The 72,089-nt window shown below is 39.4% G+C and overlaps 1 protein-coding gene across 1 annotated transcript; it reads left to right on the top strand.

The window, feature by feature from the left end:
- The first annotated feature begins 45,708 nt into the window (after positions 1–45,708).
- On the top strand, positions 45,709–68,804 carry RHOBTB1 (Rho related BTB domain containing 1). The gene is made up of 9 exons (XM_065639127.1): positions 45,709–45,900; positions 46,259–46,362; positions 58,574–58,759; positions 60,435–61,402; positions 61,844–61,962; positions 64,341–64,491; positions 66,230–66,318; positions 67,829–67,934; positions 68,418–68,804. Exons 1-9 carry the CDS (start codon positions 45,709–45,711, stop codon positions 68,585–68,587), a joined length of 2,085 nt encoding a protein of 694 aa, XP_065495199.1. The 3' UTR covers positions 68,588–68,804.
- Positions 68,805–72,089: the final 3,285 nt, after the last annotated feature.

Raw genomic sequence — 72,089 nt, 5'->3', positions numbered from 1 at the left:
GAGGCTGTAACAGAATATCACAACGTGAAGCTCTCTTTAACAGTCTAACCTATTAGTCCTCCACTCAGCCTAAAGTACAGGTTTAGCATAATGCACAAACAAACCTTGCTTCTCATTTGACAACGGCAGAAAGCATACACAGCCAGTGTGTGTACAGAGGGGACACTGGACTAGTTTTTTGCAATTACACTTGGTCCCTTCCTGACCAGCATAAGGAAAAGTACTGCTGGCTTTGGAGAAGCTCAAATACGTATAAGGGGATAGCCCTGTATCAATGAGGGTGAATCAGTATGTACAGATCTGTCTAGAAATGCCTGAAAGATTTTCATCTAATTTTTATCTAATGAGGTTCACATCAGCACATACAGGGTGTTAGGAACCAGTCCAGACCACTCCTATGTATTTATCATAATTCCCTATATTGTAAGGTACTGTACTATCATACTGTAACATGCATGGTAGCTTCTGACAGTTACACAGTTTATTTGCCTTCCAAAAACATGGTATAGCAGTTACCTACAGTAGGACAAGAATGTCAAAAGATCAGAAAAAAAGATGAGGTAAAACAAAATATGTGGATGCGACGTGATGTGATGTGATGTGATGTGATAAACACACCTCTTGGAATGAAACAGGATTTACTTGAAGATTTATATCACTGGAGAATCTAAGCTAGGCTAAAAACAGTGAAATCACAAGCTAGCTAGTGTACCGCATGCAGAGAAACATAGTATTGTTTTATAGACTGGATTACGATTAATAACACTATGCGAATGGTACACTCCAGCTGACATGTGCAACTTCAGCTTAAAAGATTACCTTTTTTTTTTCCAGTCATCTTTACAGTAAACATTTGTGTTAGTCAAACTAACAAAAAGGAAAGAGGATTTGTTTTAAGGCAAAAAGCATCTCTCACATTGAATGTTTAAGAACCTTTTAGCTTTCCGGTTTTGATCAACACGACTGGTTTATAAACTGCTTGTAAAACAGACATAGCAAACAAATCTTGTCAGACGACAATAAAACACACTACTAAGCTGTAGCAAATGATTTCCCTTAGGGTTAGGTTTTGCCATGTGTCCAGAAAAGACCAAATAAAAACATGTCCTTGCTAACATAAAGTATTTTTTCAAAATCCACCATCCTTCCTATACACAAAACTTGCACTTTTGAAGCAAAGTTTTGTTCTCTTCTTGCTTTATGTGTAGAGTATGGCTTTCAACAAATGTCAGTAAGAACAGAGCAACTTCACCAGACTCCTCAGATGGTGTTTCATCTGGCTGTATAACAGCTGTATATGGTATTTAAAGCTGAGAAACCCTAGGTTTATGATTAACGATTTAATGTAAGTTACATCACAGGAGAGGTGCCTTGTGCAATCTTCTTACATAATTTACTGTACATGGTAGTAATTCCAACATGAGTTATAAGTCATCCATGAGTAAGTCCTGAAGAATTAGAGGAAGCTGTAAGCAATACACAGAGAAGCCTGACAACAATGAGCATTTGTGATTTGTTGATAACTTGATATGAACCTTTAAGTTTTGGGTTTCCAAATGTTAAGTGTAATCATTAGAAACCTCCAGATCAACGTAATCTCTCACATTCCTAAAATGTAGAATGGGCCTTTCAGACTTTTTTTTTCCAAACAGCTGTCTTTGTTAGTGCTTACTGCAGAAAATTACCTGCCATGCATTCATAGCTTTTGATGGCAGAACGACTTCTGAAAAAGTTGGAGTTGTGCATGATCAGGATCACATTTGCTTGATATGTGTGAATGACCTCACTAAACTCTTATGACTTCTTATTTTCACTCAACTGGAACTACTTTTCCCTTATATACATAAGGTTGCTAATGCATTTGAATGATTGAAGATTTCATTGAAATTAGTAATTTGCAGTAACATTCATAATACTGTAGCTACTTCCTAAACCTACCAGCAACAGTCTACACTCAGTGGAGTGAAGCGTTAGGGAACAGTACAAATAGAAGTAGAGAAAATAAAATTTCCTAAGTGCAGCAGTTTTGTCAGAGGCTTTCAGGGGGCCTTTTAAATGGAGGGCTGTTGATGAACTGAGGGAGAATGAATCATGCTTGGGGACTAGGATAACCAGACATAAATATTTGCCATCAGAAACAAACCCAGTAGATGTACCATTCAGTAAATATGGGCATCACTCATACAAGTGCAAAGTTTTATCACTCACCTCATTTGAAAATCAAAAATTGTCAAATCCCATCCCATGTGTGGAGGACACACTCCTAAAGCTACTTTCCACTCACAGGCCTACAAACTTTTTGCTCACAGTTTTTGGACACTCTTCAAATTACAAGGCTGATGGGAGTAGGAACTTTAGCTCTCCATACAAAAGGTGATTTACACATAACAGTATCAGCAATGCATTGTATGCCTACTATATCTCGTATATTAAACATTACGTTACAGCAGACAAAGATCTTTCCATTTAAAACCTGCAGGCAGACTCCAAATATTACTGCAGTTTCTTAATGGAAGCAGAAATAGCCAAAGTTGTTTTGAGCTGTTGTGCCCCTCTTATCCATAAAGTGTTTAATTCAAACACCTCTTTTCACACCAAATTTATCAGACCCCAGGGATTCCCTTGGTATCAGGAATTCTGGCTCAATAAAGCAATTAAATGGAATGGAAGAACTGGGTCACTGATCAATTCGTTCTCCTAAGTCTGCTGAATTTGACTGAGTGATATTTGTTGTACAGAGGAAATTCTCAGAGGGCATGGAGCTGCCAGAGAGCTTCTTTCACCATCTCCTCCATTGGACCTCTCTTATTGCAAGAGGCACAGACAGGAGAAGGCAAAGTGCAGATCCCAACGGCCAAGGCTGTTCTCACGTGTGCCAGCGACCAGCCTGGCACTGGGAGGGCTATGGCTCTGCAGCCGCAGAGTGGAGCTTCCTTCCAGCCTCAAGCAGACTGCGGACTACTCTGCTGCAAGGGTTGTGCGAGGTGCCAAATAACCAGTTCTCCTTTATACTCAGTACTCACCATAGCGGGTGGGATTGTCAGGAATTATTTATGGCGCACCTGCACAGCCAGAGTACTGTGATAGAAATCAGCACATGAAAAGTGTGGCAATGCTGATGTTTTTTTCCAGGAAGCAACTAAGTCTTTGTGTGCGGATCCATTTTTCCTTTACACGATTGCTTTAAATGTAATTTTTTTTTTGGCTCAAGTTGCCATCTGCTGCTACACACTATATTTCACAAAACTCAAACTCTGCCCTGCTAATTTAGCTGAATTTTCCACTGCCTGTTCACTGACCTATGACTTTCGGTTTGGTTTCCCTTGAAGGCTTAATGCAGTTGTGATCTTACGGTGTGTCTGTTTCTACATAACTGTCTGTGTAGTGGAACCACAAATGAATACAGCAGGATATTCCATATAGCCATACGTAGAACATGTATGTACATATACAAAAACTGACAGAGCCAGGCACACAAAATAAAACCTAAGAATCACAGCCAGGAACTAGTGATTGTATCAGTATCAAGGGATCACACCACTGGGCCTTGTGGTGGAGGAAAATTATATGACCAGATTTGGAATTCTTCTTTCAAATATCCTGTTCACTATGACAGAGATAGAAGATGGTCGTCTTAAGTCCTAACAGAATTAGGTGCAAGACCTGCACCTCAAGGAAAGTATAAGCTATCTTCTTCTCAGTCTGCCATTTCTGTTCCAAATGGATTCCAAAGACCATAGTTTATTGGAGTAGGACTGTATTTCGCTCATTCTGCTCCTGGGCTCAGAGTAATTCCCTATTTTGCATAAAAATGAGTTCTGTGAGTCTGAAGGATTATACTTTAGTATCAGTAATTAAGTAAGTGAGAAGCTACATAAGGCTACTAAAGGTACAAGACATATATGTGTTCTATGTATCTCCAGTGCATCCAAGATGTTTAATTAGCTTTATCCAGATTAATAATGCTGAGAAAAAATAAGGCTGATAAGAGATCCCCACAGCCACAAGTGTTTTCTGACCTATTACTGCAAGAGTTCTTTTTGTCATTATTATGAAGTGGGTTCTTTCCAGGTGACATTATTTCTGCCCAGGATCGCAACATACAAAATGTGTAAGTAAGGAAATTACATGCTGCTTTATAGAGTACAATTTGGGAAAAAGTGGATTTGGAATATGATTTCAAGCTTATGGACTCAAACTGCCATGTTCCTTCTGGATTTGTGAGCACTGCCTTAGGTTTAGCTAATGTGGTTTTGTATTTTAGTATGGAATAGAACAACAATAAAAGCTCTGCCTGAGAGACATGTAAGACTTAACAGGAAATTAATAACAAGGAAATTCCCTGTGGTGCAATGTGGGGCCACTTGGGCTGAGTAAAGATAACAGTCAGGATTCTGAAGAGTGCCTTAATTCTGGGACCACAAATGTGAGACATCTTGAAAAGAATGGATTTTCAAAAGACAGGTGTTCCACACTTTTCAGAAAGAAGGCAGCATGAGTGCCACTGGCAATGAGCCAGTAAATCTTGGAAAAAGTGCTTTATTCCAAGACGAAAGATTGTTTACATTAAGTGTAAATGTCCTTTTTCCATTTTGCTTTATGCATTTGAAAACTCTGCCAGCATCTGCAAAACATATGTGTTTTAATGACTGTACAGGATAAGGCAGTTGTAAGGAAACTGATGGCTATGAAATCCTAAATTGAATTCTACATAAGATAGCTCTACTAGTTGCTGGAAGCTTCTGTATTTACAGGAAACTCTCTCCCTTGGCATGTCCATTGGAGTAGACAGAATTTTTCATAAAGTGGCCTTAGAATCACGCTATAGCAACAACTATAGCAGATGTCCCTAGACCTAAAGAGAGGAGGAATATGTTATTCCCCTAGTTAGTTTCTATCTGCTTTCTGCTGTGCTGCACCCAGTTATTGTGTGCAACTAAATAAAAAATAAAGTAATCAAAGACCTCCCTCTGTGATGCTAAAAAGATATGTGGTTTATTGGAGGGTGGGGAGGGGCAGGGCAGGTTAAGGGGTGCAAGACACTTTTAATGCCTTTCTAAGATAAACTGTATTTACATTTTCTCAGTGCCTGGTGTGATACGACCTTGGAGCCCAACTGTTCTCTCAGTAACTGTCCGTTGTGAAGGCAAAAGTACTCAGGTAGCTGCACTCTCTGCTGCAGCAAGCTAGAAAGCAAAGGAGAGCACAGGCTATCCCTCACTTTTAAGAGGATAAGGTACCACATTAAACATCCCGTTGCCTGTGTGACTTTCTTTTTTTATCTCTTACTCCTTGTACAGAACTGCAGAACTGCTTAGGAATGCATTGCCATCCACAGCTGCCTCATTGCCTCTGTGTCCCACATCTCCTCAGATTCTAAATCACTCCTGGAATCCCTCCAAAGGGCTATGGAGATGTGAAGTTTCATTTCCCCTGCCCTTTCAGTTAACACTCTCCACTAGTTCCTCTCCCTCTGACAGATTTTTTTGTTGTTGTAGTTGCAATCACATATACATTTGTAAACATTAGCTGTACAAAACTACTTGATCTGCTCCTTTCTACCATGCTGTTTTTGATGTGTACCTGCCCAGTTGCACAAGTATCATATATCCCAGATATCCAAAAGAAATAATTTATACCTGGGTGTCTTCTATATAATGACACGATATGCAATTCCCACCCCTGATGACATTCCTTTATCATATGAAATAGCATAGACATTCAAGACTTTGAATATCACTAATATCACTAACTCCAAGATAACAGAAACTGGCATTCACCTATATACCTTGGATGTACAAGACTACAAAAAGGAATATTGCTTCCCAATTTTACATGATAGGCAGCCAGAAAGAACAGAAATTGGGTGAAGCCCAGTCATTTCAGGAAAACCAATGTTCTCGCACCACAATAAAACCTTGATAGTGAGCCAGCAAATGTAGCTTGTGGATGAACTTGTAATTGGAAATGCACTTGACTGAGTACTTCTCAGGAGCATCGTATACAAAATAAACAAAAAGGATTTCCAATTGTAATGGCAAGAACACAAACTTTGTGCAAGCCATTAAGGGGCTACCAATATGCTGAAAGAACTTCACTGATTGAAACAGGATCTTAGAAAGAATGCAAAGAGATTCCCCGCCTCTCAGCTTAAGGTTTAAACTAATTTATTTTAGCTACTGTACAATGATACCTGTGTGGATATCATTGTTAGAACTGCCTCACTAAACCCTGAACTCCATACAGAAAAGAATCGCTAAATCACCCCCATCTTCACCTTTTGGACCATCTGAACATTGGCTATCTTGTGTATTTATGAACATCAACATCTTTGACACATTTCAGTATCTTAATGCAGAAAAAGGAACAGATTTTCTTTCTTGTTAAACTCTCTTGCTTTGCTATACAAGCACAAAATGCATAAAGAAAATATATCTGGCCCTTCTATTACCATGCATTCAATGAAACAGTCATGATTTTACAGGATATAGCCAAGGTCACAGATCTTTCCATCTGCCTGCCACCTCCAGAAGAATGTGAACAGAGGTGTTCCAGGTTTCAGCCCTTTACCTTGCATTCCTGAACACCTGGGCAAGCACTCAGCACATCCCCATACCTCCTAGGGACCCAGCTGCAGCCAAGAATCAAAGCCCAGGTCTTTTTAATCTAATGCAACACTGGAAGACACATTCAAGAGCCTCCTGTTTACCTTCCCCCTCCGTTTTCTTCTCCCCATGGCTGTCAACTCTTTTGACTAGGTACAGTATCACTGGGATTGATTGCACAAGACTTACCTGAATGCCAGTCAAAATGTTTAACCTTCCATTCACCCACGCACTCTGAGACACATGATCTTCTTTAAACAGTCACCCTGTGATTTGCAGGTAGGTAAAAAGTGAACAGTGAGGCAGCAAAGTACAAGGCTTTAAATGAATTGAACTGAAATATTCCCTATATGCAGGCATTGATAAACAGCAAAGTCTTTGTTGATAATGGAGCCTATTTTACCTTCAACCCGCAGTGACTTTATCACACTTCATTTGTAAAGTCTGGGCATTAATTCTTACAAAACCAATGCATTTCATTTATTCATATTGGTAAATCTTTCCTGAAGGAAACTATCTTGCTAAATCTGTTAGGGCTGAGACAATGCCTGTAATTGTGTATCAGCATAAATAAAGGCACTAAGAATGGGCCAGTTATTCCCACAGAACATGGACAGGAGATCAGCATCACACATACCTAGGAAGCCTGCGCTGCCCTAATCCATTACACAGCAGAAAAGTAAGGCACAGCATATTTTACAGAAAACCAGGCTAGTAACAAAAGAAGCCCTTAAAAATGATGGCTCTCAGACTCTCATGGCATGACTTTTTATATGCACGCACCTAGTCCTATCCTAACATCTAGCCAATTTCAGCCAACAAATGTCCTAACTGTGGGGAAAAATTTGGTCATGATGCAGACACTATTAGATCCCTAGAAGATGCAAACATGAAATTGGATCTTCCTTAGTTCTACTACTCACAGAACTATTTGTAATTCAAGAGAGAGACATAAACTAGACAACATGCCCTGGCAGATACACAAAAGTGCTCACTTACTTCCTTTCCTGGTAACCTTCTAGTTGCAAAAATGACAACCCTCTTCTCCAGGCATGTGATACAGCAACAACTGAAGACATTGAGTTTATCAAAGATACTCATTCCAGACAAAAAATCCTCATGCTGCAGAGTTTCTCACATTTCCATCAATTTGTGCGATGGGCTTTTTCACTTTCATTGCCTCATTCTGCCACTAAAAAGAAGATATGAATCCATCTTATTCTCACTAACCAGTTAGCAGTGCTCTTTGCTTTTAATTCCCAGCAGGATCAATTATCAATAAATAATTAACAAGAGTGCTTGAAAGCGCAGAAATACAACCTAAAGAACTAAAATGTTTTCAGATGAATGCATGGGATTTATTAATCAATTTTACAGTAACCAATCACAAACTGCTTCTTAGTTCTCTCTCTAATGGCCCAGATTAATACCAGAATACAAATGTCCTTGCCAAATAATTCAGAAAGCAAATCATGTCACAGATGCTACAGCTTTTTTTACCTCAGAGATTCACTGCAGCCTAAGAAATGAAAAAGTCATATATTTTCCACAAAACAAACCCAAAATTTAAAAATAACCTGGCTTCTAACTATGGATTTTGTCAAGTTTTTCCACTGTATTTTCTGTTCTTGGGAGCCACAATATGTAACTGCACAAGTGATGTGATAGAACAGATGACAAGACAGATTGCCATGTTATATTTCAAAGAGCCAAAATAGATTCAGAGGTGGAAAGGAAGGAAATTTTCTATAGTCAGAAGTACTGACACTGATTTCCTATCTATGACTTACTTGCTAGGGTAGGTCCTTGCAATTGATTTGCTACCAGTAATATGGTCTATGACCTGCTGATGAGAAGAGTAGCCTCAAAATAAGACCCTGCAGAAGCGTTCCTTCTCTGCACAGCTGCAAATTCAAATTCCTTTTGATAGAACTGAATCTTGATGCCCTGTAGGCTCTGCTGGTGGTGGTAGTATCAGGGTTGCCAGGCCTTCAGCCCTGAAGCTGTGAGTCTGACTGTTTATTGAAGATTCACTGACAGCCTTAAAAACCCTCTGGCCTTGGTCTCAGAAGTTTTATTTAGAGAAATTGGGAATAACCAAGGTTTATAAAGATAACTTGTATACAACTTCTCTTAGCAACTCCAGTTGCTGCCATCTAAATTGGCAGGACTCTTCTTTTAGATTATTTTGCTGTTTCAGAATTTGTGGCCAGATTTAATTCTTCATTTTCCCCTGTGTCTTCTTTGTATTGACTAGTGGCTATGTGTGCAGTCTCAATGGAATGAAATGGAGCACACCTGTGCTGAGAGACACAAGCATCAATTGATCCTTTTTAGTGCTAGTGGCTTGTGTTAACCCTAACAACTGGCAGGTTCCAGGGTACAAATGGTGAGTCACACCATAACTGTTGTCCTGCATTTTCAGAATATAGAAATACTGTCAAGATTTTTTTTCAGAAGTTCTAAAGAGTTTTTCAAACCTCAGGTTACTGAGACAGGAAATATTTCTGAACTGTTTATATCAGTCAAATGGAAGACTTGTTCTTGGATGTCTGCTGGACAAGGAACAGAGAAATTAAGGTGTTGTTCTTCATAATAGACTATAATTGAAGGGGTAAAAATATTTCAGAAATGTATCACTACATTTATAGAACCCTTAAAAGAAAACCAAAATAGTTCATAGTTTCTGAGCTATATAGAAATACAAATGTAAAACACAAGAGTTCAGTGAATGATTAATACATGTTTTAAACATGTCAAGGATAAACTGGTATAATATTATCAATAGTTGTAATGGCTGAACCAAAATATTAAGTACTTATGAACATATTTCTAACTTTTAACAAACTGTTGAAAGCTTACTTCAGTGCACCTGCTTAAGAGCTGGTAGTCAAATAACAAGAAGCAACATTGCCTATGCCAACTGGTCTGTACCTTTCTCAGATTTCAAAGCATCTGAATTTTCCTGGAATATTTCAGACTATGATTCTTTAGACACACTGATGTTTCCTGAAAGTTCTAGCAGAGTAGCAATCAATATCTAGAAACACAGATGGAGCTTTGACAGTGATTGATCTCATTAAAGACAATGGAAAACTTTCTTGAGTTTAGTAGCATATGCACTCAGTCTGAAAAGAGTAAGTACTTGGTGAAAAAACGCAGGAGGTTTCCAAAATGTCTTCATGCTTTTTCTTTTTTAGTCTACAAGTACAGTATGCAATGTTTACAGGAGCTAGTTATGTATTCAGAAAACAACCTTCCTAAGGTTACCAAGACATACAGACCCCCAGCACAAGTGAAGCTCTCCAGAGATGAAATACTAGTTTGGCATTACTTACTTAAGTATTTCCATTAAAATGTAAATCTGAAAATTTGAAAGTAATACTCAGTTTTCCCTTTCTTTTTCTCCATATTTTTAAATTTTTCTTATATTTTAATAGGTTCATTTAAATGTCTCTGGCATCTTTTCAATCTCTCTCCTGTTGGAAAATGCAGAGAAAATCTTAAAGTTTTCTCATGCAGTATCATAGAATCATAGAATGTCCTCGGTTGGAAGGGACCCACAAGGATCATCGAGTCCAACTCCTATCCCTGCATATGAAAACCCCACAGTTCACACCATGTGGCTGAGGACCACAAGCTTCAAATGCAGAGGTAATACAACAATCATAAGCCTCTTCCTCAATCCTCTTTTGCTCTCCAGCTCCACAAACTACAGACTATATGGAGACATTCATCTGATCCAACATCTTGCTAGAATAAAGAGGTCAGAATCTGAGTGCAGACACAAGGACTGTTTACTGCAACTGCCATTGTAGCAGACATTTCTTATTTACTGTGAGACAATTCTGGTCTCTACTGGTCATAGCCTGGTGACTGAAAGGTGATTCTCAGCTCCATACTTCTATGAGAGTCTCATAAGCTAACAGCAAATTAGGGATTCCAACTGCACATGCAGCAAAGAAGGCCCACTGAACACTCAGGTGCTCTGCCTTCTCAGGGATGGCTTTGTGCTATGTTGGCTTTGGCTTCTGAGGAACCTCAACACTTACAGCCCATGGCAGAAGGTAGGACATAAGCCTGAGCTTTGGTTTAGGGCGTTTTTAAAAGCTAAAACTTTTGTTGAAAAAATTTATATAAACACCTACATTTTATTTTAGCTGATAAATGGGAGACAGAACAAAGAAGTGAAAATAGAGAAAGCAGATTAAACTAGAAAAAATACTATTTATTTCTAATTTTCCTTTTACGGACAGTAGCCTATTACCAGATCTGGAAAAAGATATTTACATGAAGTTCAAACACTCAACAACTAAACGTGATTACAGTAACATATAGTACCAGCTTGAGAACTATCAAAATTGACAGTGTGGCCATTTCTGATATGTTTGTGTCTATTTTTGCATGCACATCATAGAAGGAGCTGTTTTTCCTGTAATTATATACACTGGATCATTTTGGCCAAATTCCTTTGGTACTGTGAGCAGTATTTGTAAGGACAGAAACAAAGTCATATGTCATATCCTTAATTGCTTGTTCTAACTTATGAACAGGATAAACGGAGGGTGGGAGGAAGCAAGCGTGGCAGCTCCAGTATATGCTCTAGAATTCTTTTACGGCAACCCGCGTTCAAACTGATGTATACACTCATTACAAAAATTATGCTTATGTGAGAGTGATGCTTATGAGAGACTCCCACACATACTACACAAGAAGAGTTTGGTCCTAGATGATAAAGACTGGAAGTAGTGTGCTCATCTTTTTCACTGGTCCCAAACTTCAAGATCAGGAGTGAAGGCACACAAAACAACTTGACATTTAAATTGTGCTAAACCTAGGAAGGATGATAAAATAGTTTCCTTTTTCTTGGAAACTGATGGTCACCAGAAGAATTTGTGCAGGCAAACAAGTAATTTGATTAAATCCAATGCGCATTTCCAGCTAACCAGCATTTAATTCACAATGGGCCTGCTCTCCATTACTTACCTCTGATCACTTACGCTTTCCAAAGCAGAGTAAAGCTGTTCTAGTTTGGTAACGTTTCACATTCACTGCATGGTGAAAGGTTATAGTGAAAGGTTGCTGAGAACTAAGTCCAGGTGGTGTCACAGACCTTGGCTTGTTACAGTGAGGATTTGCTAGGAATGCAGCTACATTGGTGCAAATTCTCCCTATTGGCAGAGCAGACAACTGCACACACTATGCATTGCTGCAATCCACCTTGGTTTCAAGCAGGGATTAAATTCTGCAACTCAGGCTAGGCAGAGGAAGACTACATGGACGCAATCCTCCTACCAAACACTGCAGGAGCACACAGCCCCACACAAATGGAAAGACTTAGTCCCTTCTCCTGCCCCATAGTAAATCCATCCCTGAGCTCTGTAGTTACTGTGTAGAAAAAGGATAGGATGGGAATTTTTGGTCAGTTCTTGCTCTGTTTCAGTTTTACATCTGAACTGGAGAATGGATAAGCTTCAGACAGTTTAACACTTTACCTTATGAACCTTTTTTGCCTGGATCAATTTTGTTTAATTATAACGTCATATAAGCTTTCACTGCTGAATTTTGTGCTTTCCATAAGACTAGTTGGGTGCGGCTGAATGTATTGACTATGTTTAATGAAACTGTAGAAATGAAAGAGGGAAAAGGTTTGTCTTCTCTATCCCCCTTACATATCACTACTGTTCTTCCCAATGTTGTTTGGAGTGTATTCTTCATAGGTTTGTTCAACCTGGCTATAAGCTTTTTTCTTTAAAAAGAAGGAGCTGTATGAGGACACCATTTTGACTGATGCTGGATAAACACAAACTGTCTGTCAAAGCAGAGTTAACAGAAGTTCACTTGTTAGAACCACTCGACCTCAGGAATTCTGCTGTCATTTCACTCTTGCTATTTCTGAGCCCCAAAGCAATGGGAGATTCAGGTAGGTTTGCCAAAATTAGGAATGAAATCCCTCTGCATGACTTTTGCATGTTATAGATTGGGCATTTCCACAACCTAACTCGTATTTCTGCTCAGGCTAAAACATTTCACTGTTACAACAACCTGACATTGAAATCTTTCTCTCTCATGTAGTTTCCAAGACAGTATCTTTGCGCAAACAAACCTCCGCCAGCCTTACATAGAAGATTTGTCTAGTATGAACACGAAGTGATTCACAGTGGTGATTGCTTCAGTGTTTATAATATTATGTTTATAACAGCCTATAAAGATGACGTCAACCTTCAGCAAAAGGTTATAACATGCCTTCCGACGTTTTATTCAGTTGTTGCTCTGCTCACAACTCCCATTGAACTGTGTATAGTGTTTCAGGTGTGGGCTTGCCAAAATCTCATAGAAAGGAAATAAAACCTCTCACTACTCTGGAATGATCTGTTGTATTACAGTTTAAAGTCATAATAAGGTCTTCTAAGAAAGGCTCTGAAAGCCCTCAGTAGCTAAATCACTGTGATTCTGATGTCTTTTGAGACAAAGAAGCAGCCACCAGGCCAGTACAATCTTTGCCCGCACAGAGATGTGGAGAACAGGAGTTCTACCTGCCTAACACCAAATGACAGGAACAGGAATGTAAGCCAGAGCCAGCCACCACCTGCTGGAAGCTGTGGGCAGTCAGAGGATACTCAAAGATGCAATGCCACTACCTGAAGTCTGCTCCTGTCCGATATGGCAGTAAAGGGTTACAGTAACCACAGCCATAACACTAAGACAATAGAGTAAAATACTAAAAGCATCTGTGACAATAGAGAGTAAAATAATAAAAACACCTCAATAAATTGTAGCATAATGAGCCATTGGCTTCCAGGCCTAGCCGGAAAGGCCAGGGACATTACTTCCCCAACCTGTTCATCATCACCTCCCGTATGAGCTCCCTTGTCACCACAGCTCAGCTAGCAGAACTGCGTGCACAAACACTCCCTATTCCACCACAGTACAAAGGCCTATGCTCTGTCAACTGTGATTGAGACCTGATGCTTCCAGGCACTGTTTGAAAACAGGTGTTGGGAGTTCTTGTAAGTTCAGGCAGTCTAGCTCCATCCTACATGTTTAGTGGGTGCTGAAGAAGAGAAATGCACCAACCATCACAGAATAGATTTTATATCGCTTTTCTGCAGAACAAAAACCTCTCCCAAATCTCCTACCCTTCAAGAACTCAGACATATAATGGAAGACATGAGTCACCTGGAGCTACTGTAGTCAGAATAACATAACCACAGCTCATCTTCAATGGAGCAGCAATGAAAAGACTCACAACCATAAATATTTTTGTCACCACAGTTTCTTCTGTGAATGGGAAACAATGTAATCACAGTCTTGACATCATGACTGGTATCAGTTTGTCTTATGACTTGGTTCAAGAGATATTGTCATAAAAGTTATACAACTGCCAGACAACAATTATTATTAACAGCACATTTAATCAAATGCTTTGGTATCCATTCCTGGAAGCCTAGGACTTAATATAGCATCTCCCCATCTATTCCATGGGCACTTTGAAGGGTAATATCCCACCCTTCATTTCTGCAATTTTGCACAAAAATAAGCTGCATCCTAAAAGCATAAATGATTTTTTTTTGCAAAAACAAAAAAGACAATAAATCAAAGTTAGTGAAAACAGAGCAAGTGTGCTATAAAGACCACTAACTTTCCAAAGTACTGCCTAACTAATTTAAGGCTGAAATAGAGTCATTAAAAAAGATGATTACTTACTAAATACTTGCTTTTTTTCTCAATTAAGTACACAGTCTTAGTATCCAAGGCATAGTTTTAATGTAACAAAAATATCCTAGACCCAGTAACTACAGGGCAGGGAAGAAATGGGAAATCCTGCCTTTGCTGGCATGAGAAATTAAGCGAATGGACTATTCTCAGCCTAGCAAAGTTTCCTCCCTGGTAGCATTGAGAAGCTTGCTTGCACTGGACCCAGTCTGGGATTAAACATGGGAGTTCAATTTCCAAAACTGTCAGTCAAGAACCTTTCACACAGCCTAAATTCATTTTGAAGTGCTAAAGGAAATAACATGAAATAGAAGCAAGTCACTCAGTGTTCACAAAACACAGCTGATTTAAAGCAAACCATATAACCTGTTGCGTGGGTTGATTTTTATCTCACATGGGTTTACTTAGCAGAGCTAAAAATGTCAGCCAATACAAGGTTTGAGGCCATCTTCTGAACAGACGCAGATGATAACCTTGTGAGTTCAGTTGTCTGCTCCAATCGCCTTGCAAATGATAGTGTGTTTCCAGCACAAGTTATAAGAATTTAGACAGTTTGTTTGTACTAATTGTAATTGCACAACTATACACTTCTGCACGCAAATGCTGTGGAAGCACTGTGGAGGCTTCCTCATTGGGGCTCTAAATATGAGTCACCGGAACTCTGAATAAACTCTTCCCAAACAAAATAATCCTTCCCTTTCTAGGGAGTAACTGGGGCCTGGCAACCTTTCTTTGCCCTTGGTACCACACATGCAACAAAGGTCATTTTATTTTAGGATTTATTTAAAATCTTAAAATTTAGCCAAGTTGTTAACACTTTTTCTTTTTGCTCCCTTAACAATACCAAGTGTCATTTATTTTAAAGGCCCAGCTCCTGGAATTCTGTGATTATCCTCCCACATTTATCTTACAAAGTTAAAGCACCAGGCATGCTCGTGCTTGACAGTTTTAAAGCAATGATTTATGTGCTGAAGGCAGTATATCCATGGCAGCATGGAGTTCCACACAGGCTAATTCACCCTGCTGCACAGTTCAGCATATTGATACAGCATGTATTGATACAGTATGCATGTATACAGCAGTATCGATATAGTATAGAGCAGGTATGTTTCAGGCCTTCATGACTCCACAGGAAAAAGCACATGAAATGTAAAGTATCAAAAAAAAAAAAAAGCAAATTCAATGAACTCTGCTTTTGTTCTGATTTTCATGATCCAGGGGCTAGATTCATTAGTTCTTAAAAGGATTTCTGACCTCTGCCATGCAAATGGGAGAGCATTTTGACAGCAAGCCCAGCCTGCCTCTACCTGCAATGCTGCCAGCTCCTGCTGTCTTCAGGCACTATATCACTTTTTCTTTAGCCTAGAAGAGCTACGCTATCAGAAACCCTCCATAACCAATATTAAATGTCACTGCTGAGTGACTTGAAGCACTGGCAACTCCTGAATATCTGGTCTCCACAGTCCTCCGAACTCCTCCTAAATCCATGAACAATAAGGCCCAGGGCTGAAAATCAAGTCCAAGACATTGAGCAAGCAGAGAATTCTTTTAATACCAGGCTACTGGGCCATTCCTCAGACTTTACCTCAGTATTTCAGCAATGGGCTCTACAAGCCTTTAAAATACCGTACACCACTGGATTACTTATGACTTCCTACTATTGTTCTCTTTGAAGAGTTCTGTTGGTGTATCATTGATACAGAGGTCAGACACGCTCAGGACAGTGTAAATGGGAAGCATCCTGGTAGGAAAACAGGCCGAACGTTGCTTTTTAGCTGTGATTCAGCCTGAAAATTCTCTGTGGGGAAAGTGAGCGAACAGTTCAGCGTAATTTACGCAACCGACAGAAACGTTAAACACGCGAATATACACACTCCATTGAAACATACGGACCCTGATCCCGCGATCAGATGCAACATTTCATCACGCGTGTGCTTACACAGAGCGCGGCTGTCCTTGCCAGCCGCACCGCGGGGGGACACAGGACCTCCGCGCTGCGGGGACGCTCGAGCCTGGCCCCCCTCACCGGGACCCGCAGGATTTCCTGTCTCGGCAGCCCCTCAATTCCTGGAAACGATTTTTCCCGAGGGCAGGACGGGCGGCGAGGAGCCCCGCGGGCTTCACGGCTGCGGCCGCGCCGGGCCCGCCAGGAGCCGTCGCACCTCACCTGAGCAGCGGCGCGCGGCACCACGGAGCGCAGCGCCGCCCCGCCCAACCCGCCCCCCCCGCGCCGCGCGCGGCTGTAACGGCTGCAACGGCCGTAACGGCACCGCGTCCTCGAGCGCGCTCACGTGACGGCTCGGGGCAGCCCGCCCCAGGGGGCTGGTCGGTTGGCTGGGGCGCGCCGGCCGCTCCGCTCCCCGCCGGCCGGGCAGGGCAGGGCGGGCCGCAGCGCACGGCACTGCACCGCACCGCTGAGGAGGCGGGCCGCGCCGGGCAGAGCGCCGCGGGCGGCGGCGGCGGCTGGCACTTTTACCCTGTCCCCAGCGGGTTCCGCTCTGCGCTCAGGTGAGACGCACGGCCCCGGTCGCGCTCCTGCGGGGCGGGCGGGCGCCGCCGTCAGGCGCCGCCGGAGTCTCTCCGGGGCGCTTGCGGGGCGGGCGCGGTCGGGACGCGGGTGACCCAGCGGGTTTGGTGCCGGACGGGCTGGCAAGCTGCGCTGGACCCGAGGGGAGCGGGAAGCTGCGGGGCAGAAGGCGCCGGCAGCCGCCGCGGAAGGAGCGGCGGGCGGCTGAGGCACCGCGGGGCTCGGGGTGCTGGTGCCCAGCCGGCCGGGGGCAGATCCCGACAGGAGCCCCCGGCTCCACCGGGCTGCTGAGCGGGGCAGCCGCGGCCGGGCCCTGGGGAGACCCGGCACCTCCCCAGCCCGACCTGGCGTCCTGTTCCCTTCCCTGGTAAGGCGGAAAATGCTGACAGCTCTCGGGTGTGCGGGCGGTCCCGCTGCAACGCTGGAGAGCTATTCAATACCGTTACACGTAATTATTATTTTTCCGGTTGAGCACGGTGTAAATAATGCGCTGGGATATTTCTCGCTACACATGATATGGCTTTTACTTGTTCGTGCAGAGGGCTTCTGTATACGATTTATTCTGACTACCTCCTCTTTTGAAAACTCGATGGACAAAACTGAAATCTGTTCCTTTTTCCTTTTCTGGGTATTGATCTGGCACATTCGCCGTAAAAATTAAACTTTCATGTAGATTCTTCAGGCACTTTCTGAATGCACTTTGTTTGAAAAGCAATTTACTGAGTTAACGTAGCATGCACAAAGATGACTTGAGTTGACGTACTAGCAAAGTAACATCTATTGCATGAGCAAAAATGGAATGTTGCTGCCCTTGGGTTCGTTTTTAATCTTAAATTATTAATGGGTCTCTGCATTACATGAATGAAATTTGCAATCAGTACAGAGTGCAAATGCATGTAGAGAACTGGATACAAGAGGAGCTGGTTATGAAGGACGTGGCCCCAAAAAGATGAGGAGGCTGAAGTCAGAGAGCCCCTTCTGTTCCTTACAGTTGTTGAGTTCCTCTGGGGGAGAAGCAGTGGACCATACCCAGCCCAGCACTTTTGCAGCTCTCAGAAAAGAGGAATGAGAAAAAGGCAAAACTTTTCCCTGCTTGGGTAACATAGGAAATTGGAGCTTTAGTACATAGCACTTCTGTTTAGGAGTTGTTTAACTGAGTCATGGGTGCTCCTAAGGCAGGGTTAGTGGCAATCACAGCATCCCATCTTCTTTGAGAACTTGCTTGTCAACTTCTTACCAAATGCCTTCATTTGTACTTAGTTTTTAAAAAAAGTATTTATATCACGTGTCATCAGTTACTTTTGTCTATATAATCAATAGAGGAAAAAAATCCTTTATCTGTCAAGGAGACTCCAGAAAAAGCACACCTGTCTAAACTGAAGTAGGAGAGGCAAAATGTTTGCATTTGTTATAGATTCTGGAACATTAAAGGTTTGAAAATATGTTGAGAAGAAATGTTGTTTTAGGTATCAATGGGAAGTAAAATTTCTACTGTTTGTTCAACCATGTAATGTACAGTAAGCAAGGTGTGTCATAGTAAAGATTGCAACAGTGAACCAAGGGTCTGTTCTTTATTTTACTTGAATTTCTTCCAGTATTTGAACTTTTAAAGGCAAAAGTTTGAAGTAAGACCATATTAAACGAAGCAGAAACATCATTCTTACAAGCAGTTACTTTTCTTCCACATAATCCCTCAAAGTTTGTTGAAGAGATTTTCGGCAGACATACTGAAAATGTGTGATGTTACAGAAACATGAAACCAATACATAGAGATAATAGGCTAGCAGAAGGAAAGGTTAAGAGGTTAAATTCTGCAATATTTTTAGTTTGGAAATAATCTTTAAAAAAAACCAAACAAAAAAAAAACTGGGGGAGAAAAAAAGACTGGATTAACCTACGCTACTGAACAACCCAAAGGTGAAGCTGGAGTGGATTTGGGGGGAAAACTGGGCTGAGTTTCCCCCAAGTTTTATTTAGTGTCATTGTGTTAGAGGAGCGATTTGTCCATAGCAGAAGAGGCTCCTAGGCCAGATCAGACATGTCCAGTTATGAGTTGTCCCTGAAGGGGCAGTCCAGGGAGCCCAGCATTCCACATGGTTTCCTCTGCATTCCTTCTTGCCACTGCGATTGTATCACCTGCCAACCTGTGGCAACAACCAGCTCTTTCTCCCCTTCCCACCCATTTGAAGGGTGTTCTCCACCTTGGAGAATCAGACCATATAAGTACAACTTTCACTGAATTATTCTTTGTTCCAGCTGCCTTTAGTTTTGCTCAGTTTATGGTAACCTCACTGTATGTCTGCAGGCAGCACCATAGTGCACTTGCTGTTGTGGGTGAGCGTTAGTTCAAGTAATACCTGCCTGGGTGAGGAGCGGATGGGGGAAAGAAGGAATTGCACTGCCACAGCCAGAACTGATACCCTCTGGTGCAGGCACACGGGGTAAGAGTCACATAAAGCCGTCTTTCTTTTCAGCTATGAGCTCTTCAAGACTCAGATAAGGAAGCTGCACAAAAGCTTTAGCTGCTCTGGTCTTCTGAGTGCAGATGACCATCACGGAATTAGATCTGCCTCCACTACTGTGATAGGGAAGACGTTTATAATTTGGAGTTGTAATCAGGCAACACAATGCTACTTAATATTAGAACCTTTCTTTTGTGGTCCTAACTTTCTTCAAAATCAGAAAGCCAAGGTAAGGTTGAGGCTCAGAGGGATGGAGGCCAGAAACTTTTTTTTCTGTGAAGTGGAACTTTTAGGCTTATGCTTTAGTAATGATGAAAATCAGGTTTAACTACATTTCTATCTCTTTACACTCTTCAAACAACCGGACCAACTTTAAAGCATAACAATTAAACAATCTCTCAGCAAGCAGGAGAGTCTCAAAGTGGCCTTTAATAGGACAATAATGTAAATAATTAATGATTTCTGAAAAAGAATTATGAATGAGCTGGTGAAAGGGCTTTGTGTGTCTGTTTGAGAGTGAGAAGAGTCTCAATGTATCTATGGGGGCCATGTCTGTGGGTTTTAATAAGGGCAAAGCAGAGAAAGGCTGGTTGAAGTGTATGAGATCTCAGTGAAATAAAAACATAGAAAGCTCAGAGTTTATTATCAGATAAACCAGATTCCCCCTCCTACTTTTTTTTTTTTTTAAAAGAGGTATTCTAAAAGAAGTTATTTACTTCCAATCTGCCGTCAGTACAGAGGAAACAAGTGAACAGTTATGAATGGTACAGTACCACATAAATAGGTATCTAAACAGTTAGAGAGCTCTGTGTGTGCTAATGCCACTACTTAACTATTTGGGGTTTTGTTTCATTGTGGGATAAGGCTGTTATTTGTAGGGCTCACAAAGGGACCTATGTGTGGAGTCTGTAAGGGCCTGCCTTGGAGAAAGTCGGGGTGAAGGCAATAAAAAAGATGCAGTTGTAGCTGCATGAAACCTACCAGTTAGGGAAGACTGATATGGTCTTTACCACTAAAATGCTTAAGGAGAAGTAGCAAATGTGCTTCAAGAGGAGGACTTCTAGAGGGATAAAAAGACATGCCTCTAGCTCTAGTGTCAATTCCAGTGGCTTATCTATTCCACAAAGGTGGAATGAGATCTTACCTCATTTTCTATGTTCACCATTACTGTTGTCTTGTCTACTTGTCTACAGAAGGTGGGAATTTCTGTGAGAAACTAACTTCAGTCCTAAATTCAACTCTGAAATGTAGCTGATAAGAAGGGAGAAATGCCTAGAAAAGCTAAGCAGGCCACTAGTCTCTTCAGCTGAAGAATCTGTATTTCATGTCTGCTTTTCAAGCTGGCATGAAACCTCTGAGAGCTACTTGTGTTACTGAGCATTGCTTTTAGGGCAGCATCTGAGTTGAAATCAATGTTGCTACCACCTTAGGTTCTTGGGAAACCTCAGCCTTGGCCTGGGATGGGAACCAAGCCACAATAATGCAGCCGTTTATCAAACCCAGCAAAGCACTTCTATAGTTAATTTCATTTGGGACCGAAGGTGGAAGCAACACCGAAGTCCCAGTTCACAGGTCATCAGGCTGTCACCTCATATTTTAGAGTTTTGTCACCTTCTTGAAGCTGAGCAAAACTCCCCTCCTCAAAGTCTGTTAGCTACCTATGAAGAGCTGGTTATCTGTGAAACAGCAGTGTTTGGTTCTCATATGTAAGGTGATTTTTTTTAATCTAAATCCACAGGAAAATTTTTCAAGAACAAACTGTATTTAACAGAGTTGTGTCAATCTTCAGTTATGCTCAAAAGCTCATCTATCTACCCATGATTTCTTCAGTGCCTTGGAGTGAACAGTTAATATTTTAATGCAGATGTTCAATTTACCTGTTTGAAACTTTGAAAGACTGTTTTGTTGACCAAGCAGGCCTGTATTACAATATAAAATGGATCATAAGAGATGTCTTTGGTATTGCATGTGTTGTAATTTTAGGTTGGAAATATTAATGTTTATTATCAGGTGTTTTATATTTTTTTCTCCTTTCTCCTTCAGGAGTGCCACAGTAAGAGAAAGACAGAAATATCCTTAATGGAATTCTGCTTTTGATCAAGCTGTTAAAAATGGATTTGAACATTATTCTCTTCTGTGAGGTAAGTATTCCCAGGGAGAAATAAAATTAAAAACAAAGAAACAAACAAACAAAGAAAACTGACTCATTTCACTTGTCTGTCACCATTGCTCTTCTGTCCAGCAGCTTTTGGTCGTGTATTTTAAACTTGTAGCATCTGTGACTTGGAGAGCTTTGTACTGAAAAACTTAACTGAGAAGTCCTAGAATTAATTCTTTCACTAACAAGATTAGTCAGTTTTGTTCTGATATTCCAGTAGATAAAAACAAATGTATAAAGGATCTGCACTGTTGCAGAGTTAATGTAATGGGTGGTTTCTGCACGTAGGAGCTTTTGACCCAAGGTCAAGCTTTTCTTCAAAGCATCAAAAGAACGGAAACTGCTAAGTCTAATTTTCAAGAGTGAATACTTACACAGACTAACTGCAGAGGCAGGAAATGAGTGACATCCTGGGATGACGAAAGAGTTTGTACCACAAATAGGCAGGTATTCTTCCATACAGCCAGGCAGCTTTCTCTGTTCCTGCTCTGTGCAGCCTAGGGAAAAGGTGGGGCTGTTGCCAGCCTGAATTACAGGTGCATATTAATAATGCCTTTGCCCACACCCAGATCTTCACAGGGTCATACAGTAAGCATGTAAGTTAGTAAAACCAAATACATATCCTTAATTTAAGATCACAGGAAAATTCAAGTTGTAAGGAACAGGAGGTCGTATAGTCCAGCCCTCTACTCAAATTTTGGAGTGGTCAGCGGGGTTAGGAAATTTTTGCCCGTTGGCCTTCCCAGTCTGTTATGTCTTCAGAAGTATTAACAAAAGGTGGATTTACATCTTACCATATGTATTAAATGCACATTATGATAATGTAGATAGGAGCATAACATGGTACTAAAATTTATCAGAAGGGAAAATATTTTAATTAAGACAGGATTGTACAAGAATGGCCTGTTTCTCTGAACAAAGGAAACAATAAATCTCTGATGTATTAATTTCTTGCAATTACAAATGAAATGTCTACAGGTCATCTAGCACAGTGACATGCTGCCAATGTTTTCAAGATGGGTTCTCTGCAAGAATGTCCCCTTCCCAGGCATCTCTAGGAAGTCTATTTATTTCCTTTCTCATGTAAGCAAAATTGCTTTCTCATAATAAAGGGAAGCAAACACATTGCCTGATACATGTTCTTGCCTGATATATGTTACTGAAACATTTCCTCTGAAGTATAAATATTTTTTCATGGGAAAACATAATGACAATGTGAATAAAAATAAGCATATCGTCAGGAAGCTTAGGGAGCAAAGTAAACACAAACAAAGCATTCTCCCCCCATCATTATGTACTACCAAACAGAATGCTTCATGAGCCCTAGGAATAACTACTTCAGCGTTTTGGCAAGGAAGGGTTATGCAATTAAGGGGTTAATACTATCAGAAGGAAGAGATTTCAACATTCAGAGCCTCACAGTAGGGTCATTGAAGTGAAGAGACACTTGGTGTGCTTTGGATTTATGCTTATCTTAACGTGCTTTGAATTGATCCCTCAAAATTGGTAATTTAATAGCTTTAATAGTTACATTAGTAATTTAATGAGCCCCCTTCAGCACATCATCAAAGTCAAACATATACTTTGCGAACAAAAATAGAAGTCATTTTATAGGTAATGCAGTTCCTGAAAGCCAGCATAAAATATTACATGTATGCAAGTTGTGATGCTGTGAATTATTTAGTATACACTAAGAGTGATCTCAGCATCACACAGTACTTATTAAGGCAAATGGCACACCTAAGAACCAAACTATGTCTCTTCACCTCTGGTCCCAATGCCAAGTCTCATTTCCCAGGCTGATTTTCTGTTTCTGAATGAATTTCTGAGTAACACACATAGCTTATGTAATTAAGTTACAGAATAATATTCTTGGAAACTTGCTTTTTCCACACCAGTTTCTGTTGCTTCTGTGACTGGGTCTTCCTTCTTGAAGAGAACATATCTGCAGGTCTGGACGAAAGTTAACTTACATATTGTCATGTGCTTGAGTCAGAAAATGCTACATCTATGGAAGGCATGTCTTTGTAGAGGTGTTATTTGCTCCTTAATATCCGGGTCACAGCTTATTTGCTTATGGGCTTCTATGTCACTTGAGGCATTACGAGACAAGTAGTGGTAAATTTAGCCCTCTGGTTAAAGAAGCTACTGCTCTCTCAGAGATTACTTTCTCCGTAGTCAGTGGAATAAAATAAGTATGTGTGTTAGCCACTACAGCACAGAGTCTGGCAATTTAATTTAACTGACAATTCAAATAGGTAAAAATAAAGTTCTGGACTGTGCAAAAACAACAGAGGTATATGTGTGAAACAGCAACCTTCAACAGAACTAATATAGCAGAGCAAATTTTAAATTTTAAAACTGCTTGAGCTAGTTCTTGGCAAGCTCATGATTGCCTGTGACTAGAGATTAGAAAATTGGGAGGCTGCTGTGTGTCTGTGGCTGGGGTGTAGAGGGAAGGGGCGGTGTTGCTGTTTGTTGCTTTTGATCTTTGTAATTAAATGTATGTTCTCTAGCACTGTCTGTCACAGACTGTTGAAATCCTATATTCAACACATTTCTAACTTCATCATGGGATTTCGTGTGCTTTTGTTGAAAGAGAATGAATGATTCTCACAACACCACCTATGTAGAATCAGGAAACAATTCTTTGGTTTTGTTAGGTGGGAAATAAAGAGAGAAACAATGCAGTTCTCGAATGTCCATTAATTCAGAAAGCTTAAGCAACAAGGTAGCCAACACAAGAAATCCTAGCTGTGATATAAAAGCAGTGCTGTCACCCCAGAGCATCCTCTTGCCAACTGAAATTACCTGTGTCTCACACTTTTGGAAGCAAGGGCCTAACACTCTCAACATGAGGATTTGCAGCAATAAAAACATAATTAGTATGGTATCGGTACCTGAGTTTTAGGTACTTACTTGTTTTCACCACTTTGTCAGTGGTAAAATGTGCTTCTACGCAGGCTCCTAAACAGGCAGATGTTCCAATAATTGTCCTGAGCAACAGGTACCATTGACACCTGAGACAGATAAATATGCTGTGGCCCTTATGACTATCTGTGTTTCAGTTCTTGATTTATGGCTATTGCTTAACACTTGATATCCTTAAATTTGGCTCTTCTATTTGAGATACGTGGTTTTGACTGTTATATGTGCTTAGGCATATATGTAGATTATTGGTCACTAAAAAAAAAGAGGAACGTTTGAAAAAAAATTTCACAGTCTTCTAAGGAAAATGCCTGCGGATCAGGCTTTTCTTGAGGCAATGCAACTGTCTCCATTGTAATTTCTCTAGCTGTGAACTTGGTTCTTTTAATCCTCCTTTCTTGGTGTGTTTGCTGCGGTGGTTCCCACTGCCAACAATACAGTTAAAGGACTTCTCTTACAATTACGGAACAACAGTATTTTAGCTGTAGCTCTGAATTTCAGCTAGAAGCCTAAAGTAAAAAAATAAGTGCTGTTCACCTATTTTAAATTGGAATGGTGGAAAAATGTTTATCTTCTGTAACGGATATAGTTCGACAAAATTTTGTAAGCAGTTGCTTCTGTGAATATTTCATACTTTTTCCTGCAAAAATATTTTGGAGATGAGTTGGGGCAGGCATTCTGTTCTCTTGAGGCTTCTATAATGCTAGAAAATGCACCCTGGTCTAGCACTTTTGCCAATATGTATGGGAGCAAATAAGATTAATGCCTTTGTAGTTCTTCTACCCTTGCCCAGGAAAAAGACTCTTGACCTGACTCAGAAAAGACTGTAAAGGATTCTTTAAACATAAAAAGCTACATGCCTTGCTACTTTATTGAAAAAGAAGACGACTCGTAGCAGAATTCATGATGCTTTGGCAATATAACTTCCAAGCAATAAATGCATGAGAAGTTTCAAGGCACTGGAATACTTTTGATTTTGTTAAAGTTCTCTAAATTCCTTATTAAGTTCAAAACCACTGCTGGTGGTTCTAGTTTGTTTTTAATTTCACGAAAGTAAATTCTGCTCCTGACATATTTAAACACTGAAGTTATCTGTTTGTGTATGTGTAGTTGGAAAGTGATGTCTTTTTCTCCATACTTTACAAATCAGTATACGTAGTAGCTTGAATCCTTTAAGCTCACTGTCTTTTGCCTAATCTGTATTTCAAGCCTATAACAATGATACTTTGACAGCTCCTGGAGGTAATATGTTCCATACCCTCTGTAAAAACTGCAAATATGTGCAAGAAAGGTGTGCTTTCATGGTTGGTGGCTTTTGAATGGTAGCACTGAAAGAGAACAGAATCCTTTCTGGTAACTATTCCTAATAAACATAATGTGGGAAAGGCTCATCAAACAGTCTGCAAAATGTGCAAACTGCCTTCATTCTCTGCTTCTTAGATTTGAAATCACTTGCGTGCATTCACTTATATGGATCGCTTGTGTGCATTCTTCTGCAATTTCTTCAATTATCATTATCCTTCAGCTACACAGTTCTGCTAGAATGTACAGAAAGTGGTTCAGGGGGAGAAAGATGTCCATCAGAACCAACCCCAGTAATTTTCTGTATATGATCTAAGGCCTTGACTCATTGGGGAAACAAAAAAGTAGTAACTAGATTTGCTTAGACATATTGAAGTAAACTGCAAAAAGAGAGGAGCAGTGTTTGGACAGTAGTAACCTTGTCTTAATATAATGCAGTCTAACCCACTGAATTTAAGTTTGTGTTGCAAAAATGTAGTCTTTGCAAGGCAATCAGTGCTAGTGTGACCAAATCATGTCATTGAACTAGTGTAAATGGTTGTAAGAGGCACAAGGTATTACCTTCCTGGCAAAGTTTTTCAAAAAATGTATGGTTCAAAAGTAGAGAATGTGTAGAATGTAGCAGGAGCTTCAGACTTTGAATTTGGATCTTGAATGATTAAAGCCACAGTGTTGCTAATGTGCAGAATCACACTATTCAAAATAAATGAAGAATTGTACTGTAGTCTGGGGGGGGATGGGAATTATAATCCAAGCTGGTACTTTCTTTGAGCAACCTGGTAGAAAAAATATTAAAGTAGTATGTGTTTCATTCAGTGCTGTTTTGTTTCAGGTACTTTAAGTTATATGTCTTCATCTTTCAAAGGCAGGCATATTGCAGCTAATTCTGTGGACTTTTTCTTCTTGAAGTCCATATGAGTCCATGGAAGCTTTTCCCCATCAGTTTCAGTAGGATTTATATCAGGCTCTTAAACCGTAACTGGGGTCTTTTGCATCTAGCTAACTATGGGACAGAGGTGCAGAGGAATAAGTTGTGGTTAACAAGGCTCTTTCTCAAAGATTAATGATGGTGAGATTAAGCTGCCCTTGATTCTACTGTTTAATCCTGCTCTGTTGGTTTAGCACCCTGTAAAGATCAGAATAGGCTGTTGGCTGCTGTTCTTGTATATAAGCAGTGATTCAGAGCCCAATAATACTTTGTTTGCCTTCCCCTCACCATCCCTACCCTACACCTTCCAGGTGTATGTTCAAGACTTGTCCTCATGATCTCTGTATAGCACCAGTTTAAGCAACTCAAAAGAGTAATGGCATGTCATTGCGTATATTTATCTATTGCTCCTGTAGAATTTATGCAATCTTTGACCAATATTTCAGCTTCCGAAATTTGATCTACATATTGTATCCTTCTGCATATAAAGCCACTAGGCGTTTAATACATTAGGTGATTTTTAGAAGCTTTGAAAGGCAGGGAGAGCGTTTATAATGCTTTAATGAATGAGAGCTGATCCATTTGTGTATGGCTTTTAAAGCTCAATCGCTCGGATCAAGAATGAGAAGCAAAGACTGTGTTTGCCATTGAAAACCTCCTCTTGTAGTATAAAGGGGTTCCAAGATACCACTGTCCCTTTGAAACTTAGTACTCAGACATAAGTGCGTTTTGACTGATGTACGTAGAGGAGGAACAGAGACCAGTGGCTAGCAAGAGGGTCAGACAGACAGAAAGTCTTCCCCAGCTGACTGTTTGCTATGACTATAATTTCATTCCACAAAGAGGTTCTTCCCATTCCATTAACAACTGATTAGATGGCAGAAACATTTTAAGAAACTCTTAACAGTTATGCAGATGCCAGCACTACAGGTGAGATAAATGGATAACATAGTACAGCCATTAAATCAGTTCTTCAAGGTGAGGATTTGCTTCTGGGATTAGCATTTCATATATGTGTGAATGTTGCCCTGTGAAGTGGTAATAAAGCATTATTCTGAGCTGAAAATGTATTTCTGGTATGTCCCAGCCTGCAAACAGAGGCAGTAGGTAAGGACAGATTTGTCAAGAAATTGGAGTAATTCTTCTCATATTAGTCAGCCTTTCACAGCTGCATTGGGCATAGTATTACCCTTAATTTTGGTTAGTGAGCTTTATAAAATATGACACTCCAATAGACTGCCATAGATGGCCAACTACAGATATAAAGATGAATCTCCTGTACCTTGGAAAACCCTTTAAATACTGGAAATATCTGATAAAGCAGGAATGATTTGGAACCTTGGGAATAAGTCTTATGACACTTTGGTGCAATCACTTCCAGTTTCATTCCCTTGCCAAACAGCAAAATGACATTCATTCAAGAAGAAATCCTCCTACTAGTCAGTTCTTCCCATTTAGCTGCTATTTAGCACTGTTTTCATAAGCTGATTAAATCTTTTTTACCCATGTTGTAGTTCTGAGGATCTAGAAGCAGGGAATACAGCAAATACAAGCTGTTGCAAACTTGTTACCATTAAAAAATTACACATCTAATACAAAACTGTGCTGTACAACAAATTCTCAATACAGCCTTGTCCTCTCTGGGTTGTGAATGCAGCAAGCCATAACTCAGCCACTTCTTCCCTTGGGAGACTCTTATCTAACCGCTCAGCTGTTTCTCTTGCTGTTCTTCATATGAAGCCAAAATTTTATTTTGTTTTATTGTATCCTGGTACACCTAACTTTGCAAACTGGGACTATTCAAATGGATCCAATCCCTTTCAAGAGCAGACTATGCATCCTATAGAAAGAAAAGTACAGTAGCAAAGGCAGTTTTGTAAGGTTTCATGAGATAGACTCTGACAGCGCAAGTGAAGAGCCTGAGACACACCTGAGTCAGGAGAGCGCCCTTCCAGCAACAAGGGCTACTCAAGTACTGGGTGGGCTGCGTTAGGAAGCGTGCAGCGAGGAGGTCAGTGGCAGTGGTTATTCCCCCATACTCAGCACTTGTGAGGCTGCATCTGAAGCACTGTGTCCATTTTTGGGCTGTACAGTACTGAAGAGAGTGCAATGAAGAGCCGCTAAACAGTTAGAGGACTGAAATGCAAGATCTACACAGAGAGACTGAGGGAGCTGTTTATCTGGCCTGGAGAAGGCTAAGAGGGCATCTAATTACTATCTCAGATACCTAACACAGGGTTATAAGGGAAACTAGACTCCTCTCACAGTTACACAACAAAAGGACGAGAGGTACCAGTCACAAGTAGCAGCAAGGTAAATGCCTACTCGGTGTAAAGAAAAACATTTTCGTAGTGAATGGCTAAGCAGTGGAACAGGCAGGGGGAACAGTGGAACAGGGCTTACCATCCTTGCTGGTATTCAAACTCAAATGGATAAAGCCCCGAGTGATGAAGCTTTGAAGTTAGCTGTGCATTGAAGAGGAGGTTGGACTAGATGACATCCAGAGGCCCCTTCCCACCTAAGTTGTGATTATGTTGTGGAGTGACGTGGGGAGAGCAGGGTCTTATAATTAACAGGTTAAATATGGGAGCAGGGGAAGGCAAAAGCCAAAATCCTACATGTGGTTAGACTAAAAACTAAAGCATTGTTGAAATATAACCCTCTGAAAAAGTAGTAGGTATCTAATTTCTTTTCCAAATCACAAGTATTGGCATTTTTCTCCTGTAGATAGTCCCTTTCTTGTTTACCCAGCTGTTTAAAATGTATGCATATATTAACTATTTTATATCCCTCTGCTAGTGAAAAAGAATGTGGAAATACAATTCATAAAGCAAACAACTGGTGCTATATATCATTCATATAGAATGCTCTAATAAAATCTGGTGCATTGCAGGCTTCTTAAGTCATGATGGTCTTGCACTATATTTAGCATTCAGTGAATAACTGAAAAAAAACCCCAACAAATAAATGCATGGTGGTCTATGTTAGAGTGTCTAATGCACACGGTGAAGATATTGTATATGTTATGTGTCTCCATCTCTGGGAATTGAGACAAATGTGTGGGATAATATGAAAAGGGATGCAACTGGCCTAATCAATTTGCATAGCTGGCTGAGAATAGATGTTGACATCACTAAATAGAAACACCTTACGTCAAATGCTAAACTCTGCTCTTATTATACCAAAGAGAAAAAAGGACTGCATACAATACATAATAGTTTTGAAAAGAGAGCGAATTGTGAATGCATAAGCATTTGGCATGGGTATGTTACAGTTCTGAATGCAAAGCCATTAATACAAAAAATCGTATTGACAGGAAATGACTTGAATTTTATTTCAATGTGTATAGCATATGCATTTACATAGTTTCTTCAGGGCATTTATTCTCTTTATGAATTTTTTATGGATATAATCTAATGGAATATATAGTAATCCATTACAGAAGTAGTTAGAAATTATTTTGATCTACCCACATAATTAAAGCCTGTAAGGCTAATTGTGGGGAAAAACTAGACTTCAATGACAGGAGCTGGGTAATTCTGATATTTTGATTCACATGCTGCCAGTTGGCTGAGACTACATGTATCACATACAATGGGTAGATGGTGAAGTCCATAACTGAAGTACTACATCTCCTTATTTTAGCTGTACATCATGTATTCATGTTCTTTTGTATTGTTGAAAGCAAGTTTCATGGACTGTGGAGAGCACCTTCTGTCCCCATGAGATTGCTATATGCAACATGGAGCCCATATGGGATAATTTAACTTACTTTGTTTTACTTAATTCCTTGCACCTTTAAACTTATTTCCACTAACAATCTTCTAACATGCTCTTAAAGTTTTCTAGCACAAAGGGCCCCTGCGTTTGGGGATAATGGAGAGAGAGGAACTCTTGTTTGTCCTGTATTATTGAGTTTCATTTTGAGACTGTCCTAGGCTGCCTCTGCAATGTCAGAGCTGTCCTCTCTCAGTGCACACTCAAGCCCAGTCCTGTAACTGTCCCTGCTGACTGCTGTCAGTATGTATGACTTGTCTTAGAAAACTGCATCTGTGTTGGGTGCTACTACCTGAAACACAGGGGAAATAATCTCAGTTATCCTGAATTAAAAGCTTGAATGGGTCCTCAAAGGGAGCAAGGAGCCACTTGACTAGATTTTTTAAATTTTTTTTTTTTAAGTAGACATGTGTGATAGACCCTGCTTAGACCTCTAATAGAGAGAAGAACCCCTTGCTTCTACCTGGCCTTGAATCTGGATGGATCTGAGATGTAGACTTTCTCAGAAGGCTCTGAAACAGTAATATAAAAACTAAACCCCAGATTTAACCATGCTTAGACCATCATTCTTCTGCAGATACAGCAGACTTAGATTATGATGGGTGGTAAGAAGCATAGGCTAGTCCAGTTCCTTGCCTTCCAGAAGGGTTGTGACAAAGAAGGTGAAGTAAATGCTTGTAGTCCCCCTCTTCATTCACCTCCTGTTATCCTTGGCTGGTATTTTTTCAACCTAGCTACTTCCTGAGCTTTTCTGTGGTGTTGAAGGAGTGCAGAGGATGGAAGGGCCTGAGGGCACTGAGCTTCAGCATTTCTGAGCTGGTAGAGAGCTCCCTAAGGTGTTCCGCTGATACTGCATGTTGGAACAGCCTCTGAAGTTTAACTCTCCAGATCCAGGAGCAGAAAGGTTATTTGTAAACTCAGTTTTGGTTTATGCACAACTGATATTCTCTCCTAATGTTTTTCAATCATCTGAGAAATACATTCTCAAAAGCAAAAGGTTAATTTAGCCCCAGAGTAACAAACAAGGTGTTAGAGCTTATGGGAATATACCTTTACATTTACACTTCCAAATGTGTTTTGTGATTTAGCAAAACTAAATTCTAAGTAGAATTCTCTATGGGTGTGAATGCATTTTTAAATTACTATTTTATTCTTTTGTATTCAGTTATTCTTTGAATTGTGTGATAGTGTTAAACATAATGGGGATGCAGTGATGTGGCACACCTGGCAGCCCATAGCCATGTTTTGGAAAGCTATATAGACTTCACAGAAGCAGACTCTGTAGTTAAATGCTAGCCATGGTCTGATGCCTTGTCCTTTAGGATGGCTTGCAAGGATGGAACTTAATTCCTTCTCTCTTTCTCTTTTGCTGTTATTGTCCACAAAACCAAACAAATAAAAAAGAAAAATCCAAGCTGGCTACCTGGAATACTTAAACATCTAATTGAGTGAAGCTTTACCACTCATATATTTTTAATGCTTGTGCAAACTCAGTGGGAATACTTGGGGTTTATTACTGTGCTTTCTTGTATCAAAGCCTAGAAACTGTTGGTTGCTCTACACCATGTTAGAGATGCATTCCAGCCGGTTCTTAAGACATGTCACTCAAGTTTATGGTCAAAACTCTACTGTTTGTTTAAAAGTTTGGAACAATGTAAGTATGGTTCAATAGGCTTATATGTCAGAGAACAGAAAGCTTCTAGCTGTCCTGGGTTTTTATTTTATACTTTGCTGGAAAAGTTGCAATCATAATTGTATAAGCAGTTACACGTTTGTGGCAGGAAAGCACTGAATGGTATAATAAAAATTGCTGTAGATGGTCATTAAAACAGAAACTACATAGTAGCATGTAGCTGTTCCCACAGCAGCAGAAACCTTCAGGCTCTAACTACACTTTGATGAAACAGAAAAAAAAGGGAAAAACTTGAAATGTTTTCTTTATCCTCATCGAAAGCAAAACCTTGTTTCTCTTTTTCCCATTTTTACCACCTGACTAATCTTTGTCATTGCTGTATTCTGCTAGATTTACTGTTGCGCACTAAAAATAACGCTTTCTCCCTTCTTCCTGCCTTCTTCCTTTGTTCAGGTATAGAAACTCTAACAAGCTTGCAAGCAGAGCTGAAGGTGTTTGTTTGTTTTGTTGTGGGTTTTTGTTTGGCTTTCATTTGTTTGTAGGTTTTTTGTTTGTTTGTGGGGTTTTTGTTTGGTTGGGTTTTTTTTTTGTTTAGGTGGGGACTTTTGTTTGTTTGAGTTTTTTTAATCGCAGTCAGTATTTCTCAAGTCAATATCAGAGCAAGTCTGGTTGCTTTCTCCCACGTGATGCTAACTTACCTGTTAACGACAATAATGTTCACTCTGCTTGCAGCAGTGACAGTCTAGGTGTGTTTAACCAGAGACACTGGGTTCTAGCTCTGTGATTTGTCTTCAGAAAGTGATCATTTAGACTGTAAAACAAAGGTTCCTAGAAGGAATTAAGATTTGCTGTACTGAAACAGTCCAGTAAAAGGAACACCCTTTATATCACCCTCCCATTTTTATCACCCTGCTTTGCTCAGCCTCTTGAATTAACTGGGATGAACCTGGCCCTTATTTTTTTCCTAGAAGCTGTGTGTCCCAGAAATAAGTGAATACTTAGGAATTGTTGTTCTTGCATGGAATTAAAGTTTTTAGCTCTCATTTGTGGAGAAAAAATAGTTCATCTAGAGCTTGAAACTTAAGAAATGGAAGGTAATTATTCTATTAATTTTAAATCTGTAGATTGTCAGATTTGACTTTTTTTTTACTTTTTGTTGCCTGCATTATCAGTTCGATATTTCTTTGATTGCGAGTAGATGTCTGAGTGAAAGTTGTTTTAGTTTCTGATGCATTCGTCTTGTCCATCCAAACTTGGTGCAAAGCTAGGAAAGTAACAATGTTTGCAATGGCGCACATTGTTCTTCTGCACCTAACAGCCTCCTGTGATATGAAGTTGCAAACTGTAATTGTAGATGTACTCAATTGAAAATTGTTGCAGTCTCACCTGGTTAATGTGATTTCCACTTCTGGATATTTGAAAAATGCAAGTAATTGACTATAATCAAATGCAGATTGATGCTGTTAACCTGGTATTGGTACTGTTATTGGAAGTGCTGTTTTTAAAGCTTTATAACTTGTTTTCCAAAAAGTGACTGTGTTATTGCTACAAGACTGTGCAATATGTGAGTCCAGGTTGCTTTAGGACAATATTTTCTTTCCAACAGTCAAAATTACAACCATATCTAAAAAGTTCCCTTAGCCAAAGCAGTTCTGCCGGTGCCCTTCACTGCACTAAAGGATTAGTTGCATTTTTTGGTGGTGTAAAGTAGTAAATACAAGAGCCAGAAAGCAGTGTTTTAGCAGGGAGCCTGGTCTGAATTGTGACCACTTTTCCCAGTTACAGACAGGGCCTTGAGCCATTTTCACTGGTTAGAAAACTCCAAGTCTACATTGTCAGCTTAAGAGAGAAGCGGTTGTGGTTTAATTGCATGTCTGTTTTACATGAAGGGTTCAAATATTAGTGGAAATGGAGAGAAGTAATTCCAAACCATAGCAGTAGCACCTGTGCTAAGAAATTGCACACGCAATTTAGCGAATTATCCAGGGAGGCCTTCAGGACCTTTTCACAGAATCACATTCATTGTTTATGCACACACAGTATTTGTCGAGTGTGTATAAATATGTGTGTGTGTGTGTATTCATTTGTTTTCGACTAGTTTCCTGTCCGACCTTTTCCCGTGCGAGGCGGTGGCAGAAAGCATCCCGGCCCAGAGTGCTAGTGCCAGTATGGAGGATGAGGAGGGTGCGCCTCTGGGCTGCCCCCGCTTGCGGTTCCGCGCTCCCTGCGCGGCGGGAGGCGGCCCGGGCGGAGGCGGCGGGCGCGGCTCCAGCCGCCGGTTTCATGAATGAAATCCAATCGGCGCGCTAAAAATAGAACGCGGGGCTGCAGACGTCAGCGCGAGTCAGCGGGGCGGGCCGGGGCGGATAGCCCGCCGCACGCCGCGGGGCCGGGCGGGCAGAGCAGCGCTGGCGGCACGCTGCCGCCCTGCCCAGGCGGGCCGGCTCCTGCCGCTGCCCCGCCGCTGTGAGGAGCAGCGGGAAAGGGGCGCGGCGGCGGCTGCCACCGCCCTCCCGTCCCGCCAGGGCCGGGGGCCAGCCCCGCTGCGTGCACGCCGGCTGCCGGGCATCCCGCCCTCCCGGGTAGGTCCCGCGTCGCCCGGGCGCGATCGTGCTCCGACCTGCCGGCGCAGCCTACGCGGCTGCGTGTGCGGGGCTGGGTCGGGCTGGCAGCCAGCGGCGCCGCAGGGTGCGGGTGGCGGCGCCCTTCGCGTCCCGTCTCCCCGCAGGTGCGCTCCCGCCTCGTCGGGAGAGAGAGGGGGAGACATCCTCCCCTCCCCCGAGGACAGGGAGAGCTGAGTCCTTGATAGAGCAAATCTGTCTGGCTGCTTCTAACAGCGAGGCCACAAGCTTCAAGGCAAAAATAGAGGGGTACGATGTGTACAGGAAGCAGAAACCTCCCGGAGCTTGGTACTTCTGAATGTCATTTACTAAAAATCTGAAGGATTTATCTTTTCTCCCTCTTTTTTCCCTCTTTTTTTCCCCCTCTGCTGTGTCTGTGGAATCTGTTTATGGGTTGCTGTGACAACAGCAGGAGGCTGCTGGGGGGTCTTGCAGAACACAGATTATCACGCGTCTGTGTGGGCACCTGTTTGCGGGCCACAGAAAGGGGTTGTAGAGACAAACACTAGTAGACTTTAATTTGTTAAGTCAACCTTTACTGGGTATTGTGGCATCCGACATCTAGTGCAAAGAGAAGTCAGTCACGGGACAGTCTGAGGCGGGCTAGTCGGAGAGCTCCAAGTTGTCTTCTATTGATCAAGGCACTACTCAGGCTTCTGAAGGCAACGATATACTCGTTTAAAAAATGATAATAATAAAAGAAATCCCTTGAAGCTCTGCATATGGTCACAGCAAGAGCAAGGAAGTGATGCCAGAATCTTCTCAGTGACTTTGTTCATCCTCAGTTTGTGTACTATTTCAGGACACACAGCTGACTCAAAGCCAAATGTTCAGCTTGAGCTGTAATAGAAGCTGAGGTGGAAATTGATTTGTTCAGTGTGCTCTTAAGCTACTAGTCTTTCTAGGCAAAAATAAAGCATGTAGGGAGACAAACACCGTTGTTAAGATTGTAGTTTCTTTTCAGTATTTTTCTGAGGTCCTCTCCCATTAGGTTATACTTTTCTACGCACGTTGGATTTGTATGCCTGATTCTATGCCTTAGGTACACAATGTGTCTATACACTATTAACAGAAAAAAATAACTTGGTGAATTCTATATTCGTACTAGGCTTTTTTATCTAAGTGACGTAATACTTAAGGAGCATAAGATCTTGGGGCAAGAAGAAATAAACATCAATTTTAACTCTGGAGAGCTTTCTAGAACTCCTGCCCTTTTAAAACTCCGAGCTTCACAAATACTGTAAAGCATTAGGCTGAGAGGAAGAGATGATCACTTTACGAGTAAATCCTGATGTTTGATTCTTTGCTAATACATTTTGTTCACTGGAAAAATACTTAAGTCCTTCATCCAGATGTTGCCCTGTGCTGAAGGAGATGAAAGGACAGAAAAGCCTCAAAGTAGGAGAAGCAAAGGAGCAACAGGTGTTTGACATGCTCCTCCCTTGCTCCCATCTACTTTGCCAGAAGAGTACACAAATGTTGTAGAACAAAGTATGTGCTTGAGAGGGAAGAAAAGGCTGAGCAGTCCTTGCTGCATACAGCAGACATGCAGAGCAGCTCATAGCAAGACTAGTCTTGTGAATATATCCTTGGAGCATTGATTTGGTTTCTGTAGAAGAGCTCAAAACCTTGTGCTGAAGGAATGAGCAGTGGCACGGTCATGTGGACTAGAATTGGTGCAGCCTGCGGTACGTGTGGTGATAAGCTGGGCCCTTTGTTACCGGGGTAGGTTCATGAAGTAAAAGTATGGATTCCCTTTGGTTCCCATCCAACACCACTCTACTTTTCTGTTTTCCTCTTCTTTCTGTCTGACATGAAAGACACAAGATGGCAATTTATCTCTTATTTTTTAATTATTTTTTCTTTGCAAATGAGTCTCTGTGTGGTACTAGACAGGTAAACTACACGTATATTCGCCTCCTGCACAATTCAGTTAATGTCACTGAATTTGCATTTGAGACATAAATGCAAAACACAACCCAAGATCTGAAAGTAGCATTTATCTGAAGTTTGCCATCCTGAAGTATTTACTATACTTGCCAGTGTTTTGGTCTTTGGGCAGTTTTTACCTGCTGTCCTTATGAGGTCTAACTCTCCTTGTGTAGTTTCCTTGTAGCAATCAGATGTGGGAGTGAATAAAATCACAAATAATATCTTTCTAACATCACTGATTAACAGAGAGGAGAATGCATGAGAAATGTCACATAAAGTTCAAGAAACAAGAAACTGATTCTGTCTTTTAGAAGAAAACAAGCACAGAAAGTGAATTCAACAGCTCGCTGTGCTAGAAGGTCACTAGAGTCTCTAGAATATTTTTCTTTGTTTGTAGCTCTCTAGCAAAAGTTGATAAATATTTTTCCCATAGAAATGCTAAAAAGTTGGGACAATGCCTTATTTGGTGGTTATTGTTTTTTTTCCCTTCTATCTTATTGGAACACTGCTCAGAATAATGCACTTACCAAACAAAGCATACAACATCAACACTTGTCTTTTTAAATGGGTAGAAGCAATAAGAGCCTATGCTACAGTATTGATAGTTTAATGCTGTACAAACTTCTGATGCTCTTGATTACAGAAGAGTAAAATCAGGGATTTCATGGAGTTTATTACCATGAAAACCAGTAGTGTTGAATCAGCCTTTTCCAGTGATCCTTCTCCCTTTAGTGTGGAGTTTTATATGTTATCTCAGATACTCATGAGCATTGCAGTCACTAAGGATTCAGCTGCAGCTTTGCCCCAGTTAGGTTGATCCGAATAACAAAGCAGGAGTCAGAGCATCTGATGCTCTATCTGCATTAGTGGGTCGTGTGATGCAGTAGCAGGGGAACTGGGAATGGAACAGTTGGTGCTGAGAACCCAGTGTCTGCACTGCGCACATTTGAGGGGCGAAGGATGTTAACTCAGATTGCCTTTAATCTGCTCCTGTGGGCTGAAAGCTCGCTCATTAGTGGGGAGTGGCACGACTTTCACTTCAGATTCACCTGAAAGGAATTCACTTTGTTCACTCTGGCTGCACGTGATGTGAACCAAAGCATGATAAGTGGTGAAGACTGGGATATTTGCTTCAAAAATGTATTCCTGATCTGAATTAAAATGCTAGTAGGGGTGCACCCTTGATGTGTTCCTGCAGTGTAATCTTTTGTTGCAGAAGGTGGACTAATCTAAGGACTCAGTGCACAATGACGTTTTATGCGTGACTGCTTTATGAAGTACTAGATGTTTGGTGATGGTTATCACCGTCAATGGGTATTGTCTGTTCTTCATTCACTTTGGTTCTCAGCCACTTTTATGAATGTCAGCCACAGTTAATTTCAGTTTATGATGATATGCCAGATTAGCAACCACAGCAATGCCAGATCTTGGTCCATGCCTAGTCTCCTATGTCTGCTGTGGTCATCTTTGGCAAATGGCAAGAGCAGTCAGTTGTAGCTAGATGTATCCAGAACCCTAGCAAAATGCATCTGCAAGGCCAAAGTGCGAGCCTTAAATCAGTCATGTACGAGCTATGGATTATTTCCCTCTTTCCAGGGGTGAGTCCAGTGTGATCCCCCTTCCTTACAGCAAGAAAGAAGAAACAAAAAGAGCCACAAAGCACTGCCCTGTGTTGGGGCCTGTTCTTGAGGTAGACTCTGAAGAACTGGTTCAGGGGTGGCAGCGTTGCAGGCTCTCCCACCATACAGAAAACCCTCAGCCCAGATTCTCACACACAAAGTTCTCAAATGGTTAAATATCCTTCACCTGCTGTATGGATTCATTTCTAGAGAGATGATCTCATCACAAAGGATATCACAACATATGTCACAGATCAAAATTATATGTAAGCTGCTCAGTGTAATCAGCTTGTTGATTTCTGCCCTTCAGGTCTTCCAGAACTTGTCTGAAAATTGACATAGTTCAAGTCTAATGCTAAGCTTTGCATTTGGATCTCTATTTGCTCTGATAGACTGTGTATGTAATACAAAAACAGGTCCTTGTGGACTGCACATTTTCAGGAGTCTCAAGAGAATCAGTTATTTTACCTAAAACTGGATATTTTCATCCTCAGCTATTGAGCTTCGGGACAGTCTGTTTTATACAGTAATATGAGAAGAATTTGTATTTTGCTACTATCTCTGATTTTTGGTCATCTAAGGAAGTGCTCATTTTTACTGATCAAAAGGTGTTGTGTTGTCACAGAGGTAGGTCAGGTTTGAGTAAGGGTCCTAGTAACTAACCTTTAGAAACAAACAAATCTGGAGTTGAGTGTACTGAGAAAGAGCAGCCTGACAGGCTTCTGGTACTACAAACCACAAATTATATTCCTCATCTCCACAGTTTCTACAAAGAGGTGGTGATGATTTGACTGAGAAGTTTTCTCGGTAAACATAGAGATGTCTGTTCTGTCTTCAACTTTATATCTTTCTTAGAGGCTCTTCTTTAATTTCTCTCTGTGGCCACAGTCAATTTTTTGCTCCCTTCTTTAAAACTTGAGGGATAGAGCAGGAAGGATGGCAGCTGAATGGAGGCTTCTGAGAACTTCCTTCCAGCAGGTAATACACAGTAAGGGGTAGCATGCAGGATTAAATCTGATGCTTGTTGGCCAAAAGCTGTTGTGAAAGAAGCTGGTTCTGGCAAGCCGAGTGTAGTCTGTCTTGACGACAGCCTCAATACCTACCTTCTCAAGCTGTGTCAAATTTTAGCAGTGTTCTGTAGGATTTATTTCTTTGTTAATACTGGCCCAAGGCTGAAAGCACCCCAACTATCCCAGAACAGCTGAAAAAGAGTAGAACCAGGTTCTGCCGTTGTGGAAGATAAAGGCATTCCTGCTGACCTGCACTCTCCTTTTGTGGGCAGCAACAGCCAGGGTTATCCCATTTATCACCTCGTGCAGTAAAACAACATCTCAGTCAGCTACCCTTCTCTTTCTACTCGTGGTAGATCTGAGGGTTTCACATTTCAGATCAGGATAATGTTAGAATATAAGGGCTTTTCTCCATCCCAAGCATTGGCTGTCTGTTGTCATCTTCTGTCAATGGGCCAGGTAGGGCGAGTAGTTGATAAATTCCAGCGTTAATCTTTAATTTCTTTCTCCCATGTTGGTTTCTTCCTTTTCAGTCTTTCCATGTAAACTGCCAGAAATTTAAATAATGGCAACAGGGCAATGCCTCTTCATCCTGAATGAGAATCCAGCCTAATATGCATCATGTCCATCCCTGTCCCTTGGTGACCTAGTGATCTGATCTCACCTTGAGTCTTATTACCCTTTGTTACCAGCTGGTTCTTTAGTGCTCACAAGGAATAGTTTTTATTTTTAAAGCAATTTCCCCATCGCCCCTCCTGCAATTTAATTAAATACTAACATAATTTATACCTTGTGAAAAATGTTTTGTGATGATCTTTCAGCAGCCGGTATAGTTTATCTGTTACTTGATACCATGTTGTGATTTATTTTGCAAATATACTTGGTGGGGCCCTAAATTCATTTATTAAATTGAGCCAAACCAGAAACCAGCCTTTTGGCACCTGTCCTTTCCCCATGTCAGAGCTGTCTGTGAATTCTATGCTCTTGCAGAAATGAACAGTAAGTCTCCTTGCTTTTCCCCTGGGATATATGTGTTAATCCATTAAGATTCTGAAACAACACGTGGCAGGTTATATTATTGAGAACAAACATTTCATGTGCTTATTCTGGCTCATGTGCTTTTTGGTCCTTGCGAGCACACTGGTGCCTTGGGACTCTGCAGTATAAGGCAATGACTTCAGTGCCTGAAGAACCTGGCATTTTACATCTCCTTTTCCAGTTTCCATGGTTGCAAGAAGTAATTTTGTAACCTGGGGAGGGAGGTCAGAGCCTTGGGTAGTCTTGTAAAAGTTTTTATACTCTCTTGATTCGTTATTGGGTAATGACTCTCTGAAGGAGTCACTCCAAACCTATAATCCAAAATATGTCTCCAGAATTGATTGATATATGGAGTACCTACAAGTGCTCTTTCATATGTTTTCAAAAGAGTGTGTTTTTCAGGGACAGGTGTTGATGGTCTTACTGCCTTACTGGTGGCCTGAGTATTTCAAATAATTGCCACTCAATTCCTTTAATAATTGTCATGCAATTGTGGTTGGTGACCTTTTTTTTTTTTAAGGACTTTCTGGCTTGTATGTTTGGTCAGATTACTCGAGACAGATTTGAATCATTAATATTTTTTCCATGAAATACCTTGAAGTAAAAGATTACTGAGCAGACAAGGTTCTTACATGCTGTCACTCTGAACCTTCAGCTGAAGAGTTTGCTTTTAGTGATTGCTTGTTTTCATGCTAAGAGCTGCTATCTCGGTCTTATTCGACGTGTTTAAGTACTGAGCTAAGAAGTAATGCCTGCAGGATCACTCGGTACTCACTGATTAATGTAGACACTCTTAACGATTCATTTGTGGTATCTTGCTGAAGACAAAAGGGTTGATAATTAACTGGTGCTCTTTGAAAAAGTCTTGGGTATGTTTCATATATGCCAAATGATGATTTAAAACATTTGGAAATTTCAAAATGGGCAGTTTTAGGCAGTGAGATCCATAGGGATGGATTCCTGATCCTGCACAGGGAACTCATGGTTCAGTTTGGATCTCATCCACTTTCTTTCTAGCAGAGAAAAATGCAATTATAGCTTTAAGTATATTAAACTGCATTCTTGGAAGAAGACAAGTTCATGGTTAGGATCTGGTTGTCTTTTGTATATAGACACACCTGCATTAACACACAGAGAGAGGAACTGTATGCATCTGTTGTGTTTAATCTGTATACCAGTGGACTAGATAATCAAGTGATATGCTTCATCTACAGATATTTTGGAAAATTTTTCTAGAAAGGCAGTGTTGCATTACTGAGGCCGACTAGCCAGAAGGATCTGCATACTATGGCAACCACAACTGTTTTTTAGTGATAATAATAACAACTCCTTAAGCAATGAGGAAAAACTGAAAAAAACCCCCAATCACCATACAGCAATTTGAGGTGAACTACCAAAGAAAGAAATCAGTGACCGTAACCATCTGCAAGCCATGGTTCAGAACAGTAACCTTATACTTCTTTGGAAATAAATCAGCTTTATTTGGAACAGTTCATTCCTGCTAATCAAGTGAATTGATTAAATAGCTTTATCTGAGATCATGAGTCTACTCACATCTGATTTTTAGCTGCTTCTGTCTCTTCTTCATCTGCAAACAATCACAGGTGACAGTGTAAAAATAGAAGCATCCTGAGAGATTTTTGACATCCTGTTTTATTCTTTTGAGTATCATTTTTCATTTCCATCCATCTGCTCACCTTTCTTTAGAACTGGGTGAAGCAGCTGAATGTTTCACTGCTGGCGGTTGGGAACAGCCATAGCTGATCAGATCTTTGCCCTAGGAGGTTTCTGGCTGCTCCTCGTTTGATGGCCTTTCTGTCTTTCTCTGGTTTCTTTGGCAGTGTCCTCTCCGAGACTGGTCACACTTCCAGCAACTTTCCTTTTACTTTACCCTGTTTTGTTGGTAAACTAAACTATTGCAGGTTGTAGGTTGTTTTTTAGCAAGTTTTTCATTGGTCTTGGGATTTTGTGCTGGTTTTTTTGGTTGGTTGGTTGGGTTTTTTTATTAAGCTTTATATACCCTGGTTTGCTCCTGTCTAACCAGTTTTGTTTCAGTTCCAGTTGGTCTTCCCAGATGTTACCAGACTTTCAGAGCTCCAATTTAGATTTTTTTTTTAATTTAAGTTTTCTAAATACATGTTTAGCATTTTTAATCGGTGTGATTATATAACAGTTTTAGCACAAGCTTAACCTAGAGGTTACCTTAAAAAAAACCTGATCAGGGCTGTATTTTTAAGATCTTTTACATATTCCTGGCTTTAATCATTCCAGTAGCCAGAAGACTTCTGGCTACATTTACAGGCATTTATTCCACATGTTTTGCTAATTGTACTCTAATTTGTTGTTAGCATCTGTTTTTATTTGAGGTATCTAAATATCTGTCCAGGCTTCTGTCTGTCGTCTCTTAAGGAGCTATTTCTATTTTAGTCCCTTTCTGAAAACTAGTGAACAATATTAAAATGATTTGCATTTTTAATACGTAGATATACTCTATATACTGGAGTGGATTTAAGAACTTTCCTTAATATAGCCACAAAGCTTTAGTTTTGCTTTTATTCCCAGTTTATTTTAATCTCTGTCCTGTGCAGTACTGAGTCACACTAAAAGTATCTTCATTACACTTCCATTGATCTACAACAGGGCGTTAGGGCATGCTGTGTCTGAGTTCTGTGATAACTTTGCTTTCATTAAGTTACTAAGTACCTTGGACATTTTTAAAAATAATAATTTTATTTTCATGCATTTCCTTTCTAGGATTCTCAAATAATTGCATTTATTTCTTCTCTTATTTTATTTAGATTTGGCTATTATTTTTAAACTCGCTTTGTTATCCTCTTGGAAATTTTTCTAGGATTCCAGACTGTACTCAATACATATTTTGTGACTGACTGAACTGCATTTTTGCAGAACTACCACTGAAGAACTTTTGAAGAATTTTACAATCAGGTTGTTATATAATACCTCAGCTGATCTGTGTAGCAGCATTTTAATGGAATATTGGGTAGGAAGAAAAATTGGTCTCTCTGTTTGGTAGTTTAAAACCAATCAGACACGCTGGCTAGCCATGCTCCTTCATTTTGTTTTCCAGCCTTGTAAACATTTCCACATTCCATCTGTGATATCTAGTCCATGCATGAATAAAATATGAAGTAATTTAATACCACATATTATGTCAAAGGGTTGCTGTTTATTCTCAGACTTGAAATGAAATTTTTTAGATCACATACTGAAACCTCTTGGGTTTTTGCTCCTCATTCAGGGCCCTGCCTTTGAGGCCGTGATGTCTGATTCTCTGTAATGAGGGAAAAAAACATTGGTTTTGTACTATTATTTATGTCGTGGCTGTATTTTTGGAAAGGATGCAGAGAAGCGAAGAGGAGTTAACTCTCATTTATTTTCTTGTATTTGGACTCATGGAGATGGTACAGAGCCCATGGGTGATCCCAAGTACCAGCGTCATGGGAGCTTGCATCCGACAGGCAGCTGGGGCTGGATGGCAGACAGGTAACTGGAAGTCTCTGTAGTCCTTTCCCTCAAGAGTAGTAACCTTTCAGGATGCAGGTTACAACTCAGATGAAGGGATAAAGGCAATATCGTAATAGCTTTGTTTCCTTATCAGCTAAAACCTCTGTGCTACCATAGCAGGTTGCTATCACAAGGCCATTAGGGTTTATATGCAGTAATTATTGTGCATATATGTTTGAAGCCACGTTATTTGCTCTACATCTGGCAGATTGCAAAGCTCTAGTTGTGCAATCATGTACTTACGCCAGGATGAACAGTTTCTGGGCCCATATTTCAGTCTAGTGTAGGACAACTCTCTAAAATGTGTTCTTACACATTAGTCTGTGCTGTAGCATTTCCAGAAGCATTCAATGTTTTTGAAAATATATCAGTGTGACACAGTAGTGGCATAAATTCCCTCTTGCATCTTGCTATTTATTTGGTCCCTAACTCCTCCCATCTATACATAAATAAAGATTATAACTGTACTTTAGCCATTATAGCTACTAGCATTCAGTCCATGCTAAACATTTTAAATAAATGGGTAACATTTAGTTCTAACACTGGGTTTCTTGCTTTACATCACTTGAAGTAATGAAAGAATACAGTTTAAATTAGTGTTTGTCTAGTAATTACTAAACATGCTTTTTCTTAATTCAGAACATACGTCCTCTGACAGTGAAAAATGGACACCAAACCAGCTTATAACTATTATTTTAAACAGCCTGACAGTTAATATATATTCTATATTTATGTGCAAATGAGATGTGAATATTAAAAAAGGTATTAAAACAAATAATTTCATTTCTTTATCTGTAGTTCTTTCTTCTCAGGAAAAAGGACACCTTCACTCCAGATGATGACCCGTGTTTTGTCAATTAAATTGCTGTAGGTTTCCTTGTAGAAATAATTATTAGGCAAGCCTTCCTGGACATGTTTGCGCCTTGCATTTTCCTTTTTCTCCCTTCTTGATTGCAGGTCTCTGGCAGAGACCTGATTGCTCAGCAGACTATTAGACATTAGGAAACCAAAATCAAATATATCAAACTATCCTTTCACATTCCTTCATGTGAAAATGACAGAGTATAGTAAACAGGCAGGAGTTGGTTTTAGTTTTTCAAATATAAATTTGTTCTAGTTTACATTCATATCCAGGCATTTGTTCAATATGTTGCCATGGAATATTTACTTAATATTTTCAATAATAACTTTCCATGAGGCTAGTATCTTAAAAAATCTCCTCTTCACTTTCCAGTGTCATATGGAAAATAATTTGTAGATATAACTAAATATATTTGCAAGTTCTTGCTGAGCTCTTTTGTTCCATTTTAGTCCATGATTTGTACAAACTTTTCCTTGGAAAATTAAGAGTGTGTGATACCTGCAGGATATGATGGGAGCTGTGGTTTGCGGAGAACAGAGTCTCTGGAGTCATCTTACAAGTCAGTCTTATTGTGTGCACATAACTAAAATCATCTGTGTGACTTGCTGCTGGCAACATTGTTTGGACAACCCTAAATCAAATCCTGAATGGGCAAGATTACAAAAGGCAGGTGTATACTGGAATCCTGCAGGTTAAACCCACTGGTATCCAGTCTTTTCTCCTTCTTGGCATAAAAAGTATTAGCAAGAGGTAAGTTTGTGCTAGCTGTCTTTGTTTCACCAAGATCTATCTCCTGCAAGCAGGCTTGTGTTTACAGAAACCAAAGTGAAAATAGCATGTGAACAGCGTAAACCAACTGTGGTCAAAATAGTCATGCATTTGCATAACTGGACGGTATTTAAAGGAACGGCTAGCTTACTTTGGTACAGTTTACTACAAGTTTTTCCTTAAGAGTTTATCTTCTTCAGGCATCTCTTAAGAAGTGGAAGGCTGTGATTCTAAGTAGGATTCTTTTTGCACAGTAGTTGAAAACAAATTTAAATGTCTTGTTACAGTCTTTGATGAATGGACGCTGACATGGACTACGAAAGACCCAACGTTGAAACTATCAAGTGTGTGGTGGTTGGAGATAATGCAGTGGGAAAGACTCGTCTAATTTGTGCAAGAGCATGCAATACAACCTTGACTCAGTATCAACTGCTGGCAACTCACGTACCAACTGTCTGGGCCATTGATCAGTACCGTGTCTGCCAAGAGGTAAGGACTACAGGTGTACAAAATACAGAGCACATGCTGCGAGGTTGTACTATGATTTATTGGCAAGCCTTTCTTTGTCAGGGTGCAGCAACGAGCTCACAAGTACTTTGTGCGCTGTCTGTACTGCAGCCGTGGTCTGATACGCATGTCCCCAAGTCTCTCATTCCAAAGTGATTTTTTTAATCAAACCTATTTTTATGAAGATACATGTTTTACCTGTTTTATAAAATACAGCATTTACTGAAAACTATATATAGGAGACTCTTGGTCTCTTATGATTTGGACCTTCTTATGGGGACAATTCTAAATGTACTTGTTTAATGGAGAGAAAGAGAATGTTATGTGTGTTTTCCCCTAGGTCCTTGAACGCTCAAGAGATGTTGTGGATGAAGTGAGTGTTTCTCTCAGGCTGTGGGATACATTTGGGGACCACCACAAAGACAGGCGCTTTGCTTATGGAAGGTAAACTGATCCAAGCAAAATTTTAAGTAATACTTGTAGTAAAATTATAAGGCGGGAAAAAAATTGCAAATCTTAATTTTGAAAAGCAAGGACTTAAAAACAATCAAGGGTATTCATATTCCTGACTACTGCAAAGAGGATTATCTGCTGCAAGGATTAAAAAGATATAAATATTTAAAAAGCAGCATAGTTTTACTATGCTACATTTCCTTGAACAGCCTGCTAAGCTCTGTCAAAAACTGTTGTCCTATTTTGAATTTTAAAGAACATTCCCCAAAGTAAGATTGTAGTTTTACAAAACTGAACATCAGCAGTCCCTGCCTGTGTAAGTAGTGTATGATATAACTACCTAACAAACAACTAATAGGGAGACATGTTGGTAAACATCACTCCTACTCGATTAAATATTTATTTTATTAAAACTTGTGATGTTGAATGGGCAGCTAACCTCTTGAGAGCAGAGCCAGTTGCATGATAGGTGAGGTTCTTCTCTATTTTCTTAAAGCTGAGGAAAGGAAAGGTTTTGCTTCTATGAGTATCAAGTGTCTGCTAGTGAATCAATGATTAAACCTGGAAATTATTAAAACAAACAAAAAACCCAAACACCACCACCACAAATGATAAAATGAATGTGATGTAGATTTTTCCTGTGTGTATATTATAACTTCAGCACTGTTTCGACAAGGACTGAAGCCAGTGATAGTTTTTCTGTTTTGTTCAATGGTAGTTAGGTCTGGTGGTGTGGCAGTACAGATAGCAGAACAGCTGAGTAAGAGACATTTGAATACACATATAATGAGAACAGATGACCTGCATTGAGCAAATACTGAGGTGAAGATGGATTTTGGACAGACATTTGAGGAAAGTCTTGGTCCTTTTCATATCTGCTTCAGTCACTGCAAATGGTCAAACTTCCATAGACAGATCCTTATTTTGTTTCCAGCTGGGAACACCCTTTGTAGCGTGTCTGTCCCAGCTTTGGATTCCATGTTGCCAAGATGTGCTGTCTTACAGTTTTCCTTTTCTTTATGCTACCTGATGAAACACGTGATGACTGTCGTTCCTGTTCTCCACCCCTTAGAACTGCTGGAGAGAGTTCCGTTGGTTGAATCCACCAGTTAAATTTTTACGCTTTAAAACTCTATGTGGCAGTTTGTACAAACCTTCCTTTGTGTACGGCACTGTGTTAGTTGTGTTTTCACAGAGTCATGAATTACCTTGAATTTTGCTTCAGCAGCTAAAGTAGTGACAAATCTGGGCTACACAAGCTGTACTATTTTTAAATAAGCTTTGTGACTGAGGAAAAGTACTGACTTTAAGGTAACATTGACCTTAGTATTTAGTGCTACTTGAGTATATGAATAGATATTGTTTTAACATTTGGCAGCATACGGAGCCTACTTCGATAAATATGGATGTAACTTCAGGTTTCCACTAGCTGTTCCTCTTTGATGTGGCCTCCTGATATTCTGCAACAGATACTGTGTCACTGAGAAGATTACTAGAGATTAGGAGCACAAAATCAGGCATGTTCTGAACTCTGATCTCACATTTACTGACAGGATGGGAGAGAGGAAACAACACACTTAGATTCTAATCCTGCAAGTGCCAAGGAGGACATGAATAACTTGAGATCTTGTGGGCTTAAGCATATAAACGCAGTGATTCAATTATGATGTGAGCAGAAATGAACCCATATAGAATCAGGTTTGTTATACCCTGATCAACTTTAAAAGGCCATTCTGGAAACCGGCTGTTCCGTTAGTGCTTTTTGCACAGGTCTGTTAATGGAGAAACTAACTGGAAACTCCAAAGAAACTATTTTATAAATAGAATTTCGGTTATAAAATTTCCTAATTGTAAGCACTGATAAGGTACTGCATTGTTTTGAAAGGTATTAATGCTTCATTTGAAAATAGCTCTTTAGTATTTTATCTATTTCCACATTTTAAAATTTCTAATATTGAATGTTCACATTTATAAGAATTGATTTTAAATCACCTCTTTATGTTGAACTACAGTTTACTCATAGATAAGTCAAATTTTACAGTACAGTGAGAGGCGTATTTTATGCCAAACTGCTCAAGGCTACACCTACAAGTGGCCCATGTTTCTGATTGTCCGAAGGATCAGATAATAATGTAACCATGTGCAGGGGAAGGTTTATTTTAGCCAAAAACTCAGCCAAGACCTTTAATTGTCTTAAATATGGTGTAACAAGAACCAGCAGGTCATTAATTTGCCTACTGCCCATTGGAAAAGATTGTTCCATACAGTTTTACAAAATGTTGCATAAATAGATTATGCTATAGGTGACATGGTGAACAGTTAATAGGACTTGCAACAAAGATAAATCCTTCTTAATTCTTTGTTTTTCACACATAGAAATGTTACAGGAGGTTTGCAAAAGGGACACATTTTCCATTATTTTTTGTGTGACAGAAACAAAGAAACATATTTGAATGCCACTAAGGATGTTAGTGTTTATACTGGCATCCTTTAAAATGCGGGAATGGAGAGTGAGATCCAGCTTGCATTCTGCTGTGTGGTGTTTAGTTTAATAATCACAATCCTCCATGAGCTTTGGGAAACAGTTCCTGACAGCTTAAGGGAGAGAGGGGAATGTGGCTGGAGGGACTTGTGGAAATATTTGCAGTAGTTTTATACTGTGACATGGGTTTTTTTTTCCTTAGACTAGAGTGTGATTTAGTTTTGGAAGTATCCTGTTCAGGTCAGTGTAGGCTCTATGTGGTGCCAAACAGTCATTTTTTTGATATTGTCTCACAGGGTTTCATTTGATACAAAATAACTAAAAAATTTTCTAAAATGACAATGTCTTTGTTATGATTAGTGTATTGATTTCCAGCTCCTAATCACCTCTTTGTTTACCAACAATCTAGTCTCAGTGCTGTCGTATTCTCTAAGCCCTCAAATAAGGTGGGAACTTCATATAAAGCTCAAGTTGTTATTATGTACCAGTTTCCCTGGAATGCACATTTGCATGTATAAAGACATGAAAACATCTTAGTTTACATTTCAGCTTGTCAGGATTCATTATCCTCTGTCCTTCTGTCCAATCTGGTTTTGAAGGGAAGTGTCAACATGTCATTGTGTTCAAACTAATTCTAAAAGCAAAATGGGATAAAGACTGGCTTGCACTTATTTTCCTTTGGCATCCTTTTTTAATTTTTTCAGGTAAACATGTTTAACCACAATTTGATTAATATCCTATATATCCTGGTTTTTGATACATGCAACTCTAATATGCGTAAACATGAGCACAAATCTGCAAAGACTTAATTCAGTCCCAATCAAATATTTATTCTCAATACCATGAATCTGGTTTGTCAGTTAATTCAGCTAGGATGATTTATTTACTTGCAACTTAAATATGAGCTGTAGACCAAACAAAATCTGTTCATACAGCATGGACAGAAAACAGCTTTTTCGTCATGACTTTCAAATGTGAATGAGCCTTGCTGTGAGACTGCTGACAGACCCTCTTCAAATATTAATATGTTTAGAGTATTTCCTCTCTTGTGAATGGATTTTGTATTTGTGGGTATTGTATGTACACAGAGGATCACGTGCATTCATCTTTTTCTGTGATTACAATTCCCTTAACCAGTTACTTCAATGTAATTGAATCCATAGAAATATACCTTTGAAACGCTGCTGAAAAGGGTCCATAACATAGGGGTTTATCACTGATATTTGGAGACTTCCATCGATGTTTTTAGGGTTGTTTTGTTTTCTGTTTCTTTTTGTTAAAGAACAGTGATGATGATTTCCTTCCTTGACTGGGGTGAAAAAGTATGTATCAAATATTATTTGTGGAATTACATAATTTTCCTTTTTTCCTTGCTTTCCTAAGTCAGTGGCTGAGTGGAAAGAGGGCATTTGGGCTCTATGCTAAAATACTGCAAAGCAACATCAGAATCTTTTGGAAATGCGAAACCTGGAAAGTGACTCTCCATCAAAATCTTGATCTTAGTGAATTATTTCATTGTGAATAGGTGCTAGGTAGATTTCTTGAGGTTTTTTCTGCTCCAGGGTTCTCAGAATCTCAATCTGGATTTCCTCACACAAAGGAAACAGTCAGAATAGAATAGAATAGAACTAAGTTGGAAGAGACCTGCAACAATCAACTAGGGCAATTGCCTGACCAACTCAGGTCTGACCGAAAGTCAAAGCATGTTATTAAGGGCATTGTGCAAATGCCTCTTAAGCATTGACAGGCTTGGGGCATCAACCACCTCTCTAGGAAGCCTGTTCCAGTGTCGGGCCACCCTCTTGGTACAGAAATGCTTCCTCATGTCCAGTGTAAACCTCCCCTGGTGCAGCTTTGAACCGTTCCCACACATCTCATATGGAAACCACTCTGCATAACCAGATTTAACTATTTTAAACTGAGCTCTTATCAATAACTTTGTGACATCAAATTGTCAGTTAAAATTTCTTGCCAATTTTTATAAATTTAAAAAAAAAAAAGTGGAGGAGGCTGGTTTTGGTGATAGCCCCAAGAAAGCAAAAAAATATGAAAATCCATCTTTTCTCGCCAGAGAAAGAGATGCATCTAGCATCTGTTAATGTTCAGTTTTCATGTCTTCTGTGACTTCAGGAGTCACTCTCATACTGCATACAAACCAGACCCTATAATTCTTTCATCTACTCTGGATTTTTGCCTCTTTGTCTTGTCCCTGGCTTCCTATCTGTGTTTTTCATCAGTATGTATAAGGAATGGTGCTTTTACTGAATTTTGGAACCTAGCTTTGGATCTTCCTTTTTCTTTTTTTTTCCTTTTTTGTAGGTTTAGGTTTGTTTTTTTTTTTTTGCTTGTTTGGTTTGGTTTGGTTTTTTTCATCCTTACATCCCTCACCTACCTTGAAATAATTTCTTTCTTCTAAATATGTTGCTTTAGATGATGTTTTGACTAAATCTCTTCTACTTTTAAATTCAGTAAGTTTTTCTGATTGATCATTGGTTTCTGTGTTTTTTTAGAGAATGGGACTGGGAGTAAAGATAGTGTTCAATTATTCTTTCATTTATTCTTCTGCAGTATCTTTCTTGAAAGTTAGTTGGCTCTCTGTAGACAGATAGCATGTAGATCTCATCAGTAAACTGCCTCCTTACAATAATAGAAAAAAAGCTTGAAAAGCCCACCTTTCCCTATGTTTCTGTTTTTTCCATCATTTTGTGAATTTGTTTCTCATTATTTTATTTTCTGACTGCTGTCCAGGCACCGCAGTCGGTTGAGATATGTCTTACAAAAACATTTGTGGCTATATTCTTATCAGTCCCTTTGTATGATATCATGAGTTTTGATGTGTGCCTCGCGTTGATCAGATGTGTTCCAGCTACCCCTGTACCTTCTCTTGCTCTGTCATTGTCTTTCATCCTTCTCCATTGATTTGGTGTTCAGGCTTTGTGTCTTATTTTTATAAACCCTAACTTTGCATGTGATACACAAGAATATTTTAGTATTTCAGTCTCAATTAACTATCTCTAGAATTCTATTTATCATGGAATTTTTGATCCTGGGTTAGAAATGCAGTAGTTGAGATCTCTGCTCCAGGGGAGGAAAATACACATTTTGGTATTTTATGGTGGATGTGTATAGTGCAAACATACCTGATTCCAAAGGGAGTTTTACCAAGTCTACTGGCAAAATTTGGCCCAGAATTGTGCTCAGGTACCTTGCAGGCAGCCTGTTTCAGCTGCAAAGTTCCATTTAGCACTAAAATGGAAATTTTGATATGTAAATGCTAAACCAGAATTATGGGTGAATTTACTTCTTATAACCAGCAATAAAATAATCCAAATTCCAAGGCTCTGTAAGTAGTGCTTTAAATTAAAAATAAAATTGTTTTCCTCCTATTAAATCGTTCCAGACAACTTTGGTATTCTCTTTAGCACTGTTGCTGGTCAGGCATTTGTACAAAAAGAGTAGCTCTTAGAGGTTTTTGCAATGAAAAATGATGTATTCTAATCATTCTTTGTGATATCAAAACACTTCATTTCATTCTCTGTAAATGCACCACTGTTTTCCCATGAACACCTCAAAGGAAAGAGAAGAGATTTTGAAATGCTTAACATTTAAGAATGACATACTGTTTGTAAGGAGTGTGTAGGAAAACTCTTTCCACTTTTGAAGCACAGTCTTGAAATATGCAATTTTCTTAAAGGTAGCTATATCTTCTTTCTATTACTGTTGTTTCCTACTAAAAATGACGTTACAGATATTTTAGAAACAGATGCATGCTACTCACCACAAAATCTGAATATATTTCAGGGCATTTTGAAAGTTTCGCACATTACCCCAGTACTTAAGAAGCTTCACTGCTGTCGGTAAAGTATAGAACTAATTGATTCTCCTGCTCACATCCAGGGCACTGCATGGTCTTGCCCTGCCTTACCTGGATATCTTCAGTTCTTCACATGCCAGGCACCCCCTGCATTTCAGTTTTCCTAGCCTCTCATCTGTTTTGAGCGTGTGCACATAAGTCCTGTGGCTTCAGGTCATTTTGTTATGCTCACCAGTCACTCAATGAATTTCTTCTCATTTCATGTGATGGCTGCAACTGCATTTACTAAAAACTGAGTCCAGTTAAAACATTATCAGCCTTGCTTATCTGCACATTTTTTTTTCAGCTCAGTGAGATGCTTGCATGAAAAATGTTGTATAACTGAGTGAATCTCTCTCTTCAAAATGTATCTGGATTGACATGGAGATGTAGCAGGATTTTGTTCAGCCTTCTCAATTTAATTCTTAGATGGCCTTCTACTGCCTGAACCTACTGTGTGTGTGAACTTGGGAGTTGGTATTTGCACTCAGGCTGCTGCCCTACACACCCTTTTGGGTGGTTGAAGGACTATGCAGGTTGACATTAGAGAGAGCTCTTCTCAAATTCTGGTCTCAAGTGGGATAAGTTCAGCTGTGATGCAGGTCTCTGAGGAACCTTGGGAAATTATGGGACATTCGTAGGGGAAAAAATGAGGGCAGAAAGAGTAAAACAAACCAACTTTTTATTGATAAATAAATATCTAAGGATTAGCTGTTCTGGTAAAGTCAAGAGAGTCTGAACCTCTACCAATTTATTTGCTCTCTAAAATTTTAATCAACTATCTTGCTTCAATCTTGCTTCTTCTCAGAGAAAGTTGATATCTAAAAATAGGGAAAAATAAAGACTATATAGGGAGAAATCAGCTGGATTTTTTCCCTCCCTCCCAAGTCTATTCTTAAAGTTTGATTTGATTAAATATTTGCAACAGACTTCTTGTCAACCAAAATATAATTTGTCTATCCTTAAACTGATTCTGTCAGATTTAACTCTTGAGTCTTGTTTAAGCTCTCTAAAACAAAATATGTACTTTTGACTTTTCTTCTAAAAGACGAGAATAGCATGGCAATACAGTTCAGTTTTCCTCCTTTCCCTCTTTCCTTGCATTGATTTCCAGATCAGAGACATTTCTTCTTCACATTCTGTATTCCTCACAGCTTTATTTCTTCGCCTTTCCAAACCCAACAGTTATTATTCCATGACAATATGGCAAATGATACCCCATACACATGACCAGTGATTCTTGCATGCAGCGGTTTTTCCCAGTAACTTGTAGGTTATAAACCAGAGGGAACAACTCCTTCCTAGGTAATACGGTGTGTACCTTTCAGAAGGCAGCCTGTTTCTTTAGTGAGACATAACTCCCATCAGCGTATCTGCAGCCAGCACCACAGTACGTAACTCTAGATTCAGACTATGAAACATTAAATTTTTAAACATACTTGCCGTGGAATATATGAGATAATCATTTAATGTTGCTCTTTTCTTGAAGTTGTGTCTAAAATAAGAATATTAAGGAAGATGGAAAATCATGTAGCAGTTTCTCTTTGAGAGAAGGATCAGCAATGTGGTGTGTAGGTACATCTGCAGAGCAGCTCATTACACCAGCTTTGAAACATACATAGCATGTAAGCAGATGAGTCTTTCAAAATCTCCATCTCAAACCAGTTGAGTGCTCTGTTACATGAAATAGCTGTAGTTAGAAAACATTAACTTCTTTGCTGCTTCTAACAGCTCCATCAGAAAGGCTTGTTACATAGCTGATATACTGTTTTTTCTCTCCTACCTTATGAGTTTCTCACTGTAGTGATTGCAGAGTAACTTCCAGATGGTTACAGCGGTTACCTGCAGCCTGACTACTGCTGAGAGCGCTTGCTTTTCAGCAATGACTTGGACTGCTCTCCGTACGTCTGACGCAGTTCATAACTCACCCACTAGGAGCTCACAGGATGGCAGCACATCATGAGCTGAATCCTGCCAGAGATTTCATTCTCTAGAGGGTTTCTCTTCATTCTCTGAAATCTAAAAAGGGGTGGCTGCTTCCATCAAAAGTTCTTCTTATTCAAGTTTGGCAAAATATCGCTGAATACATTGAGCTAATACCTACGTTACTGGGTTGCTTTTGGAATGGTGGCCAGGCTCCTTCTTTGCCCGCAGAAGCATCCCGTAGGTAGTCCATAACTATATTTAGACAAAGCTGGGCTGTCTTCAGATGTGTGTGTTTTGCATTTGGAATTATTTCTGAGATTCCAAGGAGAGCATTTGAAGTGGTCTTACACTTTAATGTGGGTCTCCAGTGCAGGAGTTTGATCAGCCAAGAAGTGACAAACATGTGAGTGGTGGTTGATTTGCCCCCATCTGACAGAATCTGTTCCCCTTTTCCACCTGCCAAGTCCCACACATCTACATTGTGTTCTCCCCTGTCTGGAGCCCCAGTGAGTAGAAAGAAACCTGTTTTCTTACGGTGGTGATGCAGAGTGTTTCACTGGTGGTTGAGCAAGTCACACAGAAGTTATGAGTTTTGGCGATACTTAAGTATGTTCAGATGTTTCAAATAATAAGAGCAGATGATTCATAATTTCTTCTGATAAATTTATGAAAAGCAGAATGTAAGTTACGCATATCCAACATGTACCACTGAATCTACAAGACGATGTGTTTGATATCCAAACTACTGTTTCTCTCTGCTGAATTATTTGTAATACTTATCTTTGTTTCTTGTGATACCTCAGTGTCAAACCATCAGTATACCCATTGAGAGTAATCCTATGCTTTTGTTGTATTTAACAAGGATAAATGCAAAGAGTCCCGTATCTGTTGCCCATCTCAATTGGATAGTGCTCTAGGAGGAATATGATGGTGAAGTTCTAAAGCACTTTTTGGTATTCTAGTCTGTGAAAATATTTCTTGAATCATTCTTGAATTTTACTGGGAAATGGTTATGAAATTTCTTTTTAGAAAAAAAACAGCTTGTATTTGTGAATAAGTTGCTGCAGAGAGAAAGAAGAAAGCAGAAGTAAACTATATTAATCCTTTCTCATTCTCCAAGTAACCAAATCACACCAAAATGGCAATAAATTCTTTTTTTTTTTTTTTAAATCCTATGCTTTTAAGTTCCCTGAGAATATTAAAATAATGTGGGTACATTTTTAATGTTTGGGAAATATTAATGCATTATTTTAACCTGACAGGTTTTAGCTTTTATGAACAAATGTCAACCCAAAATTTATACTGAGGCATTAGCAAGTTGTGAATGTGCCTTTGACATTAAAAGGAATGGTAGGTATTTTAATTAAAATTTCTAAAGGGCGGTTTTTCCCAAATGTTCACAGTCCTATGTAGACAGTTAATTTACCTTATACATTACTGTCTCCAGTTTGTACTAATAGTGCAAATCATGCTTATGACTTGAATGAAAGCTTAATTTATTATGATAAGGTGGATATCTTTTGTGAGCTAGCAGACTCAGCTGTAGTGCTGCAGGTTCAGCATGTGAACTCTCGCTACCCAGTGATTTCCCACCTATTCTGTTTATGGCACAGGGCCATTTATTTCTCCCTGTTCGGTACAGAACTCTCAGGATATTCATTTTATGGGGAAGACTAGGTTTTAAGACAGGATAAATAATATGCAAATCACATCTGTTTACCTCTTTATTCTGTTTTTCACTTCATTCAGAAGGCAGTAGGATGGAAGTATCCTGTTAGTGCAACACTATGTGTGTTGTGAGTTATATGTGAAGAAGCCAGCTTTCCCCAGCACAGCTTATGGTTGCCCAGGGAAGATCAGAGGTGATGAGTTGCTCAAGAACTACATGCAGCTCTGTGGCAAAAATGTGAGACTGCTTTGGCAAGGGCTGTAACATATGCAGGGCTGTGCTGGGGCCAGTCTGCTGGCTAGGCTGGGCCTGTCTGTCCAAGGAAACAGATCATCCCTGGCTCTTCTCAGGAGCCCATGGCTGTGGCCAGTCCAGCATCAGGCAGCAGCAGCACCGGCATGGGGTTGTTGTCATCTCCTGCCTGTGAACTCCTGCTGGAGCTCTGTTTCCTTTTGGTTTTCTGAGAGATGTGGTGTGTGTCTTGTGGTTTGTAGAGTCAGGAGGGTTGGATACTCGTGACTGCAATTACTTGGCTTAGGTATTAATATCTAAAGGACACAAGACAGTCTATCTCTCTAAGGTGCTTATAGTTAGGACCAGCCAGCCAGCCAATGCTTGCCTCTCTGGCAGTCCTGACGATCTTGAATTAAACAAGAATTGACCATATTAGAATATGTGTAACACTTTTTTTTTTCATCTTAGCTGTACATCGATTTCTCCTTTCTGAGAGCTAAGAACATGTCTTCTAGGGCCTAGGTTTTACTCTTACGTGACCTTGAATAGAACAAGTTTGAGTTTAAAGGATGTTTGCCTCAGTTATGTAGAAGACCAGTGTATTAGTTGCTTACCACTTCGCTATTTAGTAGATAAATTTCCAGTTTGAAAAGGCTTTGTTTCTAGATATGACGGATGTGTTGCAGTTAATATAAAATACAAACTTGGAGCAGGAGCATTTCTCTTGCATCAGATTTATGCTCACAGCAGTACCCGTACTGTGTGCAGCTATCTTTAGATTGCTGGATATATCTGTGTCCTCAGTGAAATGCAGAAAGCAGCGGTACGGAGGAGGTATTTCATTATTTAAAAGGTGGATGTTGAGATTCACTGCTGCTGCTCTATGCATTACATGAACTGCAGACACAAGACATTTGTGCTAAATTAAAGAATAATAGAAGAGATACATAGACATGGTATTGCTGAGCTTATCCTGCTGACAGTTCTGTAGCAATAAGTTGCCTCCTCAAAATGTCCCTTCCCCTCCAGTTTTTCTTAAGAGTTTCAATTCAACTTTTAAAAATTCTTTTCTTTTCTTTCCTTTTTTTTTTTCTTTTTCCCCATGAGAGTCGCAAGAGCTTGAGAACTGCTTTGTAACATCCCATCCCAGTTTATAAATAATGAAATTGCCTCAAGTTAGGAATGTCCCGATACAAGTATTCAAGCATTTATCTGCCTCGGGGTGCTGGCTCTGACAAGAATGAGGTGGTGGTTTAGCGGATGAACTGTCAACCTTAATCCTCATACTTACAATTTATAAAGCAAGTTTATTTAGTGAAGTACTCTTTGTTTTCTTAAAACCTGTAAAAGCCTTCAAATATTGTCATGCTTACTCTGATTTAAGCCACTGTCCTATTCTACACTTTACTGCCCTTATTTTCATTGTAATGTTTATTTTTGCCTATGTTGTAGAAGCGGCCATTCAGCAGTAGTTTGACCTTCTAACAGGTTATTTATTAAAGATATCAGAAAATTGCTGTGCAAAGGGCATTGCAAAGGAGACCACCTCAGTATCTAAAACAGTGCAGTAAAGGTATTTCTCCATGACAAGTTCAGAAGTGATCTGTGTCTGCCAGCGTGGCTGTTCTGAAGTTTTGCATAACGCCTTTCTATTTCCTAAGCACAAATGATCTTTGAATTGCAATTTAGGTGTCCAGTCAGCAGAATTGTTTCTTGAGCAATGACAGCCTGTGAATAACTGTAGTGTAAAAGTAGAGTGGCAAGTCCTCTTCTTAGTGCTCTGTTCATAGGTGCAGGGATCATCTCTCAGCATAGAGGGGCAGTGCTTCCCTGGTATGTAGATTTGTGCTCCCATGCTTTTGTGGTGAAATGTGTAGCTTCTATCAAACCTCTGCACGAACAACATGTATTCTGGCATCTGGGTGTCAGTGCATTGTTTTGGGATAGCTTTTAAGCTGGAATGATGAGAATAGGTAAAGCCACAGCAGAAAGCATGTTTATCGTGTTTTAATTAGATATTTTCTTGTTGCCTTTCTAGGTCTGATGTAGTCGTTCTGTGCTTTTCAATTGCTAATCCTAATTCCCTGAATCATGTGAAAACGATGTGGTATCAAGAAATCAAGCACTTCTGTCCTCGCACACCTGTCATTCTGGTGGGCTGCCAACTCGATCTCCGCTATGCAGATCTCGAGGCTGTTAACAGAGCCAGGCGGCCTTTGGCAAGGTAAAGTCTAAACAAAAATAAGAATTAAGAAAATCACCTTGGTAATCAGGTACATTACTTTCAAAAGAGAAATGATAGAGCTGAGGGTTTTTTTGTAAAATGAGAATGTATGTGCTTCCTTCTTTTTAACTCTGTTGTTTTAGTTATTTCTTTAACAAACACAATTGTTATATGTTTCTCACAGTATTTTTGTACATTGGACATCTAAACTTGTTTGGGTGCCTGAACACTATGATAATATGGAGATAATAATGATTACTGCAGGTTTTGATTTGTGTCTTTCTCCATCTGAACATGTGTATCATGTCCTACCCTGTCACTACTGTCGGATGCTGTTTTAAACTGACAGATTCTACTCAAGTTTTCTTAATTCTTGGTTATTATTTTTTATAAATGTAAACCTAGATCATGGCAGAAAATAGTGGTTGCAAATTAATTTTTTTTAAGTTCTGAGATTAAAAGAAGGTTTGGGATTATTGTGGAGAAGTTTTTCCCAGATTCAAAAGAAAAGCATTCACAAGTTTGGGCAAAACAGTCCCACAATTACCTGCTCACTTTTAATTTCCTCCTTTGATATGAATTTGAATGAGACTGGATTCATGGAAATGCTATCCATGACTGCGTAATTAAAGACTGTATTGTAACGAATTTCCGTAAAGGGGCTGAATTAATATTTCATGAACTCTTAGAAAATTTTGCATTGCATCGCGTTCAAATTCTTGACTCGGCAATATGATTTTCATAGGTTTGTTTATTAAACATTTTTTCATTGTGTGGGAGGGGGTGGGCTTTTTGTTGACTCTTTGAAAGGAAATGTTCTTTCAGAACTCAAAATTCTTCCTCTGCCCCAATTCTCCTTTCTGATTTCACCATTAATAAAGATTGAATCAGTACTCTGCATGTCTAGCACAGACTTCTGCCACCTGAACCGATTATTAGCTGGCTTCTAAAGCAAGCTGTTGTCTGGAGCATGTTCAGGCTGTGCCAGCTCGTGTCTGCCCAATATGCTCTGCTCACAGAGCACACTGTTGGGCCATGTCTTCTGGTGAGATGATTTTTTTTGTTGGGAAAATGGATCCTAGCCCAGACTTTTTTTCTGGTTTGTTTACCCTGTGTCATGTACTAGAGCTGCTCTGGAAATTCATGAGTTCCCACAGTGCTTCTACAGCCAAAACAGGCCTCTCTCTTGAAGTGCGTCTTCAGTTACACTTTTGTCATAGACTACTACGATTTTCTTTAAAAAACATAAGCTTAAGAAATATTTCACATTTCATATTTAGCTATATCTGTAGCATGCCTGGTAGATACTGGCAATATCTGAGTGGAAAGGGATGATAGGAGGTGTTTTAAATAATGAAAGTTCTCAAGCATCCTATCAACTTTTTTTACTGTAAATTTCCCTTTAACATGGAGAAGGCTTAGTCCATTTTGTGCAAATGATTTCTACATGTTTTAGTAACGTTGCAAAGACACCACCAAACTTAAACAAATTTACAGGTATGTGCTATGCTAAAACTCTCTGGAGTCACAGTTGCAGATTTCCAAAGGGCTTTGTGTGCTCCATTTTATATTTTGTTTCATTTGAATGAAGACATTTTGTAAAATTCTATGCTTTCTGGAGTAACTTTGTGATGACCATTGTGTGTGAGAAGGTTTCTTTTTTGTTTGACCCTAGGCCAATAAAAAGAGGAGACATTTTGCCACCAGAAAGAGGCAGAGAGGTTGCCAAGGAACTTGGGATACCGTACTATGAAACCAGTGTGTTTGACCAGTTTGGGATTAAAGATGTGTTTGACAATGCAATTAGAGCTGCCCTGATCTCCAGAAGACACCTGCAGTTCTGGAAATCTCATCTGAAGAAGGTCCAAAAACCTTTGCTTCAGGCTCCATTCCTACCTCCAAAAGCCCCTCCTCCGGTTATCAGAATTCCTGAGTGTCCCGTTCCGAGCATGAACGAAGCTGGATATTTATTGGACAGCCCACTATGTGCAGATGTTATGTTTGTTCTCCAGGAACAGGACTACATTTTTGCTCACAAGATCTACCTAGCTACCTCCTCTTCAAAGTTTTATGATCTTTTCTTAATGGAATGTGAGGGAAATCCATACTTGGATGAAACACAGTGTAAGAAAGAAAATACAAATAAGGATGTTCTGACAAGTTACCTTGAGGCAAATGGTGACAGTGATGAGATATCCTTGAAATCTGCTGATGTTAAAAGTCCTCCACCAGAAAGTACTGGCTCTTTAAACATTCTAGAACTCAAAACTGGTGAAACAAATTCTGCAGCAAAATCTCTGTCATCCTGGGGCAAGGGGTTTGTTAGTGTGCATAAAGAAATGCAAGTGAATCCTGTCTCGAATAGGACATGTCCTGTAACTGTGGTAAAAATGGATTCCTCTGTGCAGGCCAGACCTTTTAAAACTGTTTTGCAGTTTTTATACACAGGGCAACTAGATGAAAATGAAAAAGATCTCACAAGACTGGCTCAGATTGCTGAAATCTTGGAAGTATTTGATTTGCGAATGATGGTGGAGAATATTATGAATAAAGAAGCCTTCATGAATCAAGAGATTACGAAAGCATTTCATGTCAGAAAAGCTAATAGGATAAAAGAGTGCCTTTGCAAAGGGACATTTTCTGGTAAGTAACTACATGCTTTAACAGGAAAAGCACTAATTCTTCTCTCATTCATGTTACTGTTACTTCACTGGCTTCAAAAACTGTGACAGCTTACATTGTTCTGAGAGGAGGGGTGAGCCCAAAATTATAGTGTTATTCAGGGCCAACTGTTCCAACCTGGGATTCTGCTGAAAATCTACATCCGGGATTTTCTCAAAATCTACACACAAGCTTTTAAATAAGTGACCCAATTTTCCAAAGTGTTGAATGTCCAATATCCCCCTTTTAAGTGAGACTTTTTATTTAACTATATAAAATGCTAGAGTTATCTTTGAGGTGGGGGTCATCGGAAGTGAAAAAAGTCCTTTGTTAACAATGTGCAGGTGAAACAGACTTTTTTGAGACACAGTTTCACTTTAAATGCAGACTTGCAGCATGCCTGTTTCTTTGTTCCCATGGCAGATGTGACATTTAAATTGGATGATGGAACTATAAATGCCCACAAGCCGCTGCTGATATGTAGCTGTGAATGGATGTCTGCTATGTTTGGAGGATCATTTATTGAAAGCTCAAACAGTGAGGTATTTGTCCATTTTTGTCCATTTTACTTATAATATCTGATGGATTTAGGGTGATGGAAGCATCATTTTGTATCTGTTTGAAGGGCTGCAATAATCCCTGCAATAATTCTTTATTCTTCCCTTGCAGACCTGGGATGCTTTTCTTCTACAGGCATTAAATTAGGATGCCTAGGAGAATAACATCTTTTCTGCAAGGCATGGGACTTCTTCCAATGCTGGAGGGTGTGTTTTAAACCTGAAAACCTTTAAAATATTAAATATAGGGGAAAGAATTAAATATGGATTTGTGAATTTCTTTAAAATAAGTTCTGTGAATATAAATTTATACAGTGAGAAGCATTACGGAGAATACTTGGAGCAGAGACATTGAGGAAGGAATTAAAGGGAAAAAATGGTTAAAGAACATGGAGTGTTAAACTAGAAAAAGAGGCTGACATCACAGTACTTCAGTAGAAACCAGGCTCAGATTCTCTAGTGCATCAGCTTGTTCTCTTGAGTAAAGCAGGTATAAAGTACAGTATAAAAGATCTCAATGCTTTGGATTAAGATTTTGCAGCAGAAGCCTTGTATTTTCAGGTGCCTTCATGGTCTGTGTTTCAGATTCTCAGTACTCTGCTAATATTTTTTTCTTGCGTCTTATCCATACCCAGGTTTTGATTTTTGTTTTGATTTTCTTTTTCCTTTTCATACTTGGGGGTCTCGTTCATGTGAAGAGCTCAGGGTTTTTTGTATTTAATATTCTGGAAGGTTCTGTTCTATTTAGATTTTTCTTGCTTCTTCCAATACAGCTGTAAGCATAATTCCTTTCCCAGCGGCAAGCTCGACAAGTGGTTCATTAAAAATACATAGTTTGATTCTAGTAAGCAACATTTGGCAATGAAAAAGATACATTTTTTTTCCTACCAGCCCATTTTTAATGATTAACTTAACAGTCTTAGATCATCTTTCTAATTTAAAATGTTTAGCTTCCATTTTGCAGAGTTTAAAGCAATCGGTAATGCTTTTGGAAGATTTAAAATATAGGTAGATATGAATTGAATGGTTTCCTTTGACTGCTTTCCAAAAAAATAAAACCATCTACTTTTTACTTACTACTTTTTCTGTATTGGGGACACCACATTTTATAACCTCATTCACTGAATTTACTGTTCTCTGCACTAACAAAAATATATTAATAATGAATGAGTTTCACAACTAGCTCCTCTTACTTGGAGGACAGAGCTACTTCCCAGAGTGGTTGATACGTGTACGAGGTTCACGCTTTAGCACTAACAGATCCACGTTTGAATCCCACCCATCCAGGCAGAGCTGGAAGAAAAATTCACAAGCCCCCGAAGGCCAATGACCAGCTACGTGGCACAACTAACCCTATCTAGCAGGAAGGATGTGCTGACTGCTTCCAAGCTGTCAGATTAAGTTGCATGCACATTTAATTCCTCATCATAATTTTATTATTTTTCTGCTCCGCCATTTTTTTTACAAGTTCTTCAGAATACAATGTTGCATTCTTCAGTGCCAGCATCTATTGAGTTACGAAGATGTGCGTTACAAATTGCTAATTAGTGAGATCGACTAGCTTGGGCATTGAAAGCAGACTTACTTGCAGTAATCTTGAGCCCTGCAACAATCAGTTTTACCCTGTTCTTTAGAGGAGTGATTGTGTGTGCAAATTGTAGTCAAGATGCTACAGTGATAGGTTACAGTGAGGCTTTCTAACTCTCCTTCCTCTTCTTTTAGGTTTCCCTGCAGTGACATGGAGTTAGGGTTGAGCTTTTGTCCTAGCCGTAGTTTCATGACACAGTGGTTACACTTAATTACACGTGTGTGGCAAAAAAGGTTTACATTTTTTTTTTTTACTTATTTCTTCAGTTTTCAGTCACTTCCAACCATCATTTACTTGGATGAAATGGTTATTTATAAACAGACTGAGAGGGGTTGGGGTTTTGTTATCTTTTGGTTTATTTTATTCTCAGAATCCACAGAATGCCATGAGCAAGTAGATTGCATTCCTCAAGAAGTCTACCAAGGGAGGTTTGGCATGGGAAGTGCTCAGTGGCTTTATGTATCCCACAAAGCTGTCCATTCACAGGCTAGAAAGCATTAGACAGATTCACTGTTTGATGTGGGTCCAATTTAGTAACTTAGTCGAGTTGCTTATATATAAACTGCCAAAGGATCTGATTGCGGAGGTTTGCTTACCTGTTGACAGTTCCTTGAACTTTAATGGGAAATTTATTTTTTGAAAAATGTTTTCCTCACATTTCTAAAATGAGAGAGAGAAAAAGTGTCGGTCCAGCAAAGCAGCAGAAATTAATTATGGCCTCTATATGAAAATTTCTCAATTATTAGAGACTTTTTTTCTTAAATGTCTTTTCCAGGTAGTTCTTCCCAACATAAACAAGACTTCCATGCAAGCAGTTTTAGATTACTTGTATACCAAGCAACTGTCCGCCACTCAGGAACTGGACACACTTGACTTAATCGCATTGGCAAATAGGTTTTGCCTTCCTCACCTGGTTGCTCTAGCAGGTAAGAATTTGTGGCCTCTGCAGTGCAGTGTCTTCTGCAATGGCTGAAATGTGTTTTAATGGTTTTGGAATGCACAGGATTTTATCAAGTGTCAGAGAAAATAAATAATTTTTTTTGGTGAAAGCAATATTGTAGTACAAATTGATATTTTCACTTTAAAAAGTGTATTTGCCTTTGTCTTGCCTTTTTTAGTTTTGTGCTAAACTACTTCAGAACATTCAAGTATTCTGTGCTTTAAAAAAAGAAAGAGTAAACCTTCTCTGTAGCATTGATATAATGCCTGTGGTTTCTAATATCTATTCTGTTGTTTTTAATTTACCTGAAAACAGGATGGACCCAAGGCTTTCCATTATGTAATGAATGAAGTACTCCATTATACATTTCTATTCTAAGAGACTAACTGAGCCAATTCAAAACTAATATAGATGATGATATTTCTTAGAAATGCTGTCTGGATCCCTTTTAACTGCCTAGATGGGAATTGGATATTTTGGTATATACATGGGAGTTCAACCCTCATTTCAGGAAGAAAAGCTTTTCTATCACATATTTAGAGAGAAATTGCAGGATAGGGTATTACTTAGTTTTAAAATTAAATCCATACATGCCCCAGACCTCCGGGGTTGTGGTTTCTGTTTGTTTGTTTGTTTTATTTGTTTCTGCCTAAGTATGTGATTTGGCATTGTTCTGAAGACCTGACCAAGGCCAAAACTGGGAGACAGATGGGGCAAAGCTACATGTATTTACAGGACAACATTTAGGTAAAATTTAATCACATATGAAATCCTAGCTTTTCTTCAGTTGTGCATCAGGACTTTATACCTTGTCTTCACTGGTTCTGACAGACCAAGTTGTTATTACCTGATTTTATACACACGTTGGTTATTTTTTTAGTTGCAGCATAAACATAGATATAGTATTAAGAATATTTCATTCTATTTAATTCTTTATGAAAGAATTCTGAGTCCAAAGGTTACTGCTAACAACTGAATTCAGTAGAATCAAATCAGCTGGCATTTCCCAAAAGACACTCAATCGTCTAAGATCCTAGGGAACAGTTCTAGTAAAGGCTTAAGGAGACTTTTGAACTGAAGTGATTTTTGGGGCAGCTGATCACCCTTCATCTGGATCCTTAGGAATGGCTAATCTGAGGATCTGAACAAGGCCTAAAGTGATCTTTTCTGTATCAGTGCTGTGGGTATAATTGTTAAGAAATCCACAATGCAATGGCAAGTGCACTATTGCCCAAAAACCTGGCTACTGCTTTTGTATTACCCAAAAGAGACAGCCGATCTGGATTTCTAGTTTATATTGAATATTGCACCCCTCAATTCTGCCAGAGACAGAATAGTGGCTGCTGAACTTTATCTGTAAGTGGTTATTAATTGCAGGCTCACTTTCTGTAAGAAAGAAATGAGAATTGTGTTTGTAACCAGAAATAAATAGTTTGGGTTGAGGCAAAGGAGTAAATCCTCATATGGACTGTGCTCCACTGGAGCAAGCCGGTTTATATAGCTATGATGCAGAATCTCCAGCCACAACTCTAAAGGCCAGAATTTGACTTCATCCAAATCTGAAGTTGCTCAGGATACCTGGGTCAATGCGCCACTTGCATAATGCTGGAGTTAACACTAGGAGGAGGGAGAACGTGCCTTCTTGTTTCTTTGTCACTTGTGGATGATCTGACCTTGAAATGTGACCGTTTCCCATGTGAGTGATGAGTTTTCTCCTCTAACAGAACAGCATGCAGTACAAGAGCTGACAAAAGCCTCCATGAGCGGCATTGCAATAGATGGAGAAGTACTGTCCTATTTGGAATTGGCACAGGTCAGTGTGCACTGTTTTTTAAAGGTAATTCTGGTCATCTGCAGGACTTGCTTTTAGCACCGTACTGGTTTTGAGCATTGCTTCTAAGTGGCTCAAAGTCTGCAGTTCTGAGAGTGACTGACAATAAAACTTAGTTTCATCTTCTATTTTAAAGAAGGTTTTTCCATTAGTTCAAAGGTGAAACATCTATTTAAGTAATCTCAGAGGAGTTGTCTTTCAAATATATATTTTAGTTTTCCTTGATTGTGGAGGTTTCAAGCTCCATGTTCTCTTGGCCGTGCTTCAGTAATGTGAAATGCAGTGTAGTGAAGCTGGTCAGCTTTGTAATGGTGAATGATTCTTGGGTTCTTTTCAATTCAGTTCTTGTAGGTATATTTAGACCTGTATTGCAAAGGCAACATTTTTTGTATTCCTAGACTTGACACTTAGACTGGCTACTCCGAGCCAGTCACCTAATAGTTCAGAATTAGTGCAAATCTTACCATTTTATGTTCAAACATGTTCCAATGTTTCTTGAGTCCCGAAAACCATGAAAAGAGTGAGCCCCCAGCTCACAGTTCAACTGCATACCTCTGTTTTCCAGAAGGAGTGCTATGGCAGTCTTCCAGATACAGTAATACAAGCTAAAGTATTTTTTAAAATTTATTATTCTTGATTTCACATTAGTGATGAGTCTGGCTGCAGCTTGTCTTAAAGTCTGGGGTTTAAGTAGCACTGAAAGACAACACAAGCTGGCCACCAGGCAAGACTTCTGCAGCTGCTTTCAGGTGCCTCTCTTGCAATAGCTATGATGCTGTTGCAAAACCAGGACTGAACCCCTTCCAAGAAAAGGCAGCTCAGTTAATTTCAATTTTATGAAGGGTGTTTTTCCTTTTCTTTCTTTTCTTTTCTTATTTTTTTTTTTTTTCCTCCTGGTTGAAGACAGAAGTAATATGTTTAACTATGGTTAGGATATCTTCTGTGCCCAGTATCGACATCAATAAGATGTGTTTATAACTTGAGATCATAGTAGACAGTCAGAACACCAAAATAGATACACATGCTACACAATCTGACTTGCATTATAGCTGTGCTTCCTTACTACCATTGGAAGCTTGTACCAAATTTTGTATCGAGCTTTCAGTAATACTTGATTTCTGTCAACAAGCATAGTTTTCCCAGGAGTTACTTCAGAACATGGTTTGCAGTAACTGATAGGAGATATGTGAGTGGTACTATCGTACCAGAAAATTCAGGTCCAGCATGCCTTGGGTTCAGATCCTGTATGGGACTGAATCCAGTTTGCCAGATGCTGCACATGCTGAGCATCTACTGATGAGCCTTTTGGGCCACTGCTTGTTCCAGCAGAATTGTGCAACAAGGTCTAGGGCATCTAGAGTCCATTTCAGTCTCTAAAGTTTCCCTGTATGCTTGGGAGAGTGCTGTGGACCATTTAGCTCAAGTTGTTAATTTGAGATGCAAAATGAATGATAACCTCAGGAAACAATAAGCTTTTTGTTTTTGTTTACAGTTTCACAATGCTAACCAGCTGGCAGCTTGGTGCTTGCACTATATCTGCACCAATTACAACAGTGTTTGCTCCAAATTCCGCAAGGAAATCAAGGCTAAATCTTCAGGTATGGGCCACTTTCTCCCCAAATTTTCATGAGGTTTCCCCTTCTTTCTCCCAACCTAGTTGATTAAACGTGAAGGCAAAGATGAGCTCAAATAGCTAAGCCATGAGACTGAACCTCTGCACTATCTTGAGTAGCATTCATAAATTCTTCTTATCTGTAAAAGAAAGGTCATAATCATTAGCCTGATTCTAGGTCAGGCATTATGTTCTATACCTATTTCAGTAATGCTAAAAGGAACAGAGCTATTTTCAGGCTCCACAATAGAAAATGCACTCTGTAAAGGACTTGGGTTTTTTGCACTCTTGGTGGACTAAGGCCTCTGGAGTGCAACTGCTTTCAAAGTCTTTTCACCCTGTGACTAATAAGCCAGCTAACTTAGAGACTGGGTAAATGATTAGCAGCAGAGGTTTTTGCAAACATTTCTGGCATTTCTGTATCTTACTGGCTTTTGGGGGGGTTTTTTGATTGTTTCTTTTTAATCAGATAATCAAGAATATTTTGAGAGGCATCGCTGGCCGCCTGTGTGGTATTTAAAGGAAGAAGATCACTACCAGCGAGTTAAAAAAGAAAGAGAAAAGGAAGATGTTGCACTGAATAAACATCATTCAAAGCGGAAGTGGTGCTTCTGGAATTCCTCTGCTGTAGTTGCCTGAACAAAGCAAATAAGTGGAAATCCATAGCCAATGTCAGACATTAGTCTTATTGTTAGAAATAAGATGTAGTTTGGGTTTTCAGGAAACTTTGTTCCACATGTGCATTTATTATTGCTAGGGTCAAAAGCACAAGCTCACTGAAAGTGAGCCTGGAACAGCTCCTTGAAGTCATATGTATATTTTTGGCTAGTAAGCAGATAAATGTCTACCATTATTACATTTCTTTTTATACAAAAAAAAAATCCAGCATTAATGTTTCAATCTCCAATTGGGAAATATTTTTATACTGTCTGGTGTGTTTTGTTCAGATGAAATTCTGGATACTGTTTTATTTTACAGACCACAAAATAACCACGTAGCAGCTTTGTAATTAGATTTTAACTATTTTTACTATGCGAGTCTAGTGAAATAGACAATCTTCAGTCATAAGAGACCACTTTTAGAGTATCTCATAAAAAGTTATCTTAGGAAAAAATCTAGTTGCCTAGAATAGGTTGTCTTTTTTAAACTAAGTACTGTGCACTGGTAATATAATTAGATGGTTATTTCGCCTTTCTAAAGTAAAGGGTTAGAATAAGATCCAATAACTGCAAGATATAGAGTGCTTGATCTTTGCTCAGCTGAATAATAGGCAGTATAATTACCTATTCAACTGCAGGCAAATGTATTTCTAATATTTGCCATGTAAGTGCAAATAATTATGACTATGTGGGCCATGCAAAATCTAGTGATTCTAAGTATTCAGAGGTTTTATATGTCTAGATCAAAGAGAATATTTCTAAAATCATTTAGAAGGGCTTATTAATTTATAGCCTTATACAAGTATGGATCTGAATACAAAAAGCAGTTACACTGCTTGCATTTGAATTACTGCATGGCAGTTACCTTGTTCTGTGGGATCTTAACCATGCAGCCATTCCTCATGCTGAATTCCTTTTTGCTTCAGTGCAAGCAAACGAAAGGGCTGCACAAACAAGTAGGAGTTGTCTAATCTTACAGCATTTTGTAAATGAAGAAAGGTCTTCACACACAAGATCACTTCAGTTTGATCTAAATTGGTTTATAGCTTTTCCCAGTTAGAACTCAAAATGTTAGATTATTTTGAAGTAGATCATATATTTCCCCGGAAGTAGGTATTCCCAGAAAACTGGGGGCAAAATGATGGCAGAAAGGCAGGAATTCTGCACAAGTGGTGCAAGAAAAGAAAAAAAAAGCCTCCAAATGTTTTTAAATGGTCTGTGTGTTTGTGATTTTTTATCAACCATTATTCCAAAGCCACCGTGTTACACTAGGTTACATAAGGATGAGAGCATTTTTTAAAAGACCAAAACTAAGATACATAGACTGTAGAAGATACACATGCAATCTTGTACAATGTCTCAGGCACAATTCTGTAACCAAGGTAGTATTGTGCATTAGGTTCATTAATATTGTTTCATGCTGGCAGCTCAGCATACCGATGTGAAAAGCTGTTTGTTTGTTTGTTTGTGTATTCAGAGGCAAGGCAGTACAGTCAAACCCCAGTACTGTAGGTCAGGAAAGACTTTGGACTGAAAGCCATATCCACCTCTACATATTTGCATTCTGAATGGACTAATTCTCAGCAGATGCTACCACAGGATGGTAGAAGCCACCCAGCATGGAAAGAGATGCTGCTCTACAAACTTCTATAAGGAAAGCAAGTGACAGATTCCTACCCCTATAAGATTCATCACCATATGGTGATAAAGAAGGGCTATTAATGATGGCTGCAAATACGTCTCCTTAATTCTTGGTCAGTGATAACGAATAGTGTGGAGGAAAAGAATGAATGAGAGAAGACGTGTCAAGACTAAGATGAGATAAATATCTGTTGTCATAAAATGTTAACCAGTCCCATTTTAAGTAAGTATTGCTATTAGGTTTCACACAACCAAAGCTACTATATGATTGTAATTTTGCCAAACTGTAACGGATATATAAATGAACCTGAGGTATATGCAATAATATCCAGTTGTTCTAGTTATCAGCTACTATAACCAAGTGGCTGGTTCATTTGGTTAATGCTGTCTATGGCCTTTAATCTTGGTGGTTATTTTGTGTTTTTTATTTTGGGAAAAAAAAGGTCAATAAAACTGTTTAGTTACAAATTGTCTCCAAGCTCTTTGAAGAATCTTCTTAAATTTTGCATTAGGTGCTGCCCATTTTAGTGCTGCTTGTAAGCATCCAGTTGTGGTATCATTCATTGAATTTTACTGAACAGATATTTGCATGATGTATTAGGATTTACAGTTGGGAATGTCACAAGGAAATCCTACAGTGTTTGTACATGGTGGTGGAAGGTTGGTATGTGTCACTTACTGTTAAACTGCATTGCAAAAAATCTCTTGCCGCTTTTCCCCATTGTTTCTGAAATTTAATTACCATTATATTACCCAAGGGACATGAAACTAATTAGTCATGACAGACAGGAGGAGGAAAAATGCAGGTAAACAGCAGGAAATCTGTAAGGTTTTCAGTATGCTCGAAACTTGGTACAGACACTGTTTTTCCTGCATTATCACTGCCTTAGTTGTCAACAATTATATAGAATCCCTCAATACCTGTCAGTGGACTCTCAGCAACTACCTCCATGAATATAGGTTGTTTAATTGATAGAGGTAGAAAGTTGATGCTTTTCTAGAGGATTTTTGCAAGATGTCATGCAGAGAATGCCATGTTTGTGATTTTTTTTTTATAGCTCTTAAGCAATGCCAAGGACATTGAAAGTAAGCACATTCAGCACAGAGTGTACATTTTTTTAAATTGCTAATTTATGAGAATGTTACATATCTCAGTGATTTATTTTTGGAAGCAAAATTTTATTTCTTTGAACTTACCATTAGAAAAGGTAATGGCCTCAGCATAAAAAGTGGTGACATTAGATGTAATTTTTTTTTTTTATTATGATGAAATGAGTAGCATGGAAGGAAGGGCCAAATCAGAAGCATTGCTCTTCAGGACATTCTTTTCTAAATATTATGGCCATTTAGCAGAAGTTGCGTGTCCTTTGTTTCTGAGGAGTCTCATTCAGCTTATTTCTTAGAAACAATGTTTTTCTATTTCTTCTTTAAGATAGAGTTTCTGCGAGCAAGTTCCTCTGCATCACAACACAAACCAGTTTCTGTGGCTTCCCGCTCACAAATAGCACAAAGCCAGAAGTTGAATTCTTTAGTGAGTAAGGTGGTATTGGCCACACTTCAGCCACAACTCACTAATTTCGTTCACTGAAGACCTACTCATCACTGTGTTTTAGCCAGCTCAGGCCTCAAAATGTGCAAAGGTAAGCTAGATAGCTCTAAATATGTGGGTACAGTAAGAAGGGTTGCCTAGTAGAAGAGAATAATCTGGACATCCCTTCTGAGCACTGGAAGCAGTATTGTACCAGAGGGAGTAAGGCAAGAGCAGTACAACGCTTTTTTTGCCCTAATTCTTCAGTAATTTACCCACAGATATCCCTCAAGAATAAATTATGCCTCATTGT

The sequence above is a fragment of the Caloenas nicobarica genome, chromosome 7 (assembly GCF_036013445.1).
Source record: "Caloenas nicobarica isolate bCalNic1 chromosome 7, bCalNic1.hap1, whole genome shotgun sequence".
Taxonomy (NCBI): domain Eukaryota; kingdom Metazoa; phylum Chordata; class Aves; order Columbiformes; family Columbidae; genus Caloenas; species Caloenas nicobarica.
Note: the sequence above shows the minus strand (reverse complement) of the source record. Positions and strands in the feature narration are given on the sequence as shown.

Coding starts and splice junctions, on each gene's coding strand:
- RHOBTB1 (XM_065639127.1), top strand. CDS start 45,709: ATGGACGCTGACATGGACTACGAAAGACCCAACGTTGAAACTATCAAG. Junction 46,363..58,573: donor AGGCGCTTTGCTTATGGAAG/GTAAACTGATCC, acceptor TTGCCTTTCTAG/GTCTGATGTAGTCGTTCTGT. Junction 61,963..64,340: donor TTGAAAGCTCAAACAGTGAG/GTATTTGTCCAT, acceptor TGTCTTTTCCAG/GTAGTTCTTCCCAACATAAA.